At 36.7% G+C, this 71,288-nt stretch overlaps 6 protein-coding genes and 3 pseudogenes across 10 annotated transcripts; 4 read left to right on the top strand and 5 right to left on the bottom strand.

Annotated features, from left to right (window-relative positions):
* Window positions 1-13,797: 13,797 nt before the first annotated feature.
* On the bottom strand, window positions 13,798-17,031 carry LOC104767082 (aspartyl protease family protein 1). Its single transcript, XM_010491106.2, has 10 exons — window positions 16,401-17,031; window positions 16,153-16,288; window positions 15,512-15,747; window positions 15,153-15,377; window positions 14,904-15,039; window positions 14,750-14,826; window positions 14,569-14,668; window positions 14,430-14,487; window positions 14,261-14,332; window positions 13,798-14,176 (listed from the first exon to the last, which is right to left on the bottom strand). Exons 1-10 carry the CDS (start codon window positions 16,706-16,708, stop codon window positions 13,980-13,982), a joined length of 1,545 nt encoding a protein of 514 aa, XP_010489408.2. The 5' UTR covers window positions 16,709-17,031; the 3' UTR covers window positions 13,798-13,979.
* LOC104768157 (protein neprosin-like) lies at window positions 16,929-21,682 on the top strand (annotated as a pseudogene).
* Window positions 21,683-23,392: 1,710 nt separating this feature from the next.
* Window positions 23,393-24,395, top strand: LOC147920918 (uncharacterized; annotated as a pseudogene).
* A 12-nt stretch (window positions 24,396-24,407) lies between these two features.
* Window positions 24,408-24,850, top strand: LOC147920917 (uncharacterized). The gene is made up of 2 exons (XM_087501289.1): window positions 24,408-24,415; window positions 24,523-24,850. The coding sequence occupies exons 1-2, from the start codon at window positions 24,408-24,410 to the stop codon at window positions 24,848-24,850; spliced, it is 336 nt and encodes a 111-aa protein (XP_087357415.1).
* Window positions 24,851-25,434: 584 nt separating this feature from the next.
* Window positions 25,435-28,381, bottom strand: LOC104767079 (uncharacterized). 4 transcript variants are annotated; one of them, XM_087503171.1, is made up of 7 exons: window positions 28,074-28,381; window positions 27,641-27,952; window positions 27,322-27,546; window positions 26,564-27,219; window positions 26,363-26,468; window positions 26,035-26,259; window positions 25,435-25,885 (listed from the first exon to the last, which is right to left on the bottom strand). In XM_087503171.1, exons 2-4 carry the CDS (start codon window positions 27,935-27,937, stop codon window positions 27,163-27,165), a joined length of 579 nt encoding a protein of 192 aa, XP_087359297.1. In that variant the 5' UTR covers window positions 27,938-27,952; window positions 28,074-28,381; the 3' UTR covers window positions 25,435-25,885; window positions 26,035-26,259; window positions 26,363-26,468; window positions 26,564-27,162. The 4 variants fall into 4 exon arrangements, with proteins under 4 accessions (XP_087359297.1, XP_010489405.1, XP_087359296.1 ...); XM_010491103.3 differs by having other exon boundaries at window positions 25,435-26,259; XM_087503170.1 differs by lacking the exons at window positions 27,322-27,546; window positions 27,641-27,952; window positions 28,074-28,381.
* Window positions 28,382-42,947: 14,566 nt separating this feature from the next.
* On the top strand, window positions 42,948-44,016 carry LOC104767077 (protein VACUOLELESS GAMETOPHYTES pseudogene; annotated as a pseudogene). The gene has a single exon (XR_015590736.1). The product of XR_015590736.1 is annotated as a protein VACUOLELESS GAMETOPHYTES pseudogene (transcript).
* A 5,387-nt stretch (window positions 44,017-49,403) lies between these two features.
* LOC147920916 (uncharacterized) lies at window positions 49,404-55,282 on the bottom strand. Its single transcript, XM_087500443.1, has 2 exons — window positions 54,976-55,282; window positions 49,404-52,502 (listed from the first exon to the last, which is right to left on the bottom strand). The coding sequence occupies exon 2, from the start codon at window positions 52,102-52,104 to the stop codon at window positions 50,704-50,706; it is 1,401 nt and encodes a 466-aa protein (XP_087356569.1). The 5' UTR covers window positions 52,105-52,502; window positions 54,976-55,282; the 3' UTR covers window positions 49,404-50,703.
* A 317-nt stretch (window positions 55,283-55,599) lies between these two features.
* On the bottom strand, window positions 55,600-57,579 carry LOC104767076 (NEP1-interacting protein 2). The gene is made up of 5 exons (XM_010491101.2): window positions 56,966-57,579; window positions 56,556-56,734; window positions 56,378-56,461; window positions 56,125-56,292; window positions 55,600-56,015 (listed from the first exon to the last, which is right to left on the bottom strand). Exons 1-5 carry the CDS (start codon window positions 57,120-57,122, stop codon window positions 55,893-55,895), a joined length of 711 nt encoding a protein of 236 aa, XP_010489403.1. The 5' UTR covers window positions 57,123-57,579; the 3' UTR covers window positions 55,600-55,892.
* Window positions 57,580-62,686: 5,107 nt separating this feature from the next.
* Window positions 62,687-63,190, bottom strand: LOC147920915 (uncharacterized). The gene has a single exon (XM_087501288.1). The coding sequence runs from the start codon at window positions 63,188-63,190 to the stop codon at window positions 62,687-62,689; it is 504 nt and encodes a 167-aa protein (XP_087357414.1).
* Window positions 63,191-71,288: the final 8,098 nt, after the last annotated feature.

Here is a 71,288-nt window from a genome sequence, read left to right as displayed (position 1 = left end):
TTTATGGTTTAAACCCACATCATACCGCAAAATAATTTGTTTTTTACATAATGTAAATTTAATCAACTTAATTAGATATGTATATTTCTCTAATATCGATAGTGTTAACAAAATGATGAAATGATGTTTTAGTCCTCCAGCACCGAATGAATAATATTTTAAATTTATATCAATATGATGAAACTCTTTTCGCCATATATATAACCTTGTTTCGAGATATTTTAACTTGCAGTATATCATTTTAATTTCTAATATTTTTTATTATAAATATTAGATTGAATTAGTATGATATTTATTAAGATTGTAACCATTTATATTTTATAAGATTGGTGTTTCTTATAAATTTTAAATATTTATAATACTTAGACTTCTTATAAAGTTTAAATATATATCATATTTGAAACTTCCTAAAAGTTTAAATAAATTATCAATATTTAAATGGTTTTATAAATTTTAACCTATTTAATTGTTGAAATATTTATAATATTTAAACTTCTTATAAAGTTTAAATTCCTTAAAATAAATAACCAAGATAAAGCAAATAAAAGATTTTAATTTGAATGCCTGATAAATCAAACTTTCTACTCATTCATATTCTGAATCATTTTGGTCTATTTTATATTATGACTCTGAACAATTGCCTAATTTTTTAAGAGATATGGGATATAGTACCCATATTTTTTATTCATCAATTAAGTCATATATGTTCATTTTAAAATTTTGAATTACATCATATGCAGAAAAAAATCATAAATTTTATGCAGAAAAAAATCATAAATTTTATTAACTAAATGTATTATATAATAATGCAAAATAATCTAAATATAAATTCAAATAAAATTGAAAGGGAATCATATATTTATATGTTTGAATTAGGTAGAAAAATTTCCTTATCCTTTAAAATTTTACCTGTTATTGATTTTGAAAATTTGGTAACTAATATTAAATGTATTAGCATTCAATGGTAATTGTTTCCAAAATGAGAATTTATTTGTGAAAAATGCTGCAAAAATACTAGTATAGATAATATGAGGGGGTTTACTCTATAACTTCTTGATATTTGGCACTTCTACTACTTGACATGGATCATCTTTTACTTTTCAATTATTCACATTAATTTACTACAATTAACTAAATTATTTCTATTTTCTATGTTTTGATTTGTTTTATTGCAGACTTTCCATACTATTTCAAACCAATATAATATGGAGAATACAATTCACATATGACACTATTAATTTGGTTTTTAAATGGATAATATGGAGAAAAAGATATTTTTAATTGATTATTGATTACAAATAATAAAGTGTTATAATAAATTTTAATGACATATACTAATTATTATATGTATAATAAAGTATAAATTTGAAAAAGATAAATGGTTATAAAAGCTAAAAATTTGTAAAAGAAATAAAGATTATATGAAAGATATGCTTTGAACAATAAATTATATTTTCTTTAAATACTTCAAAAGTTAAAGATATGCTTTAATCATTAAATATAGAAACTTTTTGAAATAAATTTCCAATTTTATTTGGTTTATTTTCCCTTATTTTTAAAGTAAACAAATATCATCAATCTTAAAATAATTAAAATATATATAAGATGTTCTAGGTTGATCTAGGTCTTAAATATATACGTTTTTAACATATCTCTTTCCTCGTTGGATCTCATCAACTAATGAGTTGCATGTGTGGGTTTTAGAGGATGTTGAGAAACAGGAATGGTCCAAATATGCCTACACTTGGCCCGATGATATATTCTTCCGTCGTCACGTTTCCATCGCTGGAGCGACTGCTTCCGGTGAAATAGTGTTTTCGATGCGCACATATACATCTAAACAACCGTTCTATGTTTTCTACTTCAATCCCGAAAGGAACACTCTCCAACGTGTTGATATCCAAGGTTTTGGTGAAGCGTTTAAGCAACCTTGTAGTGTTCGCACCTTTTTAAACCACATAGAGGATCTTGACGTTAACGATTTAAAACTACTCAAGTCAGTCCATCCTCCATTAGTGAACCCAAATTATATATTTACATTAGAATCAGATTCGGAATCAGACTCAGAATCCGATTTAGAAACAGACTAAGAAGGGACTAGGTCACTAGGAGAAGAAGATAAGAATAATCATTGGAGTTAGGTGAAAGCAATGGTCATGTCCTTTTGTGCTCTTATTTATCTGTTTTACTGTTTTTCTCTCTTTAACGAGCTTTATACATCTTTAATCATTTTGTTTGGTCTCAAGAACATGGTTTTGTTGTTTCTCTTTGTTCTCTGTCTTAATCTGAGTATATTTAATCTAGTTTTTGTTTAGGGATTTTTGACATTTATGTCATATTTTTTTAAAATCTTTTCAAATCTGCCATATTCATAAAACTTTTTCAAATCTGCTATATTCAAGCAGTTTAAATTTTACCAGATTGCCCTTGTAATTAAAATTTATTTTGAGGGTGGAAAGACGGACGCGTGGTAAAAAACATTTTACGGAATGATGGACAACATATTCATATTAAAACTTGTCCACCAAAACAAAGTGGACAACATATTTATATTGAAACTAGTCCACCAAAACATAGTGGACAACATATTCATACTAGTTGTCCATCATTTGTGTAAATTCATTAAACAATTAAGTAATAGAATAAAACAACTCATCATTTGGGTATATATTAAAAGTGATTTGAAAATAAAATATATACAAACGCAAACATAATGATAACCAATTTTCATATTCATGATAGACAATACTAAAAACACTGATTTTGTCTATTGAGTTTTTAGGTTGTCCATTACCCGATTATATTTTGTCCACAATAAACAATTGTACATCTAGTCTATAAAAATCGATTTTCTAGATCTAGTCCATAACAAACGATTACAGACGACAGAAAAAACTAGTCTACGAAAGACTACCACAGGCAAAAATGCGACACACACCAGAAAAGACATACCCGCGACACACACTAAAGAAGATAGACAACGGAAAAACAGACCTGCGACACACACTGGAAAAGACAGATCTACGACAAACACCGGAAAAATAGATACCCGCGAACCAGAACTGAGTTCTGACCGAGATATTACTAAGTCACGACGGGTCAGCGAAGAAAATAACCTTGAATATAATAACAGTGAGCGAAACCTACTTTTTGCCAATAATGATTCAAAAAAGAAACAGAGATCTGCGTGAGCGAGAGCACCAAAGAAGAAGGTCACGGCGATGATTGAGTTTCACGATTGAAAGGGGTTAATTTGTGAGATAAAAAATAAATAAAAGTATTGAGGGTTTACTGAAAGGTCAATTGGGTAATTAAACTTACACCCAATGCCATTGATATGGCAGATTAGGAAAGACTTTAGCGGATATGGCAGATTTCGTAAGTTTTTTCACTGTGCATGGCACATTAGATAGTTTTCCCTTTTGTTTATTCTCAATGAGATTTGTCCTCTGTTCTTTTTCAACATATTGTAGTAAATCTATATAATAAGAACAATTTGAAAAAAATGCCAACAACAGTTGTGATTTTTCGTCGTACTTTTTCGTAATATATATATATATATATATATTTTGACAGAAAATTTCAACGGTTGCATCTCTTAAAAAAGTTTGTGTCTGTTAAATGTAGAGTTGTGTCTCTTACAAACAGTTGTGTCTATTCAAATGTTCACATCTATATAAATTTATATATAAATAAATTCTCATCACTGTATTCAAATTTTCTATATTTTATATTTTTGACTAGAATTTCAACGGTTGCGTCGCTCTAAATAGTTACGTTTGTTAAATGTAGAGTGTCTCTTACAAACAGTTGTGCCTATTCAAATGTTACATCTTTATAAATTTATATATAAGTGACTTCTCATCATTGTATTCAAAGTTTCTTTATTTTATATTTTTGACAGAAAAGTTTTACAATTGCGTATCTCTAAAAAGTTGTGTCTGTTGAATATAGAGTTATGTCTTTTACAAACAGTTGTGTCTATTCAAATGTTCGCATCTTTAGAAATATATATAAATAACTTCTCATCATTGTATTCAAATATAATAATAACAATCTGAAAAAATGCCAACAATAGTTGCGATTTTTCGTCGTACCTTTTCGTAAAATATATATATATATATATTTTTTTTGACAGAAAATTTCAACTGATGCATCTCTCTAAAAAGTTGCGTCTGTTAAATGTAGAATTGTGTCTCTTACAAAAAGTTGTATCTATTCAAATGTTCACATCTTTATAAATTTATATATAAGTGACTTCTCATCATTGTGTTCAAATTTTCTTTATTTTATATTTTTGACAGAAAACTTTTACAGTTGCGTCTCTCTAAAAAATTGCGCCTGTTGAATATAGAGTTGTGTATTTTACAAACAGTTTTGTCTATTCAAATGTTCACATCTTTAGAAATCTATATATAAATAACTTCTCATCATTGTATTCAAATTTTCTTTATATTTGTATTGGTTAAAAGAAAATTTGTTAAAAATGACATCTCATCACTATGAGAAATTTATTACAGTTTGATACATTTTGTTAATCGTTGTAATATTTAATTATATTCAGTCTCTAGGTATACAACCATCTATTTATCGAGGGTTATCATTATATTGGTATAAATCCAAACCGAAATTTTTGTTTTTAGCTGTTAAAAAATGTGGTTCAAGTTGGTTTTTCAGAAAATGAGAGCATATTGGCTCGTATATGTTTGTTTATTTTTTTTGTCACAAATATATATTTGTCTACTCCATGCTTTTTGATTAGAAAAGTAATTGTATTATAGAAAACAATATGGATTTCTATATTTCTATTTTTTTAAAAAAATATATGATTATGAAATATCAAGGTAAAAATAAAAATAAAATATTATAGTTTGTTCTATTATATTTTCTACAGCTGGGAATATTCAGTTTATTGGGAGATGGAAAACTGGTGATCAACAGAAATATTTACGGTTGAGATGATTGTCCAACAAACTATCTTGACGACAAAGACTTATCTACAACTTCATATAGGTTAAAAGAATTTGTATATTTAGTTCTAGTCATAATACACTCAAATTGAAATCTTAACAACAAAAGATACTGAATATGAAATATTATAAAAGTTTGAAAAGGTTTTGGATTCTGACTGCCAAAAAAAAAGAGGAGCGTGTGAGAGCAATGAACCTGGCCGTCCTTGGCCGACCATCTTCCTTAGACACGCACATTGTGATGCTACATCATACACCTAAATATTATTGTTATAAGTTCTAACTATTATTGTTCCCCTCTAATATTTATTATATTATTTATTTATGTTTGACTAGAGATAATTTTCTGTTTAGTTATATTCAAATTTGAGAGGATTGGTAATTTTTTTACTGATTGACTGAATAGTTAAATTGATATTCATTTTTTATGAACTAAAAATTGATTTTGGAAATAGAAATATGTTTGAGTTATGCTAAAAAGGATTAAAATAATTAATAAAAATAAATTTAAACAAATCATTACGTCAATTTAAGAATGGTCCTTGTAACACCTGCGAACCGAAATCCCGGTTTAGGGATTGCATCAGTCGATGCAGGTTGTGCATCGGTCGATGCATGGTTGAGTTTCTGCGTTTTGACTTAAGTTAAACGCTGCGTTTTGGGCAAAAGGGAAAAGAAAACCCTTATTCGACGAGGGCAGCCGTTTTTGAGAGAAAAGAAGGGAGAAAAAGTGTTATTGAGTGTTCCTGGTGAGATCTGAGGTTTAGAACGTTGTAGGAGCTTGCTAGGAGTGTTCTATTGCTTGTTTGAGGTTCAGATTCGTCTTGGCAAAGGTAAGTGCATGACCATGACTTATCTAAGCTGGAGATTTCTCTGATCTGCTTGTTATGTTTTGTTAGACTTGTTAGATTGTTATTTGGGACGTTAGGAAGCTTTCTTGTGGCTTGGGATCGAGTTTTGTGGTTGTAGGAACGAAGATCGGGCGAGAAGATTCGGGGGAAAACGATGCTCGACATTGCATCGGTCGATGCACACTGTGTGTCGGTCGATGCAAATGCGAGGATGTCGCGTAAACTCTAGGTTTTTTGTGCTATGTCGAGCATGTGTTGGTCGATGCAATGGGAGTCGATGCAAGTTAACCTTGCATCGATCGATACAGATCTTGCGTCGGTCGACGCAACCTCAAACTGGTGTCGGTCGATGCATGTTGGTGTCGATCGATGCTGAGTCCTGGTTTGTTATTGTTGATTGTTGATTGTTTATTGATGGTTAGAGATGTCTCTATTGCTTGTGTATATAGCCCAGTAGATGGGAGGATTGCCTTACTGAGTGTTTATTAAATACTCATGCATTGCAATATGTGTTTGTGGTGCAAGTAAAGGCAAAGTGTGATCGTGGAATCAAGGCAATGAAGAGGAGGATGTTCTAGTGGTTCGCTTGGTTGTCTGGCTTCTGTTAGGTGGCTAGAGTTGAGTCCTAGAATGTTGTTTAGGATTGTTGGTTCTCTGGTTTATGTTGTTTGGATCATTAGGTTATGATTTAGAATTAATGTTGGTTATTGGTTATTATTTATTGAATTATTTATTGGATATTGGTATTTGTTATTTCTGCTGTTAGCTGTGTTTGTGGTTAGGTGGCTAGTGGGTAAGGACCACTAGCTGTAGCTATTAATTATTATTATTTATTATTTATTTTTTAAAAAAACGGGTCAGGTCGTTTCAGTTCTCAATTAATATTTTTAATATTTGTATTTTGTTATATGATTATTAAAGAAATTTATATTGTAGCGGATGATGTTAGGGCCCCAGGTGCGGGTGTCCCAGTGGCACCGGCTCAGGCTCAGGTAGTGCCACCAGTGGTGGCGGAGGAGCGGCAGCCAGTGGCTGCTGATATGGGGGTCCATTCTCATTATATCAGCCTGCTGACAGAGATGGGCCATATTCGTACCAAGCGGTTTTCGGGAGGTACTGATCCTACCGCTGCGGAGGCGTGGAGGACAAGTGTGGAACGTAACTTCCATACTTTGAGATGTCCTGAGGAGTTTTGGATGGACATTGGGGTCCACCATTTGACTGGTGATGCTCAGTTGTGGTGGAGTTCTAGTGCAGCCAGGAGAGTGCAGAGGGAGATGTCTTGGGCTGACTTCGTCTTGGAGTTCAACCGCAAGTATTTCCCTAGAGAGGCACTGGATAGGTTGGAGGTGCAGTACCTTCAGCTAGCTCAGGGAACTTGGTCGCTGCGGGAGCTTGACTTGGAGTTCAGTCGACTTCCGAGGTATGGGGGTCGGGATATGGAGTCTGAGGAAGCTCAGATCAGGAGGTTTTTGAGGGCCCTACATGACGATTTGAGAGTTCACTATAGAGGGCAGAGTTATCCTACGCGTGCAGAGCTGGTTGAGACTGCAGCAAGGATTGAGGAGGATATCCGGGCACAGTCAGTGGCGGCTAGCCCAGCCGTCCAGCCTAGCAAGGCTCAGGAAGGTTCTAGCAGGGGCGGCAAGTCTGCACAGGGAACCAAGAGGAGATGGGAGGCTACGCAGAGGCCTTGTGGTCCGAGTTGCTTCGGGTGTGGAGGCAAGGATCACAAGGTTGCTAACTGTCCCAAGAGGAGTGCTCTGACAGCAGCAGATCGTATGTGCTATCATTGCAGGGAGCGAGGGCACATCAGGCCCTATTGTCCCAAGTTGCAGCCGGTAGTAGTGGCAGCGTTGCAGCAGGTGCAGCCGGGAGGGCAGCAGGTGGCACGGATTGAGCAGGCGCCACGGGTTTACACGACTGTAGAGACTGGTGGAACCAGTGCTGGGGCGATCACAGGTATAATTTCTGGTACTTAATCTTTGTGAATTCTTAGTAAGTTCAGATTTTATGTTGTCCTGGGATAAAGTGTTAGGTTCTCAACACATGAGGTTTGTGTAGGGACCTTGTTGGTGGGCGGGTTTAAGTCCCATGTTATGTTTGATTCTGGAGCTTCTCATAGCTTCAATACCCTGGAGTGTGCAGAGAGTGCGGGAATCGTGGGAGATCCTGGAGAGCGTACAGGAGTTGTCAGAGTTGCTGGAGGCAGGTTTCTGAGGGTCATTGGTAGAGCGAGGGGTATCGATATTCAGATCGCGGGAGAGTCTTCGCCTGCGGATTTGCTTATCACCCCAGTGGAGTTGTATGACGTTATCTTGGGGATGGACTGGTTGCATCAGCATATGGTTCATCTAGATTGTCATCGGGGTAGAGTGGAGTTTGAGCGCTCAGGAGGGAAGTTGGTTTATCAGGGGATTAGACCGACTTCGGGGAGTCTCGTGATCTCGGCCATTCAGGCTGGGAAGATGATCGAGAAGGGCCGTGAGGGTTATTTGGTTATTATATTTATGCCAGAGTCAGTGGGGAAGTCTATGGTTAGCGGTATTCCGGTTGTGGAGGAGTTTGTGGATGTGTTCCAGTCATTGCAGGGATTACCACCTTCTCGGTCTGATCCTTTTACAATTGAACTGGAAACAGGGATGACACCGTTATCCAAGGCTCCTTACCGCATGGCTCCAACAGAGATGGCAAAGCTGAAGAAGCAGCTAGAGGATTTGTTGAGTAAGAGATTCATCCGTCCTAGTGTATCACAGCGGGGAGCACCGGTGTTGTTTGTCAAGAAGAAGGATGGGTGTTTCCGGTTGTGTATTGATTACAGGGGTTTGAACCGGGTCACTGTGAAGAACAAGTACCCTCTTCTGAGGATCGATGAGTTGTTGGATCAGTTGAGGGGTGCTATTTGGTTCTCCAAGGTAGATCTAGCGTCGGGTTATCATCAGATACCAATACATGAGGCAGATGTGAGGAAGACTGCATTCAGGACGAGGTATGGGCATTATGAGTTTGTGGTGATGCCTTTCGGGTTGACTAACGCACCAGCAGCGTTTATGAGATTGATGACCAGTGTGTTTCATGAGTTTCTGGATGTATCTGTCATCATTTTCATCGACGATATCCTGGTTTATTCTAAGAGTCCTGAGGAACATGCAATGCATTTGAGAGCAGTTCTGGAGAAGCTGCGTGAGCAGAAGTAGTTTGCTAAGTTGAGCAAGTGTAGTTTCTGGCAGCGGGAGATGGGTTTTCTGGGTCACATTGTGTCTACAGATGGGGTTTCTGTAGATCCAGAGAAGATTCAGGCTATCAGGGATTAGCCTAAACCGTAGAATGTCAAGGAGATCAGGAGTTTTTTCGGGTTGGCAGGGTATTACAGGAGATTCGTGCAGGGGTTTGCGAGCAGAGCACGTCCTATGACTAAGTTGACGGGGAAGGATGTTCCTTTTGTCTGGTCACAGGAGTGCGAGGAGGGTTTTGCAAGCCTGAAGGAGATGTTGACTACTGCTCCGGTGTTGGCTTTGCCTGAGCAGGGAGAACCCTATGTGGTGTATACAGATGCATCCAGAGTTGGTTTGGGTTGTGTGTTGATGCAGCATGGGAAGGTGATTGCCTATGCTTTGTGACAGTTGCGGAAGCATGAGGACAACTATCCTACTCATGACTTGGAGATGGGTGTTGTAGTTTTTGCCCTGAAGATTTGGAGATCTTATCTTTATGATGCAAAGGTACAGGTGTTTATAAATCATAAGAGCCTGAAGTACATATTCACTCAGCCCGAGCTGAACTTGAGGCAGAGGCGGTGGATGGAGCTGGTGGCGGATTATGATTTGGAGATAGCCTATCATCCTGGTAAGGCTAACTTGGTTGCAGATGCTTTGAGTCGAAAGCGGGCGGCTTCGGCTCAGGATCAGGATAAGGAGTCTCTAGTAGGAGAGATCAGTGCGTTGAGCTTGTGTGCGGCTTCTCAGGAGCCGTTGGGCTTGGTTGCAGCTGATAGAGCAGATCTGTTGAGTAGAGTGCGGTTGGCACATGAGAAGGATTTGGGGCTGGTGAATGCCTCAAAGGATGTTGATTCAGAGTATCAGGTTTCGGCTAATGGTACTTGTCTAAAAGTATGTGAAGGAGATAGTCAGGTTGCATGGGGTGCCAACGAGCATTGTGTCTGATAGGGATTCCAATTTCACTTCAGTGTTCTGGAGGGCATTTCAAGCGGAGATGGGCACTAAGGTGCATATGAGTACAACTTATCATTCCCAGACAGATGGACAATTAGAGAGAACAATCCAGACGTTGGAGGATTTGTTGAGGATGTGTGTATTGGATTGGGGTGGCCATTGGGCAGATCATTTGAGCTTGGTAGAGTTTGCTTATAACAACAGTTACCAGGCGAGTATTGGCATGGCTCCTTATCAGGCTTTGTATGGGAGGCCGTGTCGTACACCGTTATGATGGACTCAGGTGGGGGACAAGAGCATGTACGAGGCAGATTTTGTTCAGGAGACCTCGTAGAAGATTCGAGTTCTCAGGCTGAACATGAAGGAAGCTCAGGATCGGCAGAGGAGTTATGCCGATAGGAGGAGGAGAGATCTTGAGTTTCAGGTTGGAGATAGAGTGTACCTCAAGATGGCTATGTTGCGGGGTCCGAAAAGGTCATTGACTGAGACTAAGTTGAGTCCGAGGTATATGGGTCCGTTCAGAGTGATTGAGCGAGTTGGACCAGTGGCATATAGACTGGAGTTACCTGAGGTTATGCGTGCATTCCATAAGGTTTTTCATGTGTCTATGTTACGGAAGTGTCTCCGCGAGGATGATCAGTTGTTGGCTCAGATTCCTGAGGATCTTCAGCCTAACATGACTTTGGAGGCGAGACCAGTGAGGGTTCTCGGGAGGAGGATCAAGGAACTTCGGAAGAAGAAGATTCCTTTGATGAGACTCCTTTGGGATTGTGATGGTGTTGAGAAGCAGACTTGGGAGCCTGAAGCGAGGATGAAGGCAAGGTTTAAGAAGTGGTATGAGAAGCAAGCCGCGACTTGAGCTTGCCTAGCCTGGTCCCATTTGTAATCCGTGGCTGGAGCGGGAATGGAGTATTACAGCCCATCTCTCTTGTTTACTTTGTCGCTTGGTTGTGCGACTAAGTAACAAGATGAGGTGGTGGTTGGGGTACAAAGTTTCCGCGAGGCAGTGTGTTGGAGGAAAGTTTCTTGTTTTGGAAGTCCTATAAGTGGAAAGTTTTCAGAAGTGAAAAGTGCTAAAAATGGAAAGTTTTATGTGAGTTAGAATTGTCCATTTTTAGTGGCGGAGAGCCTGGGAGAGGGCTTGTGTGGCCTTAGTGGCGGACTTTTGAGTCATTGCGCCGTGTGCGGCAGTCTTTTGAGTTATTGTGTGGCCTTTGTGGCGGGCTGTTTAGTCATTGTGTGGCTTTTGTGGCGGGCTGTTTAGCCGTTGTGTGGCCTTTGTGGCGGGCTGTTTAGCCATAGTGTGGCCTTTGTGGCAGGCTGTTTAGCCAGAGTGCCTGTTGAGGCGGTCCTTCGGGACAGATGGTCTTTGTGACGGTCCTTCGGGACGAGTGGCCTTGGTGGCGGTCCTTTTTAGGATATTTGTTTGGCCTTGGTGGCGGTCCTGTTTAGGACATTTGTTTGGTCTTGGTGGCAGTCCTGTTTAGGACATTTGTTTGACCTTGGTGGCGGTCCTGTTTAGGATATTTGTTTGGCCTTTGTGGCGGTCTGTTGGGCAGTGAGATGATCCTTGTGTGGTCATGAGGTATCCCAGTGAGGGGATATGGGGTTGGTAGGGCATCGTGTTGTCTTACGCGAGCCACAGGAAGGAAACCTGGATAGGGATAGGACTCTGACGTGTTCCGAATTGTTTGCTCGCGACTCATGGAGGACTTAAGTCCTCCTAGTACCGCCATATTCTAAGACTTTGTGGCTTGGGAGTATGGCTGGTATATCGACTTCGGATGCCGATTCGGGGGCGCGTTGTAGGGTGGCAACCCGAGAGACGAGTATTGGACTCCCTTATATACATTATGGCATGCGGGCTTAGGCCCGATGAAAGAGCAAATAATGCATGGAGCGTGAGTCTATCGCCTAGAGGTGACCTTTCGGAGTTTGGTCGGAGGAGTGCGGGCCGTGGAGACGGTTGCACAGGAGTCCTTGGCTGATGGTTGTTCGAGATTCGAGGACGAATCTATATTGGTGGGGGAGAATTGTAACACCCGCAAACCGAAATTCTGATTTAGGGATTGCATTGGTCGATGCAGGTTGTACATCGGCCGATGCATGGTTGAGTTTCGGCGTTTTGACTTAAGTTAAACGTTGCGTTTTGGGCAAAAGGGAAAGGAAAACCCTTAAGTCGTTTCTTTTGTCTCATTCGACGAGGGTAGCTGTTTTTGAGAGAAAAGAAGGGAGAAAAAGTGTTCTTGAGTGTTCCTGGTGTTTGTGGCGTTTCCTGGTGAGATCTGAGGTTTAGAACGTTGTAAGAGCTTGCTAGGAGTGTTCTATTGCTTGTTTGAGGTTCAGATTCGTCTTGGCAAAGGTAAGTGCATGACTATAGCTTATCTAAGCTGGAGATTTCTCTGATATGCTTGTTATGTGTTGTTAGACTTATTAGATTGTTATTTGGGACGTTGGGAAGCTTTCTTGTGGCTTGGGATCGAGTTTTGTGGTTGTAGGAACGAAGATCCGGCGAGAAGCTGCGGGGGAAAACGATGCTCGGCATTGCATCGGTCGATGCAAATGCGAGGATGGCGCGTAAACTCTAGGGTTTTCGTGCTATGTCGAGCATGCGTCAGTCGATGCAATGGGAGCATGGGTCGATTCAAGTTAACCTTGCATCGGTCGATGCAGATTTTGCGTCGTTCGACGCAACCTCCAACTGGTGTCGATCGATGCTGAGTTCTGGTTTGTTATTGTTGATTGTTTATTAATGGTTAGAGATGTCTCTATTGCTTGTGTGTATAGCCTAGTAGATGGGAGGATTGCCTTACTGAGTGTTTATTAAATACTCATGCATTGCAATATGTGTTTGTGGTGCAGGTAAAGGCAAAGTGTGATCGTGGAATCAAGGCAATGAAGAGGAGGATGTTCCAGTGGTTCGCTTGGTTGTCTGGCTTCTGTTAGGTGGCTAGAGTTGAGTGCTAGAATGTTGTTTAGGATTGCTGGTTCTCTGGTTTATGCTGTTTGGATCATTAGGTTATGATTTGGAATTAATGTTGGTTATTGGTTATTATTTATTGAATTATTTATTGGATATTGGTATCTGTTATTTCCGTTGTTGGTTTTGTTTGTGGTTAGATGGCTAGTGGATATGAGACCACTTGCTGTAGTTATTAATTATTATTATTTATTATTTATTTAAAAAAAAAACGGGTCAGGTCGTTTCAGTCTTCAATTAATATTTTTAATATTTGTATTTTGTTATATGATTATTAAAGAAATTTATACTGTCTTATACAATGTATTCATAATTTTATCATTTAAAACAAAACAAAAAAAATTAAAAATTAAAAATATTATTATTTACATATCATTTTTGACAACAAGAGAATAAGTTGTAACGGTTCACAAAATATACAAAAATATGACAGTAAGGTTAAGAAGAGAAGACTGTAGATTGCATTTATTCATTTTTCAAAAATTAAAAATATTTTACGAAAAATTTCGACGAAAAGACATTGATAAAATGTTACATTGAAAAGACACGAATGAATGGTTAAGACGAATAAAAGCGAACGAAATAACACGATTGCAATATTATCTCATGGCAGTTAATCGTAAAATTTTGTTTAATTTGATGTGTGTAGCATTGATAATTATTTATTTAATCATATGTGAAGGTAAGATTATTTTAAGAATATATTTCAATAAAAATATAAAGAATATTTGAAAAATTTGTATATTTTTGAAATTTTTATTAAATAGTTTAGGAATACTAATAATTTAATAAATAAATTTAATTAAAAAATATTATAATAAATATTTTACTAAAATGAGTTTTTTGACGATATCCGAAGGGCTCCATACCTAGTTAGACAAATATACAACGTAGAAAAGAAAAAAAATACAGCTGTAGTGTAAGATTTTTTTGGTAATTCATTATCTTCTAAAGAATACAAATTCGTGTATAGTGGATGTCTAAATATATATACGTGTAAAAAAAATTAAAGGATGGCCAAAATTGAGAAGAAGAATAATGAAAGTGAGATAGAGAGAGAATAAGTGGTAGAAGAAGTCGACGTGCTTGGTCTTTGAGATGGTATGTTTGTCGCCTCTGGGTCAAACGAAGATGTTGGTGGTCTAGCCGAAGAAGAGGAACGGTTTGATGGAAGCGTCCGCGCCGAGGTCTCACCGGTGTAACCTTTAGCCATAAAAATGAAGTCAGGTTAGAAAGAAGTTTAGGATCTTAGGCTCTACAGGGATGAACACTTGATAAGGAACTCACAATCAGATTCTTTCCACCCCAGAATCAGTTTCTCACGATCAAAGACAACACGATAGCCAGTCATGAAGTTCTCTACAAATTGTAAAAACGAAGAAATCTGATAAAACTCTTGCATTTTTAAGTTTAGTGACACAACAGTTTTTGGTTGAGTTTCCAAATAGATACTTACGTCCGATGATGCTAATGTCTTCTATCTTCATGATGGCTAAACAGTACACATCTGTGTCCTGAAATCATCACAAGGAGAGAGCTTAAGTATTGGCAGAGACAGAACAGAGGTGTGCTGTAATAACAGAGGCCTAACTAACCTTCATGGGGATTACTACTAAAGGGTGATATACGGGATATGAGCTCCCGCCTTTCATTGTAAGATTCACAGCTGGATACTGGAAGCTGTCTTTGTTCGGGCTGCACATAGATAGATCCAGAAGTTAGTTAGTAAGGTTTCAGAGATAATAAGAGTGATGGTGACCAGAGTACAGAGGCAACCTTAATGCATAACAGTACTCAAAAGGTAACTCTGAATCAGTTGTTTGATAACGTTTGTCCAAAGCTAGAGAATTAAACTGCACAATCATATTGGTTATCAAGCCATGTAATACCAAACCAAGATCATAATACAATATGTAAGACGAAAACTCACGCTTTCTGAAATAAGGGTGTAAGCTGCATCAGTCAGATAAGTGAACGAGGTTCCAGAGTCGAAAACAGCATCAAATTCAAGATCGCCTGTATTTCCTCCAACGCTTATTTTAGTGACGGTGATATTGTAAGTAGGACTGGTTGACATGAAAATAATAGAGTAGTTAGAAGAAAAAACTGGAAGTATATTCAAGGAGATGGACATGTTCGGTAAAACATAAAAAAAGATATGATTCAATGGCTTGCTTACTGTGGTTGTCTTATGTTCAATGGCGTTTCCCGTTGGTCTACGCTACCTTTATCTCCAAAACTGATCCTACCAGCTCCATCATTCCCAAAACACATTGAGAATGAGTTTGCCACAATTCCCTCCTTTGCTAGTACGCTAGGAACCGATACGTCTTCTAAGCCAAGACCGAAAAGACCATTTGGAGCTGCACTATCATGGAATACACCGGTCTGAACTTGACCACATCTGTTCCAGCACAGAAAGATTGCTAAGACGAAATCACAAAGATTTAAGCTTGCCAACATAATAGATAGTTTAAGAAACATAAAAAAAATTCTATGATATAATACTCAAAAGTCTGTAAGGAAGAAATTACTTACCCCAAAGTAACTCGAGCGGAAATAGTTTTGGAACTTTTGTCATTTGTAACTAAGTGAAGTACATCCTCCACCAAGACTCCAGTAGACGAGGTACCATTAGAAAGATACCGGATCTGGTAAGGGCAATTACTTTGAGGGGAAGCACAACGATCACCTCTTGTACATAAAGAGCTATTACAAGGAACTTCAGAACTTGTCGATGATACATTAGGGCTATAAATATTAAGGTCCAAACTCTGCAACAACAAAATAAAAACTTCCTTAAGGAATCGAACAACTTGCAGATATAAAAAAAAATGTCTAAAGAGATAACACATCAAATGTCGATAAAACAAAATCTAAGCATAAACATATCTCATTCACGAAATTTGTCTAATCCACATGGTGATCAATTGCAAACATAGATGTATCCTCGACAGCTCTAGTGTCAGTCTCACTGTATTTTAGTGTTAAAGACTTAGTCAACAAAGAGCTGCCCAAAGTCAGATTTCTATTCTATAATTATTCTTTTATCCCACAAATAAACCCTCACGTAGAACAAACCCATCAAGTTCTTCACAATCTAGACCAAAACCTACTAGCATAGCAACATACTCAAATGAAACACGTATACGTCTATAAGCAAAATAAAGAAACATTACCGAGCCACCAGGCGCTTTCAATTCACGAACACAATTAGTGCAGTCACAGGGCAACCAAAACAAGTCACTTCCAGTATCTAAAGCAACCAGAAACCAATTAGCCGGCGTACCAACTGACACATTAGCGTAATGCAAACTGTTACAAACACCAAACAAAACAATCCAACCAAACCATTCAAGTCTCTCTCCATTAAAAAATAAACCTTTTTTTTTTTTTGACAAAGCAATGAAATTTAAGAAAACCTTACAATCCAAGGGCATCAACACGAACAGTTTCGTTGCCGTCAGAGAAAGTAACAAGTGATTGATCAACAGAGGCAAGCCTACGACCTCTGATTAACCGATCACGATGAGCCATGACTCTGTAATACTTAGAAGAGTCTCGATTAGGCAAACCATCCCCAGGCAAAACACCAACAACCTGATCCGAGAAACGGTGATGAAACTCAAACCCAAATTCACCAATTCCTTCGCATCTATCCAAAACCCAGCTCGAAGATATCAAAAGAAGAAGATCCAGATACATAATTCTACAGCTTGAGGAGTACCAAACCATCGCTGGCTCGTCTTCAAAAAAAAAAAAAAAAAAGTACTCCGCCGAGATCTCGGAAACTTCCTAAAAATGAAATAAAGAACGAAATTTCCGAGTAATACTGAAAACCCAGTCTAGCTAAAGAGCGAGAAAGAATCAAAAGGTAAAAAAAGACCGAGAAAATCAGGGAAGAAGAATCGTGTGAAGTAGGAGAAGCTCCAAAGGTTTCTCCTTTGTCTGAGAGATGATGATGAACAACTTTGAAGTCAATTTATTTTCCTGAAATAAAGTAATTAAATAATAAAACTTATTCTTATTATTATTTTGTTTAATTATAGTAAGAAATTAAAAAAAGGTGGCAGGTAATTTTCATTATCAAAAGACTCTCAAATTAAAGCAAAAGTCAAAGTAGAAGTCATCACTTCTGTAGAAATTTCAAAGTCGTCGTCGTCGTTGTGTAAATTTGTAAACCACAATCAAATTAATATTATTATTGGTTACGCAATTGAATTCATTTGTCAACACGTCATTCAATTATGTAAAGATTTGGTATTATTAGTTATATGTAGTTGGACCGACTTTTCCTAAATGTTTTTTTTTTTTTGTAAGGTTAGTTGTATAATTTGTTGTTATTTTATAGGTAACTAGATTAAGATTGACAAAATTGTGGAGTTACACTAGAAAAAAAAATTAAACCTAACTAAATCTTTAGTTTCACCAAATTTTAATCAATGTATGTTTCATAATCTTTATACAGAGCCCAGATGGAGATATTGTAGATTGTGTTCATATAAAGAATCACCCAATATATGATCATCCTTTATTCAAAAACCACACAGTTCAGGCTCTTAGTTCTTTTCAGTATATTTACTTAACATAAAATTATAGACCTTTGGAATTTTGTGTAACCAAAAGAATCATTAACATAATACAGTCTTCATTGTTTCAAATTATGGAATTTATTACATTTAGGCTAGCATTTTTCTGTTTAATCTCCTATTTTTTGTTCTAACATTGTTGTGTTGTAGATGAGACCAAGTTCTTACCCAAAAGAATGGAACAATGAATCTTCAGATAGAGAAAAACAAAATATGGTGACACAACTTTGGGCAATCAATGAATAATGTCCCAAGAATAGTATTCCAATCAGAAGAACAAAAAGAAAGGATATTTTACGAAGATATGACAGGAAGGATTCGAACATCATATATCATCCTAAACCAGAGCCGTGCCATAGTGAGAGAAAAAGAAGCACTCACTTGTGGCATCCAATTAGAAAAATTATTAAAGGGCATATATTTATTAGTTGGATTACATAGTTTACTGCTAATAAAATTATTTTAATATCAAATATAGGTTTACAACTTATAATGATAAAACTTTATGCTATTCGGAGAAGCAAAATTTGGGTTTGTAGGATCCAAACATACACTTCTAATACGTTAATTAATTAAGAAAAAGATAAAAACAATAGTTATTTAATAATTAGTGTAAAATTAAGAGATTTGCTTTGTTGCTTCTACTAGTCTCATTACATCTTTCATTATTTTTTTGATTATTATAGTTTAGAGGGATAAAACTTTTTTTGAAAGTTTTTTTTTTCCCAAATTGTTTTACAGTTTCGGTAAAATATTTCATGTTTTTTTTATTTTCTTTTCTTATTTACTTTGTTTTTTCTGATTTTTTTACCCAATTCATTTTCAATTTGCAAATAGTAAATATAAATTGTAATTTTATTTTTAAAACTTGGTTAACTATTTTGTGGATAAAATGGAAAAAAATGTTTTAGAATTATTATATATCATTTGTTAATTTGTTTTCTTAAGTGAAATTTTTTTATTAATATTTTTTTAATGAATTGGAGCATTTTTCTTTTAACCGCTTATGATTCTCATCAATGTAAAATGCTAAACCAATAAAAAAAAAAAGAATTAAAACCAAACGCTCTCAGGCACTAATATCAAGGAACCCCTTCAAACTTTGTTCTCCATCGCCGGCGAAAGTATGAATCGCCGGCGTCGGGATTCCTCTTTCTCCTTTGCTTCTGTTCTCTGTTTTTCATCGTCTTTAATCTCTTTTGGTTTGTATCTCAATCTTTTCAAACTTTTACACCCTCTCAATCCTTGCTCAAACCCTCAACCTATTCCGGTCAGTCATGATCCACTGGCTTAAGAAGGCGGATTTGGCTGATATCTCTCTTCCAGATCCAGCCTCTGCTCACAATGTCGATTCAGCAGCAAGTATTCCCAAATTCACCCATGGTGTGCAGATCCAGATTAAGTCGAATCTTTGCTGAAGGACCCTCAAAGACCATGAGTAAAGTGGTTTCGTGGAGCTAGATCTCCCCAAAGAGGTTTGTCTCACTGTTGTTTCGATATCCACCTCGACGCAGCCGACGTGTAACACAGGAAACCCTAGGTTCTCACCTAGTGGACCTTTCCTCACTTTTGGGCCTTAGAATCAATTCTCGGCCCACTAATAGAAGCTTGTGCACAAACCCAATACGACGATGGTTCATGTTTGTCGCTATCCTCTTCTTGTCAAAACCTTTTGATATGTGGCTTCGATCATTTGAGTACGGTGGCCGAAGACTCCATCTGAAAGATAATTTGACATCATGGAACTGGTGTTGGCAATGTTCTTCTGAAATCCTGTTACCATACCATCTTTTGGCCAAGCTATGTAAGAGCATACTCTCACTGAACCACTATCGACGATGTGATTTCGGTCTTAGATCTTCTATGTCCAGGTCCGGTCTTCATAACCCTCTATTTGAGGTTTTCTGGTGTCGAGGTCAATTAAATGGATTGTACAGGAACGACATTATGACCACACCTCCAATGAGCGTTGGTTATCGTTGCCTCATCATACATCCAGCCCTGTATCCCTTGTTCCCCGAGTCCATCTATGTGAAATCTTTATACTTAAGGAATACAACTCTTACCGTGGAAAGGTATCTTATTTTCCTACCGCAGCTTTCGTTTATGAGCCTGCTTGGTGAATGGTTTAAATTACTGGATCCCTTCCGACAGTGTAAATCTAGCTGTAGAGATTGTCTACCTAGATCTGTTTATGATAGTGTTATTGCAAGCTCAATCTCTCTGGCAACAGTCATCTATGCTTGGTCAAGTCGAGTTCTCCTCGGTAGCAGAAGTTTGGTTGTTTTAGAGTGTTTTGAGAGATATATTTGTCGAGGCCAGTTGAATAGCTCTGTTTGGAAGCCTACATTGCTGAATCCTAACTTAGAGTTTGATCCAACAGTCTGCTTGAATCGGCTACTAGTACCCTTTGCTCCAACTTGTCAACTACTGCCACAAGATCGAAAACTCGGATCTGATTTCAATTCTCAGGACCAATCTGACGATAAGCTTTGTGTGGATTTCCTTAACCTCCATGGCCAATGGCTTCATGCGAGGGAGGACCCATCTGCTCTGTTACGGCTTGTCACCCATCAAATACGATTCCCGGTTTCATCTTCTTCAAACGCCATGAGCACTTGTCAATTATCTAACCCCTTAGCCTCCTCCATGCAGCACATTTTTAAAAGCTCCTATGCATCTATCGTACGAGCGAAGTATGAGCACTTGTTAGTCAGGGATTTTCTGAAGCTTGTCTTCAAACTTGAATCCTACAAGACATTAAAAGACCTTCCATCCTTTGCAAGCTCTTCAAGGTTGTGCATCTTCTTGGAAGACTCATGTAGTCTTTATCTTTACCTTTCTTGTAACCCTTTGCTTTTAAGTTGTAAGAACATTCCTCTTTTGAGGCTTTAAATTTTAATGAAAGTCGTTTTGTCCAAAAAAAAGAAGAAGATACTCATCAATGTTGGCACGACTCTGTCCTAAACTATCACATTCAACTAGTAACTCCATACATGAGGTGCATATAAACTAGATATACATTAGCATTTGAAAAGCCGTATTTTTTTCCTATTAATGTAACATGTGTGTATATAGTATGCCCAAATTCAAGTGAAAAGAAAGTTTCATGGAGCTCAGGCGGTAATAAACATTTGGAAACCTCATGTACAAATGCCAAAAGAGTTTAGCTTAGCACAAATGTGGGTTATGGCTGGCCCGTTTTCTAAACTTAATAGCCTTGAAGCTGGTTGGCAGGTTTTTTTTGTTTTTTTTGTTTTTTACAGCTACATCCTTATATATATTCGAATAATTATCTTTTGTCATCTTTCTTTTTTCTTCAATCGATCGCCTATTGTTTAGGTCGATCAAGATCGCCATGGTGATGCCAATCCAAGATATTTTATTTTTTGGACTGTGAGTTAATGCTTATAGTATTACCTTAAATTATTTTAAATTGTCATAATATGTACTTATAGAGAAATTGTTTGTTTTTTTTTACCTTGTGTATTGTTTGGTAACATGGAAACAGGCAGATGGTACAAATCATGCTGTTACAAACTTACAATCTTGATTGTCCCGGATTTGTTCCTGTCAACCAAAAATTTGCTTTAGGTATGACCGTTAGTAATGTTTCTACCTACAATGGTCAACAATATCATATTCCTACAACTATATGGAAGGTCAATAGAACATACCATTTTCCACCGTATTTATAAAAGATTTTTGGTATAAAAATGAAAATGAATTCGTTATTTTGTAGGATCCATATTCAGGGAACTGGTGGTTGAAGTTTGATGACCATGAATTCATCGGATATTGGCCTTTCATATTATTTAACCATCTACGAGATGGTGCGACACAAATTCAATGGGGAGGTGAAATAATAAATTTTAAAGATGGTTCATAACACACAACAACAAATATGGGGAGTGGACATTTTGCAGATAAGGGATATCAAAAGGCTAATTATTTTAGGAATCTTGAGACAATCAACGAACATGATATTAAGATAAAACCTAAGGAAGGTTATTCTTATATGACGCAAGAGAGTTGTTACAACATTAGGTCTGGTTATAATACTCTATGGAGAATTCATTTTTTCTATGGTGGTCCTGGTCGAAATCATAATTGTATTTAATTATTATAAAAATGTTATTGATCAAAGCATACCATAATTAAAATTAAAAATTAATCTATGTGATGGTGCAAATACAATTTTAGTTAATTTGAGTCTTAAGACCATATATAATGCTCTATATGGTAAATGCAAGAGCAGACTGGAGAACAAAATTTTGTTTTCGAGATGGTTTTTGGACTCGAATTTAGGGTAATGTGGACGTTGTTTGATCGATATATGAATTAAACTCGATCATAGTATATATATAAAAATAGCATACCTCCTAAACTCACAATATGATAATATGGATTTATGTCATAACGCCTCTAACAGAAACATCTCTCTACTACATCAACACACTTCAATGCATTGTTAAAGCTCCCGTTCTAATTGTGTTTTATATTTGGGAAAAAGTCTAGATTGACTCAAATTATGGGTTTTATAGCCTAAATAACTCATAAAATATTTGGGTTATTTTAGTTTTTTTTTGTTCCTAAAATACCATTTTTTCTTTTGATGAGATTTTTTTTTTACCAAAATATCCCTCCTAATTTTTTCTTTAGGTCACAGAAATTTCAATTTTTTTTTTTATAAAGTCTGCCATTCAGTTGTCACAGATTTTATTTGTGTGGCAGATTTTATCATTTACGACAGATTTTTCCACGGCAGATTTTTTTTTTTGACAGATATTTTGTAGTTTGTTATGACAGACTTAATTTTAGTGACAGTTTTTTTTTTTACGACAGACTTATTGTTGTTGTTACCACAGACTTTCATAATATATGACAGATTTTTTTTGATTAGTCGCTACAGTTTTGTTTTTGAGACTACTAATTTGTGGTCACATGGTAGATTTGTTGACGAGATAATAATTACTAGATTGACATTAAGTAATAACAGATTTATCTTTTACAATGACATATTTTTTTATTTTACAAAAAAACTACATTTTGGTGGCAGATTTTTAATTTTAAAAAGAAACCCTTGATTAACCCATAGTTGAATTATTGTTGTTTCATGTTATGGCAGATTTTGATTTATGTTATGATAGTTTTTTTTTTTTTTTTTTTTTTTTTTTTTTTTTTTTTTTAAATATGCGGTTTAGTAACAGATTTTTTAAAGAAAATAACAATTACTAGAATGACTTTAAGAGTGTTTACAGATTTATTTACGTTACTACAGATTTTTTTTAAGTTATGACAGATTTGTTTGAAATTCATTTGATGACAGATTTGATTTTAAAATCGTATAGTGACAGTTTTATTGTTTTCTTTTAAGTTATGACAGATTTGTTTTAAAAATCACATGCTGACAGATTTTATGAATGTCATAACAGATATGTTTTTAAATCCGTATAATGACAGATTTATTGTTTTACTTTGGTGACCAATATTTATTGAATAAACTGATTTATTTTGTTACTAAACGGCAGACTTAATATATGTATGACAGATTTTTTATGATACTTGACATATTTGTCATCGAAACCATATAATTATTAGGGTTATAGATTAGGCAACGGTTTCCTTAACATTCACGATCTCCATCGTCGCCTCTATTTTTTTTTCCTTTTGTGTTCTTTATCCAATCAATTCCGATGTTTTTTTTTCCTTTTGGGATCATCTAAGATTCGGTTCTGGGTTCCAAATCTTAATTATTGGGTATTCTCTTCACTTTTCTGTTTTGGGTTCGTGACCGTAATTTGTCACGTATCAAAGAACTAGATTACACATGGATCAAGTGATTCTCGTATGTGGTAAGTGGATCTTTGAGGAAACGAAATGGTTATTTGCTGTGGATAATAAGAGAGGTTGTCGAATTCTAGAGTGTAACAATAAAACGAGTTATGATGATTGTATTCAAATGGTGTATGAGGATTTCTGTTTGAATGACAAAGTATATGATGTTGGGTTGAGTTACAAGATTTCGAAGATGCTTTTACAGAAGTTACCGAGTGATACACCTCCAGTATTTATTGGTAATACTCGACAGTTTCACACGTTTTTGGGACAAATGAAGAGGGATACTTTACGACTTTGTGTTGAAGTGAAGGAAAAAGTTGTGTGTGAATTGAATTAAGAGTGCTCTTTAGTTGATCCCACGTTACACAGGAAACAATCAAGAAACGAGGACAATTTAGTGGAAGATGTTTATATTGAAGATGTTGTCGCTAAGGAAGATGATGATGCTGACGACGACGAAACTAGGTTTGATTATTGTGACGATTCTGATGGAACAGATTCTCACGATGAGAACTTTTCCAACTGTGGGATTCCACCAGAAGAAGAAGAAAAAACTAAACTACCATTGAAGAAGAGGAGTACTGGTATTTATATTGAAGAACAAAAGAAAGATGAACAGTTTGCAAAGTTGGAATTGTCGTCTCTTGATTTGGCTGTTGGACAGTGTTATGAAACAAAAGAGCACTTGGAAACAAGGTTAAAGATACTAACCTTGGTTCAGAAGTTTGATTATTTTGTTTATAAATCCACACCATCTCTACTGATTGTCAAGTGCTGGGTAAAAGGATGTTCTTGGAGGGTACGAGCTACACCAACAAAAGAGTATCCAAAGTTTCAAGTGTGTGTTTTTGTTTCAGATCATACATGTTCAGTTACGGAGCGTTCATCACGTACCCGACAAGCAACGCATGAGATACTTGGAATGTTATACAAGGATTTCGTAGGTGGAGTCGGACCCAAGGTGTTGCCAAAGCATGTTGCAGAAGCCTTAAATAAACGATTTCATGTCAAGGTACTATTTTATTTCCTATCATTGTATGTTACGCTACATACAAATATTAATATTAACATTTTTTCACATTAACAGATTGGATATTGGAAAGCTTATCGAAAACTAAGATATGCTCGTGAGTTGGTTAGGGGTAGTCCAGAGAGTGGATATGAGCAGCTACCTACATACTTGTACATGATAAAAAGGGCAAATCCTGGAACATTTACCAATCTTAAAGTGGATGAGTCTAAAAGATTTAAGTATATGTTTCTAGCATTTGGTGCAAGCATAATTGGATTTCCGTTTATGAGGAAGGTGGTGGTCGTTGATGGCACTTTTTTGCAGGGAAAATACAAAGGGACACTCCTTACAGCTACAGCTCAAGATGGAAATTTTCAGATTTTTCCAATAGCTTTTGCTGTGGTTGATACAGAAAATGATGAGTCATGGGAATGATTTTTCAAGCAACTCAGTTGTATTATACCAGATGACGGAGGACTTGCCATTATATCGGACAGACACAAATCAATTGGGAAAGCAATAAAAACAGTTTATCCGAAGGCTAGCCGTGGAATATGCACTTACCACCAATTGCAGCAGCTGAACATCGCAAAGTTTCTCGCATTTCAATGTCACACCCATATTTTTACACGAACTACTTGTACAGTTCCTATGAAAATGCCATCATGCCAAGAGATTTTGCACAATCCGTTCCTGTAGCTGTGACGAAGGACATTTGTTTACCACCTATACCTCGACAACAACTAGGAAGGCCAAAGAATTCGAGGATTAAATCTGTATTGGAGATTGCTATAGAAAAGAAAAAGCCAAGAAAGCTACATACATGTGGAAATTGCAATCAAGTAGGAAATAATCGAAAGACATGTACTTCATAGGAACTTTGTTTTCTTCTCATTATTGCATGCTATTTACGTTCAGACACGTCAAACTTATAAAGCTATTGTTACGTTCGCATTATTTGTTTTTTGGTCGTACTTGATAACATGACAAATATAACTAGAACATAATAAACAAACATAAATCCACAACAAAAAACTAGTTCATTAGGATGAAAAATACTAGTACATAAGAAGAAAAAGACTAGTACATTAGAAGAAATAAGATGAAAAGACTACTACATGAAAAACTATGATTACAATCTACTCTCCCTCATCCATAAGGTGAGGGACTTCTATGTCCCCAGCACGAAAGTAAGGATATTTTTCATTTGGTACGACTAACTCTCCCACTTCGTCATAAATCTCTGCAGCTAGCTTTGTCCGTAGGGATGATATGTTTCTATCGCTTAGGCCGTCGAATGTTTTCCCAAGAGCTAAACATTTTATATAATTCAGTGCATGCACTCCACAATCTCCTGGATTTTCATTCAGTGGAACATTTCTTTTCACTCTTCTCACTTCTAACATCGCAAAACTCTTCTTTCGGATATCCTCAGGAACAAAAGCACTTAACATTGCAGGGATCATTTTCCTAAAAGGCATGCAATATTTAACCATGTCTGAATCTATCACCAATCTGGGGATGCTATCATAAACATTAATCTTCCTACTTGGCAAGTCAATATGCAGAGCCATCCAATGATTATCATTGACAAAAAGACAAGCATATAAGTGATCTACCTCAGTGAACCACTTCTTGTTTGTCGCAGAATCATAGGGAGCTCTTCCGTTGAAGTGCTCTTAAAAGGTTTTCCTGAACAAGAAGTTCTTAGGTGCGAACTGATTGTAATCTTTTTCTAGCTTCGCGATAAAATATTGATCCAAGAAGGCTATGCGTTGCGTAGGGTACGGACATGGATCACGCATCAACCGTTTTCGAAACATAGCCATTGCATGAACCATGTGCTACATTAGAATTAAAACGACATTAGAAACATGTAAAAAGCTAAACATATATTTTTTTTTTTTTTAAAACAGAGAACTTTAAGAAAAAAAACTGAGAACTTACATAGCCTCTCAACCATCCATAGTTAAAGCTTGGCCACTCATCTCTTGGAGTTATAATCTGCCAATAGAATCTCACAGAGTAACTATCCATTGCAAATCGTTCATCCCTGAAAAATTATATGACAATAAAGATTAGTTCATCCCTTTAACGTCTATGAGATTTACCAAAAAAAAAAAAAAACAAAACAAAACAAAAGCTTACTCATCAGATGCAAGGAACTCCATAAGTCTCTCAGCTTTCTCATCTTCCACAGGTTTGATATGGTCGTCATCTGTAATTATGCGCTTCACTGTAGAGCTGCCAATGAAAGGAAACTTCTGCGATCCTGCCAACTGTGGCACTCGTTTACCATGAGTCACCCCATCTAACTCCTGTAACTTATCATGAAGTAGTGACAATGTAGTATCTACCACTTTACTAGCCTTCTGTGTTATAGGGTCTGACCAAGCCTCTTCAGAACTAGAAGCCATTTTCTGATTTGCTGCTATGACTTTCTCGGTTACATCTTCAACGTCATCCATGTCCACATTCACTTTTTTTTTTCTTTTTTTTTTTTTTTTTTTTTTTTTTTTTATCAAGTTTGGGAATAACAACCTTTTGTGGATTGACAACAACCTTCTTCTGCTTCTCTTCCTTGTGACCATCAAAAACATCCACACTCTTCTTCTTTTCAACCTTGATTGCAGCTTTCACTGCTACCTTAGCCAAACTCTTCTTCTCTTCAACCTTACTCGCATCATTCTTCTCACACAAAGAAAGATCCTCGGATTTCTCTTCTTCTCTCCTTTTCTTCTTGTTTTTCACTGTGGGACAGGAAATTCTTCTTTTGAATTTTCCTTCATCTCTACAATCCAAGACTGTGAGAGAAAAAATATATATCAGAATGCAAAGGTTAAAATACACTCACGAAACAAAATAAATAAAACAAATTCTTAGTAGAGAATGAAATAATAACTTACAGGTGCTTCACTATGCGCCTCATCATGTTCATTATTGTCAGAATTGGCCTCTTTTGGTTGAGCACAAGTTTTTGCCTCTTTACTTTCTTTCACAAAGGATTCGAATTTAGTCTCCAAACAGGTCATCCTACTGCTCAGATTCTTGTCCAAGTCTGAAATATTCCCATTCAGTTTTTCCAACAGCTTCCAAATATCCAACAAGGTTTTCTGATCATCCACAACATCCTGCAAGCGTTTATATACAAGTGAATCATACTAACTTACTTCCAACAACAATAACATTTATGTTTACAAATCAGATAATTAAACAAAATCTAACCTGGATATGTTCTTCGCATAACTTCTCCTTCATGTCTGGAACTTCTGCTCCTTCATCATCATAAGAGTGAGCCTCTTTCAACTTCTTCTCCTTTTGACTACTTCTGATCTCACCATCTTTACCATCTTCTACTTTTCGTTTCTTCTTCCTCACATTGACTGTTTTCAATCTTTCCCAAGCATTGCCTCTTAAACGATCATGGAAAATATCTTCAATCAAGTTTTCAAGGTCTGGGTCCTTGTTGTCATCCGCATCGCACCATGTAGGATACAGATTATCCTCTGAAACTGGAAGCATATGCCTCACACGGACCTACAAGAAAAAAGCAATAAATATTTGCACTTTAAATGGGATTAAAAAATCAGATGCAACATTGAATCATGTAAACATGGTACAACAAAATTTTAATCAGAGGAATTAAGAATAAACTCACCAATTGGCTAAATTGAGAGTAATGGAAGACAGAAGTTGCGGCTGGAAGAAGAACAATAGCGGCCGGCGATGCCAACGGAGAGGCAAATATGCTGTCGGAAATTCTGGTCACCAACGGAGAAGAGAAAGATACTTGCAAACCCAGAACCACTTGAATCGCAAACCCAGACCCACAGAGACCCACGACGAAGGAAACAATATCGATATGTTAATTTTCAACACCTAACACTCAAAATATCCCGATGGCAAAGAAGACAATGTCGAAGGGAGAAGAAAAAAAAATATTTCGAGTTATAAAAACCCTTAGCTAGAAAAATAAATATTTAATACATATTAAAATCCCTTAAAATTAAGAAAACTTTCCAAATTAAAAAGGTTAAGGTGTTTTGGACTTTTAACACAATATTAGTGTCAATCTAGTTCTCCCGATCATTTGGGGTTTAGATCAGTTATTTTTGGGCAAATTCGTGTCAATCTAAGTAATTTTCACTTTATATTTTATTGGGCAAACATAAACTTGATTAGATTACTAAAGAGTTTTGACCAAAAAAAAATACTAAAGAGTATTATTACACTCCAAGCAAGGAGGAGTTTGACATAGCCACTAGGGCAGCCTTAGCTAAAGAATCGGCTAAGATATTGGAAAATATGGAAGATATAATTGCTATTATGTTGTATTGTGAATATTCTCCAGCTAGAATTTAGGAAGTTATACATCTTGCTCTCCAAGCTTAGTATATTATGTTTCTCTCTTGTATATATATGTGATGTAAGGGTTTGAGATCAATAACACAAACATTCTGAATATCTAGTAATTTCTAGTTTTACATGGTATCAGAGCCAAAAGCGTAAAAAACTTTCTTTTCTTTGTTCTCTCTGTTTTTCCTTTGTTTCTCTTCTTTTTGGTTTCTCTGTTTCGTTTGTTTCAATTATTACCATGGCTGAAGATAAAGCTCTCGTTAAGGCCTCTGACTCTAACAATGTCACGCCGTACACCTTGTCCTCGTCGGACAATCCTGGTTCAATGATCTCTTCGGTTGTGTTGACGAGAGAGAATTATGCAGAGTGGACAACCGAGATGTTCAACGCTCTTCGTGCCAAGAGGAAGATAGGGTTTGTCGATGGGTCAATCCACAAACCTAAAGAAGACAGTTCGGAGATGGAATCTTGGACAAGCGTGAACTCGATGGTTATCGGATGGTTGCACACTTCAATTTCTCCTCGTGTTAGGTCAACTGTGTCGTTTATTGATGATGCTGCAGAATTGTGGGAAAGTTTGAAGACCCGTTTCTCTGTTGGAAACAAGGTTTGAATTAACCACCTCGTGTGTCAGCTGGGTTCGTGTAAACAAGAAGGGCAGTCCGTCATGGACTATTACGGACGTCTTGTGAACTTGTGGGACAAACTTCAACGGTATCGTCAACTCCCGGTGTGTACTTGCGGAGCAGCTGCCAAAATCGCACAAGATCAAGAGAAGGAGAAAGTTCAGCAGTTTGCTATGGGACTTGATGAGTCTCGTTTTGGGAATGTAATTTTCCAGATTGTTGATGATGATCCTCTACCTGATTTGGCACAAGCTTATGAAAAAGCTGTTCGAGAAGAGCAATGCCTTGCTGCAAAGAAGAAGGAATAACAATATGATGCAGTAGGGTTTACTACTCGACGAGATTCACTTCAACAATAGTCGATTTCTCCAATAGTTGGAAATGAGAGTGAATTTTCTGGGTTTGCGACTCGATCTGGGTTTTTGCAGAACAACAACAACAAGAACAGAGACCGTAACTTACTCTATTCTAATTGTGGAAGATCAGGTCACGAGAAGGAGTTTTGTTGGGAGCTCGTCGGATATCCAGAGTGGTGGACCGATCGAAACAGAGGAGGATGTGGATCCAGTCGTGGTGGTCGTGGAGGAGCTGGTCGGTCTAATTTTCCAGGCCTTGGGCGTGGTTATGCAACGGCTGCACATGCTACAAGCCTCCATGCCTCGACGTATCCAAGTTTCACTCCGGAACAGTGGCAAGCAATAAGTAAGATGGCTTTGGAGAAAACAAGTGCCAATCCGGACAAACTCTCTGGTAAGATATTTTCTGGTAAGATACACGAGGAACTAATCCTTGACACTAGAGCCTCTCATCACATGACCGGAAATATTAACTTGTTGGTCGATGTTGTATCAACTCCTCTTTGCTCTGTTGGGTTTGCTGATGGAAGTAACACGATCTCGAAAAGCATGGGTGTGCTTCATGTTTCGGATCATATTACTCTCCATAACGTTTTATATGTTCCAAATCTCAATTGTTCACTTATCTCCGTTTCTAAGTTGCTCAAACAAACCAGTGGTATTGCCTTGTTTACTGATACACTTTGTGTTTTACAGGACCGTTTTTCGAATATTCTGATTGGAGCCGGGGCAGAACATGATGGGGTATACTATGTGATGGATGTGGCTGATGTGCAATTTAACAAGGTTGGAGTGAAGTGTGACTCGATGTTGTGGCATCATCGGCTAGGACATCCTGCGTTTTCAGTTCTTTCTACTTTACCTATAAGTTATGGTGTTTTTAACTTAGCTAGTCATAGTTCTTGTAACGTTTGTTTTTGGGCTAAGCAGACAAGAGAAGTTTTTATGATAGTTCTAATAAAACACATGATTGTTTTTCATTGATTCATGTTGATGTTTGGGGTCTGTACCGTTTCGGCTTCGTGTGGGGCTGTATATTTTTTTGACAATTGTAGATGATTTCTCTAGGGCAGTATGGACACATCTGTTGTTAGAGAAATCAGAAGTTCGTCAAGTACTTGAAATTTTTTTGCGCATATGCCGAAAGACATTTTGACAAGCCAATATGCACGGTGCGAAGTGATAACGGTACTGAATTTATGAAAAGTTCACCAAACATCGTGTGTTGCCACTCCACAACAAAATGGGCGTGTTGAAAGGAAGCATCGTCATATTTTGAATGTTGCTCGCTCTCTTCTTTTTCAAGCTAGCTTGTCGGTTTCGTTTTGGGGAGAGGCTATTTTAATGGCCATGTATCTCATTAACCGCACTCCTACTAAGGTCCTCCACAACCGTACTCCATATGAACTTCTTTACGGTGAAAAGCCTTCGCTTGATCACATCAAAGTGTTTGGTTCATCTTGTTATACTCACCGACGTGATCGATATAAAGATAAGTTTGGAGAGAGAAGTCGCCGTTGTATTTTTGTGGGTTATCCGTTTGTAAAAAAGGGTTGGAAGGTCTTTGATCTCAACACCAAAGAATTCTTGGTCTCCCGTGATGTGGTTTTTCAAGAAGATGAGTTTCCTTGGGCTACAAGGCATAGTGATTTAGGAACGACGACAATGGTGTCTCCTAGTGATATTGTTGTTGATGATTGGATGATTCCTGTATCCACCGCGCGTGATGACAGGGGGAGTATGGTGCTATTGGTAATGATCTTGTCACACCTGCTTCCTCGACACTGGCCTCCGAGACGTCTACTTCACATGTTGATGATGCGTCTCCTAACCCAGCTTCTGTTGTGCCTATTTCGCATCAAACAAATGAGTTTGCTGTGGTTACAAAGGATGTATCTCCTTCTGCTGCTCATGATGGTGTGTTGCCAGATAGTAGTAATGAGTTGGGTAAAGGAAAACGCCAAAAACTTCTGTCAGTTCGCTTGCAAGGTTATGTAACTTACTCTACACGCTGCACTGAAGAACCCCATCATGATTCACCCGACTTCACCTCAGATTCTTCGTCTACGTTCCAAGGTACACACACTCCTTATCCTTTGACGAATTATATATGTGATGATCATTCCTCACCCGCTCATAGAGCATTTTTGGCGGCGGTGGTTAGTGATGTTGAGCCAACTTCGTTTAAACAAGCCATGCAAGATCCTCTTTGGACTAATGCTTGTGGTACCGAGATTACAGCTATGGAAGAAAATCGTACTTGGAGCGTCGTTGATTTACCTCCTGGTAAAGAAGCTATTGATAATAAATGGGTTTTCAAAATAAAGTATAATGCTGATGGATCCTTAGAACGCTATAAAGCGAGATTAGTTGCTTGTGGAAATCGCCAAGTCGAGGGTGAAGATTACAATGAGACGTTCGCTCCGGTTGTTAAAATGACTACCGTTCGAAGTTTACTATGTATTGTTGCTGCTAAAAATTGGGAAGCTTACCAGATGGGTGTACACAATGCGTTTCTGCATGGTGATCTAGAAGAAGAAGTTTATATGAAGTTACCTGTCGGATTTCGTCATTCTGCTCCCAATAAAGTTTGTCACCTTCACAAGTCTTTGTATGGTCTTAAGCAAGCCCCGCTTTGCTGGTTTGCTAAGCTTACTCATGCCTTGACGAAGTTTGGTTTTGTTCAGTCGTACGAAGATTATTCACTTTTCACGTACTCGAAGGGTGACATTGAGCTTCGAGTCCTTATTTATGTCGATGATTTGTTGATCTGTGGAAATCACTTACATATGATTAAGAGGTTCAAGGAGTATTTGGGACGCTGTTTTCACCTGAAAGATTTAGGTAAGGCAAAGTATTTTCTTGGTATTGAGATTGCTTGCAGTCCTGAAGGTATCTATATGTCTCAACGGAAGTATGTTCTTAATATTGTTTCCGAAGTTGGACTACTAGGGTGTGAGCCAATGTTTTCAAAACCGGACCGGACCGGCGGTCGAACCACTTTAACCCGCAAACCGGCAGCATACCCCGGTTGGGTTAATATCAAAACCCAAAGAAAATTGACCCGGTAAAAAACCATATCAACCTGTCAAAAACCCAAAAACCGGTGAACCATTGAACCGGATAAAACCGGGTTCTAACTTTTTTTTGTAAAAACGAGTGCAATTAATTACCTTTCTAGTTTTATTCTTAGCAGTAGTAGGGTTTCTTAAAATAAAAATCCCCGGAATTGAATTTTTTACTTTTCATACTAATTTTTTTTTCCTTCTAGTTTGAATTCTCGCAACTCACACCACAAATCTTCAATATCAATGTTATTTTATTGAAACCAATTATTTTTATAATAAAAGATGTTTGATCATTGCATGTTTTGGTAATCAATTTGGTGTTCATTTTTTCCCTAGTGTACATAACGGAAAAGAATGATTACTAAAATATTTTATTGGTAATGGTTATGTTTGTTACACTTTGAGTTTATTACTCCCTCCGTTTCATCATATAGGATGTTTAGAGAAGTTTTTTTGTTTCATAATATAAGATGTTTTCAAGTTTCTAGGTAACTTTTAGATTAGTTTAATAATTTATATTGTGCAGTCTTGTTTGTGATTGGTTAAACTTTTTTAAAGTGGACATTTCTTAATCTGCGTGCTTTACTCAAAACATCTTATATTTTGAAACAGAGGGAGTATTTTAAAAAAAAAACATTATGATTATTGAAGTATTTTATTTGGTGTAACCAATTATATCATAGTTGTAATCATTGGAAAAAATAGAAAACTGTTGTGAAAGTTAGAGAAACAAGGGTTGTATTCTCTCTCTTATTATTGATTCAATCGTTTAGAGGTTACATATATATAGTAAAGCAAAGGCTTAAACATAAACCGACTTAGACTAAAGACAATATGGCCGATGTGCCTTTATGGTCTTGGACATGTATGGAACGGTTATGGAAGTCCACTCCAAGTGTTTTACAACACTCCCCCTTAGATGACATAACTGTACCGATGCTAAGGGATCAGTGCAATACGCTTGGGGGTGCTGCCTCATTAAAACCTTACCAGGAAAACCCAGTGGGATAAAACCATGGTGAAGGAAAAAGAGTACAGCACGCATTGCTCCCCCTGTTCTAAGCATCACTAAAATTCCTTAAGTCTCCGCATCCCAATCTGGTGTGTGAGCTTCTTGAATGTTGATGTCGGTAGTGATTTGGTGAAGAGATCGGCTGAATTGTCGCTGGATGGAACTTGCACCACTTGAACTTCTCTGGCCTTTTGTAGTTCATGTATGAAGAAGAACTTGGGTAAAATGTGCTTCGTCCGATCTCCCTTAATGTACCCTTCCTTGAGCTGTGCGATGCAGGCCGTATTGTCCTCATATATAACAGTTGCTTCTTTGTCGTCGGCCATTCCACAATCTGATCGGATGTGTTGAGTCATCGACCTCAACCACACACACTCTCGGCTGGCTTCATGCATAGCTAAGATTTCGGCATGATTAGAAGATGTGGCCGTAATGGTCTGTTTCATCGAACGCCATGAAATTGTTGTACCACCGTGCGTAAATACGTAGCCGGTTTGAGACCTTGCATTATGTGGGTCCAATAAATAACCTGCATCAGCAAAACCAACTAAACCTTCTTTGTTATAGTTAGTATAATATAAACCCAAATCAAGCGGTCCTTGTTGGTAACGCAACACATGTTTGATACCGTTCCAGTGCCTTTGGGTCGGACAAGAGCTAAATCTAGCTAGCAGGTTCACGGCAAAACATATGTCCGGTCTAGTGTGGCTAGCCAAGAACATTAACGCTCCTATAGCACTGAGGTATGGCACTTCAGGACCGAGAACTTCTTCATCGGCCTTCTTTGGACCAAATGGATCTTTATCCAAATCAAGGCTCCTCACAACCACTGGGCTGGTCAATGGGTGAGCTTGGTCCATATTAAATCTCTTGAGTACTTTTTCTGTATATGCCATTTGATGCACAAGGATTCCATCATTTATGCACTCAAGCTGCAATCCCAAATAGAACTTAGTCTTACCTAGGTCTTTCATTTCAAATTCTTTCTTAAGATATTCTACTATTTGGGCAATTTCACCAGAGGTCCCAAGGATGTTTAAATCATCCACATGCACTGCTATGATTACAAACCCTTTGTTTGCAAACTTATTTATAAAAATACATGGACTGATGGGATCATTCTTATAGCCCTCTTTGGCTAGGTACTCACTTAGTCTATTGTACCACATTCGCCCACTTTGTTTCAGTCCATAGGGATTTCTTTAGCCTTATGCATTATTGTTCTCGAGAACCACTCTTATCATTGAGCTCAATACCCTCTGGTAATCTCATATAAATTTTATTATCCAGTGGACCATATAAATATGCGGTTACAACATCCATTAACCGCAAATCTAATTTTTCTCTTATAGCCAGACTTAGTAAATATCTAAAAGTCGTTGCATCCATCACAGGGGAGTATGTCTCCTCATAATCTATTCCTGGTCTTTGAGAGAATCCTTGTACTACAAGTGGTGCCTTATATCTCACGATTTCATTATTCTCATTTCTCTTTCTTACAAAGACCCATTTATGTCCAACTGGCTTTATATCAAATGGTGTCCTTAAGATTGGACCAAACACATTCCTTTTCTTTAATGAACTTAACTCCACGTCAATGGCTTCTTTCCATTTTATCCATTCTTTACTTTGAGTGCACTCTAATATGGACGTGGGTTCATGATCCTCATTTATTTCAAGTGCTACCTTATAAGCAAATACTTCATCGATGTCGAAATCTTTACGGTTCCATTGTATTCCAGACATGATATAATTGATTGAGATCTCATTATTATCAATACCTTCAGGTCCTTGCGGTTCAGCGTCCCAAACCTCATTTGGTACCTTAGGATTTGCCGCGGCCATGTCTATAATTTCCTTAACCTTGGTTTGTTTTGCACATTTCTTAGATTTTCGAGGGTTATTATCTTTGGAATCTAATGGTCTACCACGTTTCAAACGGGCCTTAGACTCTGTAGCAACTTGATTATTGTGTTCCTTGTGAACATCAATACGTACTGGTGCATTACAAGCTGGTATGTACGATTTTGTTATTCTCTTTGGGTCAACAAAGGAATTTGGCAATTGAATAGCTAGCTTTTGCAAATGTATAATCTTTTGGACCTCTGCCTCACATGCTAGAGTCCGAGGATCTTGCCAATTTAAGGATGTTTGATTCCATGATAATTCCTTGACCAGCTTGTTATTCTCTCCACCCAACATAGGAAATTCGGATTCAGCAAACTGACAATCCGCGTATCTGGCCTTAAATAAATCACCCGTAATTGGCTCAAGATACTTAATAATGGTGGGAGAATCATATCCAACATATATTCCCATCCTCCTTTGAGGTCCCATCTTAGTTCTCTGTGGTGGATCAATCGGTACATAAACGGCACACCCGAATGTTTTTAGATAGGATATGTCTGGCTCATGACCCGTTAATAATTGGGATGGTGAATATTTATGTTCACTAGATGGCCTGATGCGTATAAGCTCATCTGCATGTAATACTGCGTGTCCCCAAGCCGACACAGGAAGCTTCAACCTCATAAGTAATGGCCGAGCAATCAATTGAATACGTTTAATAAAAGATTCAGCTAATCCATTTTATGTATGTACATGTGCCACAGGACGTTCCACACTCACCCCCATGGACATACAATATTCATTAAACGTTTGGGATGTAAATTCACCAGCATTGTCTAGACGTATAGTCTTAAGTGGAAAATCTGGAAAGTGGGCTCGCAATCGTATGATCTGGGCCAGCAATCTAGCAAACGCAAGGTTTCTAGTTGACAATAAACAAACATGCGACCATCTGGTCGATGCATCAATAAGAACCATGAAATATCTAAACGTTCCACAAGGTGGGTATATTGGTCCACATATGTCTCCTTGTATCCTTTCCAGAAAATTCAAAGTCTCCTTAGTTACTTTGACTGGTGATGGCCTTATAATATGTTTCCCTTGTGCACATGCTATACATGTGAGATGTTTAGGGATAACTTTTCTCTCTTTAAGAGTGTGCCCATTTGAATTCATTATTAGCTTACGCATCATGTTAGAACCCGGATGGCCAAGCCGGTTATGCCATAAAGTGAATTGTTCATTGAACATCTTATTCATTGCCAAATTAGCTTCTATCATATATATCTTAGCATGGTAAAGACCGGTGGCTAGTGCAGGTGTAGTCTCTAGGACCTTCTTATGTCCTTGGGTAATTTCGGTAATGTATAGGAACTCTTTGTTTCCTTCACCCTTATTTTCAACATGGAAACCATTCAAACGAATGTCCTTAAAGCTCAATAAACTTCTCTTTGAGCTGGGTGAATATAAAGCATCACTTATTTCAATATGTGTGCCATTAGGTAATAAAATGTGAGTCTGGCCGTAGCCTTCAATAAGGCTTGCTATACCTGCAATTGTAATAATATTGGCATTTTTCATTATGAGATTAACAAAATATCTCTTGTCCTTCAAAATTGTGTGGCTTGATCCACTATCAACCACATGTATATTCTTGTCCTCAGCCATTTCTAATATAGACAATAATTTATGTTTAAAACTTTAAAGTAATAAAACAAGCAAATATATAATGAAGGAAAATAAAATAATTGAATTTAAACTAAAAATAATAATCCAAACAATAATCCAATCGAATGCAATGCATAAAATATAAAATTAATTCAAGACAACATTTGAGTTTTAATCATTCTCTCTCAAACAATCAGAAGTTTCATAATCCAATAGGGCATCCTTCTCATGGTCTAAATCACCTTCACCATCGAGATGAACCAGGTTAGCTTCTGGATCTTTTTTCAAACTCTCTTGATAGAGATCAACAAGGTGCTTAGGAGTTCTGCATGTCTTTACCCAATGGTTCTCCATACCACATCTATAACAAGTGAACTTGGTCTTATGTTGCAGTTTAAACCCCCCGCGGCCTCTACCCCGACCACGGCCGAAGCCTGATCGGTTTCCACGACGTTGACCACCAAAATTGTGTCCTTGGTAGTTCCCACGACCAGGACCACCACGTCCACTTCCTCCACGGCCAAGGCCATACTTGCCCCTATGGACATAGTTATACTCTTTAGTCTCTTTTGGCTCTTTAGGCTCTTTAGGGTTTTTCTTTGTCATGTCAACCTTGTGGGCTTCTGGTAATGGAGCTGCACCAGGAGGTCTCAATGAACTATTCATCATCAATAGCTCATTGTTCTGCTCAGCAAGCAGCAAACAAGAGATGAGGCTTGCAAATGTCTTAAACCCCTTTTCACGATACTATTGTTGAAGCAGTATGTTATTGGAGTGAAAGGTAGAGAATGTCTTCTCTAGCAAGTCCTTCTCAGTAACCTCAGTACCACATAACCTTAAAATTGAGACTATCTTAAATAGCTCTGAGTTATACTCTTCCATGGATTTAAAATCCTGGATCCATAGGTTTTTCCAATCAAATTGAGCATTTGGTAGGAGCACCGTCTTTTGGTGTCCATATCTGTTTTTCAACTCTGTCCAAAGGTCAAGAGGATCTTCAATAGTGAGGTACTGGTTCTTGAGACTCTCAGCAAGATGCTGGCGTATATGCATAATCGCCTTGTACTTGTTCTTTTCAGAACAATTATTATCATCCTCAATGCATTCGCAAAGATCCTTTGATTTCAGGTTGATCTTAGTGTCCAATGCCCATTGCAAGTAATTATCTCCAGAAACATTAAGAGCAGCATAGGAGAGGTTGTTGAGCTTTGCCATCTATAAAATAGAAAAACAAGCACCAAGTTATGTCATGCAGTATTTGAGACCGAATCATGCAACAAAAATTTAGGCCATGCGGTATTTGAGACCGAACCATGCCAATCACTTAGGGTCATGCGGTATTTGAGACCGAACCATGTCATGCTATTACACTCAGTTTTCGTGGTTTTAATATGCATGCAAACAACAATCCTAGATAGATTATATTCTAGTATGAACACATAACTTTTAATGTTTTAGAAAATTTCCCTTTTACTAGATATAATTTCCTTTTATTTAACTTTTCCTTTTCTAATTAGGATTAAGACAAATTTCTCTTTTCTCTAATGATCCGATTCTAGTTAGGATTTTAGGGTTTATGCAATCGAATTTTACAGAAATAATTTAACAACAATCGATTCAATATTCTCCCTATGTAAGTTTCGATTTTAATTTCAAGGATGCATGCAAGACATAATGCAATCAAGCAATTCGGATTTTTTTTAAACAACCTAGAACAACCAGATTAATATTTTTCTCTATGAATTTTAGGTTTTAGTTCTAAGGATTCATGCAACCAAATCTCAAACAAACAATCAACATAACCAGATTTTAATCGTAGTATATTCAGTTCAATTGCAAATAATCTAAGCAGCCCTAAACCTCACAGCAATCGATTTTAAATTTTTAGGGTTATAGGGTTTCAAAGCATATGAACTTGTTTGTTGATTGTTTACTTGTAGATTTAAGGGTTCAAGTAGATTTAAGTTTCAAGTTCGATATATGTGTCCGTCCTGATGGGTTCGAATTTATTTACATTCCACCGTTTGGAGGTTGACTGGAATTGATCCGGGAGCTAAAGACCTTGGATGTACCTTGAGTTGATTCACGAACCTCGAACTCGAACTAGATGAACACACGAACCGATCACGAACACAGCTTGCTCACGAACACGAACTGATCTTCGAACAGGAACTAGCCACGAACAGGGATTGATCACGAACAGGTACCGATCGCCGGGCTTGAATCACGAACTAGATCCGGTTTGGAACTTGGACGAACTAGGGGTTTATGAGCGGCGGCGGTTTAGGGTTTTTAGGGTTTTTCTCTGTTGGACTTTTAGAACAAGTCGTGCTGATAACGTGTTGTGAAAGTTAGAGAAACAAGGGTTGTATTCTCTCTCTTATTATTGATTCAATCGTTTAGAGGTTACATATATATAGTAAAGCAAAGGCTTAAACATAAACCGACTTAGACTAAAGACAATATGGCTGATGGGCCTTTATGGTCTTGGACATGTATGGAACGGTTATGGAAGTCCACTCCAAATGTTTTACAACAAAAACATATTATTGATAAAAATATCATCAAAATCAATTAAACCCGGTTGACCCCGGTCGAACCATATTGACTCATGACCCAGAAGCTTTCCCGGTTCAGTTACCGGTCCGGTTTTCAAAACATTGGTGTGAACCCTCTCCCATAGCGATGGAACAAAATCTCAAGTTGGGTTTGAGCAAAAGTGATTTTCTTCCCAATCCGGAAGTGTATAGGCATTTGGTAGGTCGTCTGATTTATCTTCTTATAACACGTCCGGAATTGTCATATTCAGTTCAGCACCTGTCCCAGTTCATGAAAACGCCAAGAATTGATCATATGGAAGCTGCATTGCGTGTTGTAAGATACTTAAAGGGTACTCCGCGTCAAGGCATTTTCTTAAGCTCAAATTCTGACTTGACTCTAACCGCGTATTGGGACTCGAACTACAACTCGTGTCCACTTACACGTCGCTCGTTGAGTGGTTATGTTATGTTTCTCGGTGGATCTCTTATATCTTGGAAGACTAAGAAGCAAGATAAGGTGTCCCACTCATCTTCTGAAGCTGAGTATCGCTCCATGAGAAATGCATTGACAGAGGTGTTATGGCTTCAGAAATTGTTTGTTGATTTGGGCTGTTCTCCAACAAAGCCAATTCATTTGTTTTGTGATAGTGAAGCTGCTATTCATATATCGTCTAATCCAGTGTTTCTTGAGCGCACTAAACATATTGAATCTGATTGTCATGCTGTTAGAGATGTGGTACAAGATGGGACTCTCACAATGGTTCATATTGGTACCCGTGATCAGATTGCGGACATTTTTACCAAGGCGTTGGGACGTGTTCCATTTGAAAAACTATCATCCAAGTTGGGCATTTGTGATCTCCATGCTCCAACTTGAGGGGGAGTATTGGAAGATATGGAAGATATAGTTGCTATTATATTGTATTGTGAATATTCTCCACCTAGAATTTAGAAAGTTATACATCTTGCTCCCCAAGCTTAATATATTCTGTTTCTCTCTTGTATATATACGTGATGTAAGGGTTGGAGATCAATAACACAAACATTCTGAATATCTAGCAATCTCTAGTTTTACATAAGACATTGGCCGAGCGTGGGATAAAAGCAATAGAGATAGCAACAAAGGAGCTACATAAACAAAGAAATATCATGGAGGATTCCCTTCAGCTCTGTAGTATCTTCCTTTGCGATGATGAGTGCCACCAGGGATTGAGAGTCCGAGAGCACCGTTAGAGAGGCAATGTCCGGATGATTGGCTGCCATTTTAAGTGCACTGCAAAGAGCAAGTGCTTCCGCTACAAGGGCTGAGGCTATATGTGACCTACTTGCAGAGAAAGAGGTCGTGCGTGAGCAGTGAGGGCTTGTAAACGTCCATCCCCTTCCACAGAGACGTTTAAGGATATTATGAAAATAATGATGACATCAAATGAAACTATGAAATAACTATATAAGTAAACTATCTACAATCTTACGTGAAGTTTATATCAAAACGACAACTACATATTGATTGAACCTTTTTAACGAAAAATGAAACTTTTAGTGCAGAAGAGAAGATCTATTGACTTTCTATCATAGAGAAGATCTCTAAAACTCTAATCTCTTTTATATCCGTTAGGCACTCTTCTATATCTATGTGCATGATTTGTTTGATCATGTCTAGATAATTAATTCGTTGAGATCTAGATTTTTTTGAGAGGGTAAATGTGTTGATAAACTAGTGTGTGAGATTTGGGGTAATCTATTTATCGTTCTTTGTTCTAAATTTCCTGTTATGCATATTGTTGGAATAACAAACTTGTCACTGAATCTGTATCTAATTTATCCATCAAAAGTGTGTCGAATGAAGTTCCTGAACTTATCTAGACGAGCATCGTGTTACAACTCTTGAAAGTTGAGTTGTAGAACTTTGTGAGCATATCATATCTAAGAATTATTGTGTTCATAATTCCCTGCGGAGGTTGACTGATTACGTTATTACAACATGATGCGTGCGACGAAAATTCCTTGCGGACAGGAAAAATAAACGGAGGAGTAACTCGTCTTGCAGAACTGCTAGGAGTCTACTAGAGGCAATCCTAATAAAAATTCACTAAAGGATTGCTCGAAGGCACATCCTCACGACAAAATCTTAGTAAATTGCTTTATATTCAACCTTGGGTGTAAGTACCGACAGAATCGACATAAGTTTTTTTATGAAGTATACCTCACCCTCATGCCTCATGGGAAAGAATATCAGAATAATTCAAACTTTCAAAGTGTTTTTTTAAAAGAACTTTCAAGTGTTACAAGAGAATATTATGATTTCATTTTACTAATGACATTAAAAAGCTTCACGAATCTATTTAAAATTTGATGAATGTGATATGATCTCATAATTATGCTAGAAATCATGTTTGCACTGTATATGACTAATATAGACATTTTGTCGATCGATTTACGCATTCAGTAAATTGAGATCTATTTTTTTTAAAATACGCCGCACTTTGCTTTAGTTAAGAAATTTGGAGGTAAACTATATAGATGTTATATCTCCGATCAAGTGATCTGGCCTAAAAAGAGAGACGTAATTGGTTAACAAGGTTAGTTTTTTCAAATCTTCTGAATTCACTGGATTATGTAGTATCAAAAATGTATTATTTATGTTTCTAGTATTCCAATTTTCTTTTTACATATATTAAAAGATGATTATAAATACATTATGTTTTATAATTTAAAAAAATAATATTCAATAAAATTTGGTCTCTCGATGTTATCCTTGAATATATACACATGTAGACGATATGCATTAGAGACCCAGCTAGCGTGATATTTTTGACTTTCGCATCATTCACTATGTCAACGTTATTGAATTTTTAGCCCAAGACGATAAATGATAATTTGATACTTTGAATAGTTATTTTGCAATTATCCACTTCTTAAGTTTGAATTTTTGAATCCCAATGTGAACCATGTCCATATGGGAGCGACATTATTGTTCCAATATAGTTAAAGACAAGCTACAACTTGGTTAGTCAAATCTTAAACATTAAAAAAAAAAAAAAGTAAACTCTTAATCTCTTATACTTGCTCATTTTTATTTCTGTGAATGATGAACTAAAAGTCTTCTTTTATTTTCACTATAAATAATTTGAAACCCTTTTGCTTATAGAAACAAATAAAAAATCTGAAGACAGCTCATCCACAAATCAAGAATATTATTACCTCTAATGGCTTCAGGGAAACCAGCTACCCGCCCTTCAGTGAGACACCCGAGCCACAACCATCCACTGCGCAGTCACAAAGCCCAAGTTGAGGACGAGATCATTTGCTCTGGTTGCGACCTAGACCTGATCGGTGCATCTTTCAAGTGCACAAAGTCAGAGTGTGATTACTTCTTGCACAAGACATGTTTCGAGCTTCCACGAGAGATTCGTCACAAGTCTCACGCTGATCACCCTTTGACCCTACTCTATTCCCCACAGAATAATCAATCCACCTACACGTGTGACGCATGCGGTGAGTATGGATCCGGGTTCACGTACAACTGCTCTATATGCCACTACGATGTTCATGTTGGATGTGTATCTATGCCAGAGACCATGAAGCATGACGAGCACGCGCACACGCTTGTTTTACTCTACAGTGCTCCTTGCCCAAAGGGTCATATATTTACGTGTGATGTTTGCCAGGAAACTATGCCGGATAATCTGTGGTTGTACTATTGCCAGAAGTGTGACTACGGTGCTCATTTACATGCATGCGTCGCTGAAGAAGAGGAAAAGCCAAAAAAAGGAGGAAGAGGAAGAGGAGGAGAAGGAGGAAGTAATGGAAATGGGGTGAACGGAGGAAGGAGCTCGGCCAATTCAGAGCTAGCTGCGATGTTGAAGGCTCAAAGGGAAATGGAGCAGATGCAGATTGCTCTACACTTGGAGATGCAAAGAGCTATGATTGATAAAAAGTCAAGAAAACATATGCTCAAAATGATCTAAGATATTATTAACTCGTCTATTGCTCTCGGAATCTTGAAACTCTAAAAATCTAAAACACTTTCACTTTTTGCTTGTCTTTATATTTTGTTTATATTTTGTCTTTTCTCCGAGCTTTTATGTAATTTATCTATGAAAGAATCTTTTAGTAGTTGAAAATCATCACTAGCAGACTAAAAGACGGAAAAAAGAAAGAAAGAATAAAGCAGAATTACAAGCCATTAATTAGCATTAGTTAGTTGTATAGCTAAAATCCATAGACATTTACTATTTTCAAGTAATTTATTTTACGTGGTACAAATAGACTACTACTACAGTCTACATCCATTACACTCATCAAATCAATTGGTCAGTAATAAACTATTGAATGTTATAATGATAAAGACTCATTTAGAAAAAGGAACGTTACAAAGGAAAATAAAAAAGGGTCAATTTGCTAGATAACCAAAATCATAATAAAGAATACAGCCAATTAAATCTGGAAACGAAGTGAATAGCCATATATAGCTCAAGATGAGATGACCAAAAGGGATAGAACTCGAAGTGAAGGATACGTCCGCGTAGGCATGCGAATTTGAACGGAACCGATTTGTCCGAACCAAACCGAACTAAGATTTGGGCAAATCGGTTCGGTTTCTATTAATTAAGTAAACTGATCAGAAAAATTTTAATTAGATTCAGTTAACTGAGATTTTCAGTTTCGGTTAACCGGTAACGAAAACCCTAATCAAAATTTTTCAAGTAGCCGCCATTGCCTCTTCTTCATTAGTTACTCTTTGATTTTTCTTCATTTCTTCTTCAATTCACCATCTTTATTATCTTTGATTCTCATCCTCCTCTTCTTCTTTGATTCACCATCATCTTCCTCGGTTATGATTCTTCTTCCATATGTTATCATCATCTCTTTTCTTGTGTTGACTATTCTTCTTCTCGATTCATCATCTTCTTCCTTTTCTCGATTCATCATCATCATCATCTTCTTCTTCTTCTTCTCCTCGTCCTTATTCTTTGACTTCTATACCACAAGCTTCGGCTTCGAGATCTCGTCGTCGTTGCCTCCACAGCTCCATTAGTGGTCGTGGGGTTCTCCTTCTCTCAAGATTTTTTTTTTTTTTTTTTTTTTTTGTAGTGTTAATGGGTCATTATTTTGCAAGCCCAACAATCAAAAACATCTTTAGCCCTAAACTAGTAAACCAAATGGCAAAAACCGAAATAACCGTTTTCAAACTGAACCGAACCAAAATCTTAGTCGGTTTTATTCGGAACAGCTTTCAATTTTTAAAATAACCGAAAAACCGAATAAACCGAACCAAAATATCCAAATAAACCGAAATCGCAGGCCTATGTCCGCGGCCAGAGAGTTAAAGGAGAGAATAGTGATAACATGGCCAAATTAATATTATCTTAAGTGATTTTAAATGTTGAATTAGTCTCATCCAAATAATTGTTTTTTTTTTGGTCAAACATATTTTTTTTTCTGTGTTTAATACTTCAATATGATTTGAATTTTAAAAATGGGATATTATAGTTAATTAGCATATAAGGGTTAGATGGTTGAAGAGATCACTCACTTGATTTATGTTTTTTTTTGTTAGTTTTGCTAATATCCCAAAAAAAAAAACAATAAATTTGTGAAGGTGGATTTTTCTCTCATTTTTTCTCTAAATTTTGATATGTTCTTATTATTTTCTTCATATATATTCGGTTCAGTATAGCCCCATGGTCCCATCCTTTAATTAACAATATACATATTAGATGTGATCAAGCTTGCTATAAAAGATGATACAACTTTCAACATGTAAACAGAGCTCAAAATACTCAAGTTGATGCTTAGCAAAGCAACTTAGTTGATGCTTAGCAAAGCAATTTAGTTGATGGTTAGCAAAGCAACTTAGTTGATGCCTACTAAGGCAACTTAGTTGATGCTTACCAAGGCAACTTAGTTGATGCTTACGAAAACAAATTTGTTGTTGGTCATTCACTACTCACACTTGGAACACTTTGAGATAAATTTGACATCTTTGTACTTGGTTTACAGGTAAATATAAAGGTAAGTAGTCAGCCAGGGAAACAAAATAAAGTATGTCATAAAAATTAAGAGTACTAGGAGTAGTTGTAGTCTCTGAAGGAGGAGAGGTCAGAAATTTATAGAAGTCATATTAATTACGATTGATTTTTGCAATTTGGCGCTGGTCAACACACACACACACAAAAGTTTGATTTCAGTTCACATTAATGTGTGCTTTGAATATGTAAGTACTTGTGCTTTAAATATGTAAACACTCGTGTCTGTGGTTTTAAGTACTCAAGAAAAAGCCGACCAACTAGTTTCTGGCGTAATTGAACACAAGTCACACAACATTAGCCAGAATAAATAATTTAAATAAAACAAATACTTTATTTTTGGCGTGTTTCTCTGTAGTGTACACATGCTGACTTAAACCTAACATTAGAGAAGAAGATGGTTTGTCCGCATCTTAAAGCTTGTCATCTCTCGTAACTACAAACCCTAAAATTGCTGCGAGAGAGAGAGCCGCCGCCAGCTTCGATCCGCCTCTCCGGTTGTCCTTCCGGTGCCGGAGAGGGCTCCGTCCCGATTAGTTTTTCTTCTCCTTGTAGTTCCTTTTCAGTTTCCCGCTTCTTGCTATAGTGTCGCCGTCGGTTTGGATGCTTCTCGAAGGTGGTGGATCCGGCGATTCCTCGGTGTTTGAAGCGAAGATCCGTTGGGTGGAGGTCGTCGGTGAAGGCTCTGATGCAGACCTTGGCAGACAGCGTCGGATCTTGGGCATGTCGGGTGGATCTGTGGCGAATCAGTCTTCTGTTTTGTCACTGGTGGTTTGTGGCGGTTGGATGTCGCTGGCGGTTGTCACTGGCGAAACCGGTGCTTTGGGGCTTCAGAGAGCAGTGAGGGCTGAATCTTTCTTCGACAAGCTTCAGTGGTGGGGTTTAGGTTCTTCTTCAAATCTTACCTCTCATATCAGCCATGGCGGTGTCCTGCAGCAAGGGTGGTGGCGTTTTTGTTTTTTTTCAGTCTGGCCAAGTGGTGAATGTCTCATAACTGAACGGAAGTGATGTCGTCACTTTGAACTTGCACTGTGAGGTGATGATATGCTAATATATTGAAACTTGTATCTTTCTTGGTGTGTGAAATGGAATGTGAATGAATGATATGATGATGAACAATGGTGAAAGCAAGGTGTTTCAATTCCCCTTATGCAATTGTAGTATAAGAGGTGTCAATCCAATCTGAGAGTTTGCAAGCAATCAGGATGTGCATAAATGTCTAAGTCAAGCCAAATGTAAAGGATGTTTGTCACTAACAATCCTATTGATGAAATGTAAAATGTAGAAAGTAAAAACTACTAAGATAGATGCTAAATGTAAAGAGAACAGACTAATCAAAGCTATGATGAACCAAGAACAGAAATAGAACTATGATAATGCAAGTAATGAACTAATGCAAGACAAGTAATGAACAGGACACTAAGTGAATGCAGCAGAAATGCAACTAAAATGAAACAGGAAACAAGACAGGACAACTACAAAGCATAAACAAGAATTCTGGGGATGAACTCGAGCAAGCACTCGATCGAGTGTAGATCGAGTGCAGGGTCGAGCTGGACAAATCCGGAAAACAGAGCAATGCAAGAAAAATAGAGCAATACAAAAGCAAATCAAACAACGATCAAACAGCAGGATTTAAGCTAGGAAATCAATAAACAAGGAAGGTCTTGAGGAGGGATTCATGGGCTGGACTAATGATTGAGGTCACCTAACTTGGTCAACAAATCTCAAACAACTTGAGCTAATCTCTAGACATATATTTCTAAGACATGTTTAATCCACTCTCATGGCAAGAAACAATCAAACTCATGCATCTCTAGACTTGTTCTCACAAAGTAAAGAATCTACACAAGCAGGCATTAAGCAATATGTCAAATACCAAACAAGACTTCTAATCTCTTAGCAAGCCTAATGATAGTCTCTAGATCTAGCCTTATCTATGCTCCTTAGACATTGGTGTGATGCTAAGATGCTTGAGATCAGATCCTACCCTCTCGGTTATAGGACCAGCATTAAGAACATCTAGCCTAGAAGAGATCTACAACAATCAAGCTTGACCAAATCAAACAAACCTCAAACACAACCCAGCCTAACCCATCCTCAAGATCCTAAGCAACTACTCACAAGAACACATGATGAACAACAAAGTAATAAACCCAGAAAATACCGAAACTTGCATCACTAGAAAGATAAAGCAAAGATCTACAATATTGAAGAAGGAATCAAACACGAATTCTTAATATCTTGAAAGTTATGGAACCAACAAAATCCAAGAATCTTATGTTTTTCTCCTTCAAGGAGGTACAAGATCTAAAAATAAAAATGCAAAAGGAATAATTCCCAAAAGGGTAAAAACTAGGTTTTTGACTATCTAAAAAGCTGGGCTCCTGGTGGCTGCAGGGTACAAGGCCTTTAAATAGAAAAAGTAGAGGAAGCCCTAAAAATGCTAAAAGACAAAATAGCCAGGCGGCTCGGCCAACTCGACCCGGTGCTCGGTCGAGTGACCGGTCGAGTTGGGTTTTCTTGTGCTCCTTCCACTCGGTCGAGTCACTCTCAGCACACAGTCGAGTGTCTGGTCGAGTGGGCAGTCGAGTGGGACTCCGGACCTTGGTTCTCCAGCCTTAACTCCTTTGCTTTCTCCTCATGATTGCTTCACTTGTCCTCAGCATTGCTTCCATGCTCCTTAGGCTCCAAAATCACCTGTTTATGCAAGAAAAGATGCAAATGCAATGCAACTACACTCTAATGCAAGAACAATCCTAAAACTATGCAATAATGGTCAAAAAGGATAGCAAAGGATGCAAAAGATGTGAATATATTAAAGGAAAACAGGGTAAAATATGTGAACATCAACACCCCCAAACTTAGTCTTTGCTTGCCCTCAAGCAAATAAACAAGACATAAGAAGGTAGGTGAGGGTTGAAAGTGGGATCTCAGCTCCTAAAGCTTGCAAATAAACCAGTTAGAATCAATGTCCAAGTTACTATTACTATGATGCAAGTTGAATGAGCTATACTTAAAGACTTTAGACAAACCTATCACAACCTTTACTGATTTGAGCCTTAGATGTCCACATGCATTCAAATCAACTATTTCCTTTAACATTCATTTAATCAAGAACATGGATCAATCTTATGTAATGTTTTAAACTCATTTGACTTGGAAATAAAGGTTTAGAGACAATGATGGTCTCTGTTTAGAGTGGGGCTTATCAATATCAAGGTTCTCTCATAAAAAATGGATTGAGCTTTAGAAGAATGCTAAAGGTAAGAGCACTTAGATACATACAAGAACAAAACCTTGTCTACCCAAAAGTAACCCAAGTGTTTGATCCTATCATTCTAAGCCCAAATGATCCTAGTTCTACCCTTTCTCTTCTTCTCTTCTCAAATACCCTTTTCTCTTTTGTTTTCAAGTCTTATGAGAGGTTTCTTATTTGATCTTTCTAGTGGAATGGGAGATTCTTACTTATTTGCTATAGTTCCCTTTTCTTTCTTTCTTTTTTTTTTTTTTGTTTTTTTTTTTGACTGAAACCATCTTTAAACAATATCATACTTCCCATTCTTTCACTAGACTTTGATTTTACTTAAACACATTCCCCTCCTAAAGACTCTAACCTTTTCTTTCTCTTTTTCAAACAACCAAATCCCAAACCCAACAATGAAATCACCTAGTCCTATCTAGTTTGGAAAATGCAAACTAGAACTACACAAGGCATTATTCTTGTCAGTTCAAACCTAACACTTTCTACCAAACTCAATCCCAAAATAGGCCTTACACACTCAAGAATAAACATGGCTGGAAAGAAAGGTTGGTTAAGGGTATTGGAAACTGATTTTAATGATTCATTCAGCTACTTGGATCAACAAGAGTGGTAAAAAGGAGAAAGATGATCCAAATATGTATATGGTATCTATGAGTTTAAAGCAATGCACAAACTGATAATTACAAGTCAATATTAGGTTCATATAAATAGGAAATGGCATCAAATCACAACATGCTTCAATTTAGACCAAATGCAATGCAGGAATTCAAGGCTTGGTTCAATCCTATGCTTCTAACTACTCAACTAGCATCAAAGTACTATTAACTTGGGCATTGATCCTAGTTTAGTGAATTAAACAAGCTAACAAGGCAAAACTCATCATAGATCCCTAATGCAAATAATTAACAGTCCTACATGAAAAATGCTAAACAAGATGCTATTATGCAATGCAAACTACATGAACACTCTTTTTATATAAAGATTTTTGCAAAAATTTTCAAATTTTTAGGGGTTTTTTATGCCTTAGATGCTATGAAAATACTAACATGATAATGCTAAAAATTTGAAATAAGAAAAAAAAACACAACATCAAATGCTATCTCAAACCCTCCCCCAAACTTAAATCACACAGTCCTCTGTGTGAAAGAAATTTGTAAGAGGATTCAAGACCAAAAACAAAACAAAACATCAAATGCTATGATATTTACAAGTGAAGGTGATAGTGGTACCTCAAGGATTGGAGAAGAAGCTGTCCACATCCTCATTCATGCTGTCAAATGTGTAGTTCAGGTCTAGTTGGTGACTTTGAGGGGGAGATAGAGGCAACTCGACGATGGGAATCGACTGGCACTCGGTCGAGTGCATGGTCGAGTGGGGGGGTCGAGCTGGACTGCGAATCTCCTTTTCTTCTTCTAATTAAACTCCCTTGCTTCCCTGACCATGAAAACACCAAAACACAAATCAAAATACCAAAACAAATCCTAAGCAATATAAACAGAGATACCTTAGGGACTTCCTCTCTAATGAGCTTGTTTAAAGTCACTAAGCTTGACTTTTGATGCCTTTTCAGGCTTGGTTTGGAGTCCAAGGAGGTGTTGAAATCCCCCTGGTTCTACTTGATAACCTTGGTGCTGTTTCTTGATCACTACCTCCTTAACACTTGAACTTTGTTTCTTCTTAAACTTGAGTCTTGGTCTTGCCTTCTTCAAAGACCTCTTGTTGAGCTGAACTTGAAGTTTCTTCACTAAACCAGCTAACACTTGAACTGATTCCTTGAGCTCTTGGACAGTCTTGGCTTGGGCTGAACCTTTAATCCTAGGGTCCTCTCCATCCTCAAAAACTTCAGAACTAGCTTTTCTCTCTACCACAAAGTGCTGACCTTCAATAGTAGGTTGATATGTTGAATTCTTGATGTCAAACTTCATAGTGAAGTCTTTAGCAAGGTGGAGCTTGATGGTTCCCATCTTAACATCAATTACAGCCCCAACTGTGGCTAAGAATGGTCTCCCCAAGATGAGAGGATCTTCTGGCTCTTGATCCATGTTCATGATCACAAAATCAGTTGGAATCCTAGCCTCCCCTATCTTAACTGGAAAATTTTCAATTAATCCAAGCACATCCCTCTTTGATCCATCTGCTAGGCCAATATAGAGATTGTAGGGCTTAAAATGTTCATACCCCAACTTCTCAGCAACTGAATATGGCATTAAGCTCACTGAAGCTCCCAAGTCACATAGACACTTGTTGAAGTGCATATAGCTGATGGAACAAGGTAGGTTAAATGTCCCTGGATCTTCAAGCTTTGTTGGGATAATAGCTTTCCCAATCTCTTTCAAATCCTTCATGTCTTGATCTTGAGCCTTCTGCTTGGATAATTCAAGAAGCATGTCCTTGAGGACAGGATGTTGAGCATATTTTTCCCAGGGAGGTCCTCTCTCTTCCTCTTTCTTCTCAATGACAACCTCTTGTTGTATAGCCATCGCTTCCTTCTTTTCAATCACTTCCTCTTGTTGTAAAGCCATCATTTCTCTTTTCTCAATAATTTCCCTTAGTTCCTTCAGCTTTTGTGCCTTGAAACGTCCTGGGAATGGTAGAGGTGGTTTGTAAGCAGGAGGAATGTATCTAGCAGGCTTAACAGCTTCTGTGTCTTCAACTCGATCAGTCACTCGGTCATGTACTCGATCGTGTGTGTGGTCAAGCACCTGGTCGAGTGGTTTCTCTGCTTCAGTCTGCTGAGTAAAACCTTCACTTTGGGCTTCAATTAGTGATGAATCCTCCCCACCTTGAACCTCACTGTCCTCAGTGACAGCTTCTTCATAGAGATTAATAGCGTTAGCTGTAAACTCCCTTGCTTGTTGAATAGCTTGTTTAGGAAGTTGGTATGGCTTAGTAGATGTAGTAGAAGCAATGGAGCTCTCCATGTACTTGACCTAAGATTTTAGGTCAGTAGAATAGGAATTCAACGTTTGGTTCAGCTTAGAAAACTGATTTGCTACCTCAATCTGCCCAGTTGCTTGCCCAAGTAAAAGTTGTTGCATCATAGCTCTTAAGTCAGGTTCTTGGGCTTGTGAGGTCTGAAACATTGGAGGGTGACACCATTGAGCTTGGAGTCCTGGTTGTTGTTGCATGGGTACATAATGGAACATGCTGCTTTGAAACATGATTACTGACTCGAACTGTCACTCGGTCGAGCACTGGCTCGAGTTGAAGGTCGAGTCGACTGAGATGAAAAGTCTATTTGAATTCGACTTCTGACTCGATCAAGTACTCGAGCACTCACTCCGTCAAGTGGTGGTCGAGATGAAGGTCTAGTTGGTACCTGAAACTCAAAACAACCAAGCAGTTGAAGAATTTGAATCAGTAGTGATCAAAGGAGCAATGGAACTTAATCTTAGACTTATATAGATCCTAATTGTCACAAATAAACACTCAAATGGGCAACGACGCCAACTTGAAACTTGTATCTTTCTTAGTGTGTGAAATGGAATGTGAATGAATGATATGATGATGAACAATGGTGAAAGAAAGGTGTTTCAATTCCCCTTATGCAATTGTAGTATAAGAGGTGTCAATCCAGTCTGAGAGTTTGCAAGCAATCAGGATGTGCATAAATGTCTAAGTCAAGCCAAATGTAAAGGATGTTTGTCACTAACAATCCTATTGATGAAATGTAAAATGTAGAAAGTAAAAACTACTAAGATAGATGCTAAATGTAAAGAGAACAGACTAATCAAAGCTATGATGAACCAAGAACAGAAATAGAACTATAATAATGCAAGTAATGAACTAATGCAAGACAAGTAATGAACAAGACACTAAGTGAATGCAGCAGAAATGCAACTAAAATGAAACAGGAAACAAGACAGGACAACTACAAAGCATAAACAAGAATTCTGGGGATGAACTCGAGCAAGCACTCGATCGAGTGTAGATCGAGTGCAGGGTCGAGCTGGACAAATCCGGAAAACAGAGCAATACAAAAGCAAATCAAACAACGATCAAACAGCAGGATTTAAGCTAGGAAATCAATAAACAAGGAAGGTCTTGAGGAGGGATTCATGGGCTGGACTAATGATTGAGGTCATCTAACTTGGTCAACAAATCTCAAACAACTTGAGCTAATCTCTAGACATATATTTCTAAGACATGTTTAATCCACTCTCATGGCAAGAAACAATCAAACTCATGCATCTCTAGACTTGTTCTCACAAAGTAAAGAATCTACACAAGCAGGCATTAAGCAATATGTCAAATACCAAACAAGACTTCTAATCTCTTAGCAAGCCTAATGATAGTCTCTAGATCTAGCCTTATCTATGCTCCTTAGACATTGGTGTGATGCTAAGATGCTTGAGATCAGATCCTACCCTCTCGGTTATAGGATCAGCATTAAGAACATCTAGCCTAGAAGAGATCTACAACAATTAAGCTTGACCAAATCAAACAAACCTCAAACACAACCCAGCCTAACCCATCCTCAAGATCCTAAGCAACTACTCACAAGAACACATGATGAACAACAAAGTAATAAACCCAGAAAATACCGAAACTTGCATCACTAGAAAGATAAAGCAAAGATCTACAATATTGAAGAAGGAATCAAACACGAATTCTTAATATCTTGAAAGTTATAGAACCAACAAAATCCAAGAATCTTATGTTTTTCTCCTTCAAGGAGGTACAAGATCTAAAAATAAAAGTGCAAAAGGAATAATTCCCAAAAGGGTAAAAACTAGGTTTGTGACTATCTAAAAAGCTGGGCTCCTGGTGGCTGCAGGGTACAAGGCCTTTAAATAGAAAAAGAAGACAAAATAGCCAGGCGGCTCGGCCAACTCGACCCGGTGCTCGGTCGAGTTGGGTTTTCTTGTGCTCCTTCCACTCGGTCGAGTCACTCTCAACACACGGTCGAGTGTCTGGTCGAGTGGGCAGTCGAGTGGGACTCCGGACCTTGGTTCTCCAGCCTTAACTCCTTTGCTTTCTCCTCATGATTGCTTCACTTCTCCTCAGCATTGCTTCCATGCTCCTTAGGCTCCAAAATCACCTGTTTATGCAAGAAAAGATGCAAATGCAATGCAACTACACTCTAATGCAAGAACAATCCTAAAACTATGCAATAATGGTCAAAAAGGATAGCAAAGGATGCAAAAGATGTGAATATGTTAAGGGAAAACAGGGTAAAATATGTGAACATCATATATGCTCCAATTTCTAATTTTGATGATTAGCATTCTGGTTTTGTATAGTTAGTTCGGAGAACCATATATTTCGCCGGTTATTATAGTTTCATGACTCTTGGTCGGGTCAGTCGGATGTATTGTCCGTTTTAGGTTTAAGACCGGAACAGGGAAAATTGGAGAGACCAAGCTTTTCTGATAATGCGCCTTTGGGTGTTGAAGCTATTGAGACAAGTTCTTCACGTCGATCATGAGGATCTCATAGCTGGGTTTTGAGCTGATTTCAGTATTAGTTTAGCCCTCCTCTATGTTAGTATTTGTTTTCATGTCATTTATGTCAATTTAGGTGGTTTAAGAGATGATTTCATTCCGAATCGTGGAGTGTTATCTATCTCATTATGGTTAAAAAAATGCAATGGTTCTTGATTGGATAGCGTTGGATCCGCCTAATGTTCCAGGGTTGTACTTGATCAACCAATACATTTGTTTTGGTCCAAGTCTAGAGAGGTGAATGTAGTGTGCTTTTGATTTGGTGAATGAAAGTTGATGTTGAGCCAAAAAAAAAAAACCTAACATTAGAGAACTCGGAGTCCTAAAGTAAAAAGAAGAAGAGCAGACCCGATGGGGGAGAGATTGTGCGCGATTGTGCAAGTCCATAACCCATGCTCAATGTGGATCCGCCCTTCTACACCTAACACCGTGTTGCAAGGCGGTTCAATTTCATAACTCCCAACAAGTAAACAGAGAACAAAACACTTAAGTTGATGCCTTATCAAAGCAACCAAAGCTAAATTTGTTTTTTTTTTTTTTTTTTGTTACAATCTAAATCAATCTTTTGGAACTTCTTTGAACTTTTGTACTTGGTTTTCATAGCAATACAACGGGAAAATACAATACCATGTATATAAATTAAGAGTACTACAATACAAGGCTCTGATTCAGGGAGAGGATTTATGGTACTAGAACTACCAGAGAATTAGAGGACAGAAATTATTATAGAAGATTGCAATCTGGTGCTAGAAAACGACTTCACACACCAAAAGAACAATTGTTAGGTTGAGCAAATTACATCAAAGATTTCTTTAAATACGTTAGTACTTAGTTTGGTTCCACCAGACAAGAATCTAGTAAATATCGTTCAATGGATTTGGTCCCGTGAGTGAGTAGTGTCTCTAGTTTCAAGTGCTCAAGAAAAAGCCGACCAACTAGTTTCTGGCTCAATAGAACATGAGTAACACAACATTAGCCAGAAAAATAAAATTTAAATAAACAAAAACTCTATATTTTTGTGTTTCTTTGTACATGGGCTGCCTAAAACATAGCATTAGAGAACCAGGGAGTGAGTCCTACAAAGACTCTGAAACACAAAGAGAGGTATGGTAACTGTAAACAGCCAAAAAGAACTATAATTTACATGAAAGTTACGGAAGAGGAAAAGAAGCAGAACCGCCTCTTGAGGTACAAACTGTAGAAATATTTGAACTGCCCGGTTTGACTGCATTATGAGAGACGGACAATGGAGAGAGAGAGTGAAATTAAAGGTCACGTCTACACATCGGGCAAGAACCGTGTCTGAGGAGCCAATTGTCTATGCAAGGTAAGTGAAACATGTGATGACAATGAGGCAAGCTTCGAACTGTTTCACCAAGCTGGAAATCCTGCAAAACCACATATCAAGAAGGAGAAGAAACCCCCAAAAAAACTTTCAATTAGACATGCGATTCGAGATAAAGAGCTAGCACAAAGCAAACTGATGCTAGAACCAACCTGGAGACAAACAGAACAGGAGTCTGTGTTCTCAGAAGCATCAGTGTTATTGTTGCCAGTAATTGTCATCTTTGGGATTTTCTCAACCAGGTCTCCTGTCAATCCTTTTGAGCCTCCTGTATCAAAGAGGCTTATCTGATCATCAAAGGCTGTATCCACAGCTCCCATCTGATCAGAAGAAACAAGGACAAAAAGATTAATAAAGATGGAAATGGTGAAAAAATTCTGAAAGCTTTGAATGCAAAAAACATACTTGAGTTTGCACCGCACTTAGCATTGCAGGACCTATGCGCTCTCGTACAAGTCTCCCGCTTAGAAGACTAACAATGACATCAATCTACACACCAAAAAAGAAACACTAATCAATCACTTTGAATTTCAATCCAAACTTGATGGCTACTTTGAAAACAGAGTAAAGAGTTGCTGCTCACCAAATAGAGAAGACATCCGAAAGCTGACTCATCGGATTTCCAGAGATCAAGCGATGATTCAAAGACCTCAATAGAGAAAACAGCTCCAGAAATGGCACCAATTGCTGCTCCTCTAATGAAACCACTCTCAGTTTCTTGGCCTATCAAAGCCCCTGTAAGTGCCCCTAGCAATGTCCCCACTGAACAAGAGAAAAGGAAACAACTTTATATAGCTCCAAGCTGAAGACTTTCTAATAATCATATCAATTCAATGATTCAAACCAATCCAATCAAAGATAAGCAACAAATTTATGTTACCAAACAATCTCAGAATTTTGCAGCAGAGCAACAACAACAAATATTGACTGCAGAGAGACAAAATCATAAGAACAGTTACAAGAAACGGGGGGGGGGGGGGGGAAGAAACGAACCTAAGGCGAAGAAGAAGGTCAAGATGGCGGAGATAATGGTACCCAAAACAGCAGAGACGAGGAAATGACAAGCGTCTTTAATCCGTTCGACGAAATTCCCAAGAGAAGGGCTTGACGAAAGAGGACAAAACCCAGATTGGAATCTATACGAAGACATACTTTTTCTAAACCTTTAAGCGTAAACGAAGAGAACCCAGAAACGATTAACGGTGGAAAGCAGAGTTGGGAGAGAAGCTTTATATATATAGGGAGAGAAAGATGAGATTTTGCTTAAGAGAGAGAAGGGGAGGAGAGATGGGATGTTTCGCTAATTGCATTTAAAGCTTCGGGGGGGGGGGGGGGGGGTGAGTTTGCTTCCATGGCCAGAATTTTGTTGTAGGTGAAGGATTATCTTGTAAGGTTTTTTGGGGTGTCACAATCAGTGACGACGACGATACACAAAACGAAAGTTTCAAACTTTTCGTTTTCAGAAAGCATACACGAGTCAGAGAAGAAGAAAAGAGATGAGCTCACGGGGCAAAGAACTTTCTAATTATTTTGCCACAAAAAAAAAACATTTTCTTTAGGTAAGCCAATTAGAGACGTTAATTCTTAGGTAAATCCATTTGCAATTTGCATTATAGTATTACTGTGATTTGTAACTCCATATTGCTGCGCTGTAGTACGATACTATAATTGGACTCGTGCTCTACCACGGATTAACATTTATTTTATTTATTTTGTAATTTTTATTTAAAGTATTTTATATATGATTATTTTTTTTGTTCAAACACTATGCCATATGTTGAATATAACTTATAAAAATAACATCTATTTTATAAGATCTAGATTTTGATTCGTAGTACACTGCAGTTTAAATTATTTGATAAAAATATTAATTTCTGTTTGTTAATTTTATTTGATTTGTTTAGTTTTTAAAATTATATATTGTATTTTGATTGTTAATTATATGACTTAACCTATCACCGAATTTATCCATGAGATGATATTTTATCCATGTAGCACCGAATTAATGGCATTTTAAGTTTCTATTAATATCTACTCAAACATGTCTAGTCATATAACCTGTCGTATGATATTTTAATTCGTTGTACATCGTAGAAAAAAATTCATAAAAATCTAAATATATTTTTAAAATTTAAAATATTTTAAGAAAGTTTTTTTTTTTTAGAAATTGAATTACTTATAATATTTGAACTTCTTATAAAGTTTAAATATTATGAATATCTTAAACAGTTACAAAAATTAAATGTTTTAATAATTGAAATATTAATAATCTTTAAAGTTTTTAAAAAGTTCACAAAATAATGAGATGATATTTTACCCGCGTAGCACCAAATTAATGACATTTTAATTTTCCATTAGTATCAACTCAAACATGTCCTGCCATATAACCCGTCATGTGATAATTTAATTCGTATATATTATTAAAATTTCAAATGTTTGATTAAATTCTATTATTTTAGAAATTGAAATACTTATAATATTTGAACTTCTTATAAAGTTTAAATATTATTCATATCTTAAACATTTTATAAAAAGATAAATGTTTTAATAATTGAAATATTAATAATCTTTAAAAATTTTAAAAAGTTATACATTTGAATTTTTAAAGTTATTAAAAGTTGAAATTCTTTAAAATAAAGAACCATAATAAAATGCATATTTTGTTTTAATTTCAATGTCTAATAAATCAAGGTTTCTGCGCATTCGTTTTCAGAATCATTTTGGTCTCTTTTTTATTAATATGACTTTGAATCTTTGCCTAGTTTTCTTAGGTGATGTAGGCATTTTGTATATTTTTTTTATTCATCAGTTGAGCAATATATGTCTGTTTAAAAAAAATTAAATTACATCATATACAGAAAAAATCATAAATATTATTAACTAAATATATTAGATAAAAATTTAAAATAATTTAAATATAAAATAAAATAAATGTGAAAGAAGAATCATATATTTTTGTTTTAATTAGGTTGAGAGATTTCCTTATCTTTTAATTGTTACCTATAATTGACTTATATGTTACTCTAATTAACTAAATATATACTATCCTTATTTACCAAAAATCAGACTAATCCTTATTTTATGATACACCTATGTCACAAGTTTATAACCAAAAAATCAAATAAATATATCTATTATATAGTCTACAAAAAAATGTCGTGTACTTCCGTGTTATTATATAGTAGATATTACTTACTAATAAAGTAATAATAATCTTTCATCTTTCCCTCTAGTTAAATTTTTAATAATTTTTTCCTGAGTTTGTGTAAGAGTTTAATGGATGTTTAGGATAAAGTTTTTTTCTCTTTCTATCGCTCAAAACTTAATGCATGAGTTAATATATAATTTAAAGTATTTAAAAAATCTTATAAATATCAGTCTTTGTAAGTTCACTCCAAACTTACGAAAAAATCAACTCTACCAAATCTATAATTTAATCCGTAATATAACATTCTGTCACAATTTTCTATTTTAAAAAAATTATAATAAAAATAATAACTCATGTATTAATTTTCAAAAGCTTAATATTAACTACACAAATCTAGTTTTAGAATTCAAAACACTAATAAATGTGATCGTACAAGCAAAATACATATAAAAAAATTAATAAACAAATGGCTAGCTAAATTTAAGCAATAGGAAAAAATGAAAAAAACGATTATTAGAACTCACCAATAGCGTGCAGGACTTCCAAGTTGTGTGATTGAGTGGAAGACTGTTATTCATGATTCCCAATCTAGGTCAAAAATAAAAGAAAAATGTCATAAAACTATCTATTAATTTCTTAGAGCAGTTCTTCTTAAAAGATCGAGTTATATAGTGAGAGTACTTGATCCGGCGGCTCCTCTTCGTTTACATCTAGTCCACGTAAAGGTACATGGTTTATAGGTAAGGTTCAGGTATTTATATATGTTGTTGAGTTTAAGTTTAGTTACTCGTCCCATGGTTATATGTATATCACAACAAATAATAATTACTTTGAAAGAAATCTTCATATATCCATTGCTAAACGGGATTCATAACTAGAATATTACCCATCATAATGATCACTTTTGAATGACATATTCATATAACTCTATTGATAACCACATGCAGTAACTAGAATATTATCTCACAGATATTGCACATTAAATTCAATTTTGTAGATTTGATATGTATTTTTTTGAAGTTGAAGGTAAACTTGCAAAAATATGTTATTTATAAAGTTTTTTTTTTGTTTTGTATAAAATTCTTTAGTCAGCTCATTTGAACGAGTCTTTTTCTTTAAAGTTCATGGTTAATTTTCCTGGATTCATTAAAACAATTAGTGCATTTTAGATCAAAAGTAAAAGTTTGTGATATTCCGTTTTTCTAAGCGATTGTACCCTTTCTCATATATAAGTGTCTGAATACATATATAACCTGAACCAACAATTCCAGATAATTGTATGATAGAAATGGCACACAACAATTCATAAATTAAAAAAAAAAAAAGTGAAAATTAAAAATTTGAGTTCACTGGTCTCATTCCTCTAGTTCAAAAAATAGTTATTAGATCCAACCCAATATTTTAATATAACTTGACAGAAAAAAAAAAAAAAAAAACACCACTTTCTATATTAATAGAAATTTTAGCAAGCATAGCCTGAGATTAGTATAAATTTCGTTTTTAAAAAATCCCAATATTAGAAAAACTAGTTTTAGCTAGTATTCTGAATTTTGATGCAACTTGCAACTATACTTTCTTTCATTATAATTATACTTATAGTGGAAAAGACAAATTGTGTTTACAAATTACATCAAACAAACAAATTCAGTTAACAACTAAAAACGTGAACACTTTGGCACTAGTAAGCAGAATCCTGAATAAGTACTTCATACTCCATAAAAGAGTCTTTAGTTCGACATGTAGAGGGGGGAGAGGCATCTCCGAGATCGTTTCAATCCCAAATGCAACAATATATCGAATATATTGCCAATATTTTTAACGAAAGAATCTGACGCTTTTACGGATGTCCTTAGCAGCCGCTGCGGTGGCTTACACGATGAGCCCGCACTGTGACTGAGTAAGCTTTGGAACACATCCTACATGCACATGATATTTAATACATATCTAGTAATGAATTCGATGTCAGAAGTATGATGTGTCTGTCTCCAAAGTAAAGTATTCAAACACTTATTTCTCTTTAAACAAAAAAACAAATATCTTAAGTATTATACTATTATACATGTAACATAGTGGCTTCCTTATAATAAATACTCGATCCGGGTTTATATACATAAATGTACATATACGACATTTGACAAAAAAAAAATCAGCTCGAAGATATTTTTTGATCGAGTATATTTATTTTATGTAATCGTAAAGGCATTTGGGTCCATGCCACTAGGCCAGTCAGTCCCCATACACACATCAGAGTTACATAAATAGGCAATAGCGAATGAAACTGATTAAAAACTCCACAGACGTATTTATGATAAGAATGGCGTCATGCTGTAATGTACGTGTGTATACGAAAGAAGATACATGTGTTCGTTCCTTTTTTACTTCTGAATAAAAATGAGCTTAAACTCTTATTATATTAGGAAATATATAAACGAAATAACTTCGACGTACGTAATCGTTTTAATTTAACGAACATAAGTTTACGTAACCATTTTTATTATTACCAACATAATTTTGTTTTTTTCTGACAGCATCCGGCCGCTCATACAAAAGTTCATCTTAATTAAAACTCTCTAAATCTATAAGTACCATGTTGACACTTGTGTCATAGACGAATTAAACAAAAGTCTTTAACAAAAAATAAAGAATTTAACAAAAGTCAATCCGAATATAATTAGGCGGCTATCAAACATATATATATGTTCGAGGTCGGAGATCATTGTTGACAATCAAGCAAAAAAAAAAGTATAAAATGTCTTTAAAAAATATAGCATCCCGTAAACGCCAAAACTCTACACTTCACAAACCATTATCTTTTGCTTCACACACAGTCCATTAATCAGACTAAATTAACTTTAAAATATGAGGTTTTCTAATAATATTAGACTAGATAGTAACTGTGCTACAGCATAGACCAATATATTTATTATAATTTGAAATTAATAATACTGTATTAGATATATTCAGATTATTACTCATCCCTACTTATTATTGGTACTGTGTACTTATTTTTATTTTTGACATATAAGTTTAGTGAGCAGGATATTGACTCTGACACATACCCCTTTCCATTCATACCTAATTATCTCTGGCCTGTATCCTCTATTCCACTTCGTATATAATAACCTTTGTACTGTATTCTCATGTATTAGCTGTTATCTTATGATTTTGTTTCTATAAATGTTTAATTTTTATTATAATTTCTTCACTCTTAAAATATCGTACATTTACATTTTTAAAGATTTATAACGAATATAATGAATATACTAAGTTATTAAACTTCTAGAAAAAGTATATATATATGAAATATATGAAATATAATATATATATGAAATAAATTAAATAAATGAAACTCATTATGTCTTTTACATGGGATAAAACTTATTTGGTGGAGTACATGAATAATAAAATTTTAGAAATTTAGTTGATGGGTAAATATATAAAAAAAACCTGCAAAAAAAAAAAAGAAACTATGATCAAATTATTGAAACAAAGACCAAAGCTATTAATTTGGTATGAATGGAAACAAAGTAAAAACAGAGTCTTACGAAGGTATGCATGAAGATGGATCAAATGTTTTGGAAAACCTCTTTGAAGACGACATTTCTTGTTTTCTTTTGAGATTTTCCTTTTGGATCAATAATGAGAATTTTCAATCCTGATTTACAGCTTACACGGGACATCGCTACATATAGCTGGCCATGAGAGAAAACAGGTCTAGGCAAGTATAAATCAACATTTGAGAGAGACTGACCTTGACATTTGTTGATAGTCATTGCAAAAGCAACGTTTATCGAAAATTGTCTACGTCTCATTTTGAAAGGCAACCGGGTATCTGATGGTACTAATACCATCCTTGGAAAAAGAACAATTTTACCAACTCTCGTTCCCGTGATTATTCTTGCTTGTAAAACATGATCAGCCATTTGTGTAATTTGTAGTCTTGTTCCATTCATTATACCTCCATGAGCATCAATATTGTGTATCAACAACTCCATCACTTGGCTCGTTAAGTCTTCCTTCTCCAACATCAAGAATCCATTTCGAGAACGCTTCAATCTGCCTGGATTCATTTGGACGTATGTTTTGCAGCAACCTCATATTTCTTGTTAGCCTTAAAAATTTACAATGATTCCAAAGGTAAGATGAGTTTAGCGAGGAGTTAATAATTTGTTCACGACCAGCACCAACAATAACAAGAAGTATCTGTCGGAAATCACCACCAAAAATAATGACCTTACCCCCAAAAGGTTTATCTTCTCGATCACACATTATATCTTTCAAACTTCTATCTAAAGTCTCAAAGAAGTATTTACTCATCATTGGAGCTTCGTCCCAAATTATCAACTTCGCTTCTTGGACTAACTCACCTAGATTAGAAGACCTTGACATATGGCACATTGACGTTTCATGAACATCAAGAGGAATCCCAAACCTTGAATGTGCTGTTCTGCCACCTTCTAACAAAAGAGAGGCTATACCGCTAGATGCAGTATTTTGATATGCTTAAATTAAACCCTAGAGCTACTCTCTCAAATTAAGAGATCACTAAAGTACTTAGGGGTCGAATTCTACAAGGACTCAAGACTACACAATAAATTATAGAGTTTTATGATTACGCTAAACAAATTGATTTAAATAAGAGAAGCAATGCAAAATATTAAAATAAAACTGCTGTAAATTCAAGGAATTAAAAAGCTAGGTCTAGAGAATTTCTCAGGAAATTATGAAATAATAAATCAATCAATAAATTAGGATTCAAGCAATTAAAAATCAGATCTAGAACTCTAAACACAATTTGTAAAATAAATCAGTTCTCACTGCAAATATTATCTAAATTTAAAACCAGAAAATCCAAATCTTTTTGTAAAATTCTATGTTAAAAATCAGCTTTAAAAACAAGTTTAGATTGTTCACAAAATTACTAAATCAAATCTCTTTGCAAGAAGTAATTTTGCTCATCAAAAGGTTTTATCAGAAAACTCAATTATATTCTCATATCAATTTATTTTCCTAAAGTATTAATTCTAGGTGATCAATCAAGAATTAATGTGAACAACAACCTAAGATGAAGATCTAGAAAGATAATGAGCCCTAAATAAACAGATCTAATAAATCATAAAATCCCTGTGAAAAACTCTGAACCTAACAAGCAAACTATTCAGACATATTCAATGAAAAACAAAACATAATTCAGAATAATAAGCAATTGAAATTAAAAGAGTAAAGAGGGAGTTCAAGAATTCTTCTTCTACAAAGCAGATCTCTCTCTCTCTCTCCAAAGCTCTCAAAATCTCACTGGGTTGCAGGAAAATAAAACTTGCTGGAAAATAACTTTTTGGGTTTGTAAAACCTAAAAATACTATTTATATGTCCTAAAACACGTCAGGGACTTGTGTTGCAAATATGGAAAACTTTGGCTGAATTTGTGAAACTTCCAAAACTTGATTCTCTCGTTGGCTAAACATGGTGTCGATCGATGCTAAGGCAGTGTCGATCGACGATCCCTCTCTGTTCTGACTCCAAGTTCGTTTCTTCGGGATTAATGCTCCAAAATGATCCAAATTGCTCCACTTTGCTCCATCCATGCTAAAATCCTAGAAAACATGTAAAGACTCAAAAACATCCTAGAAAACAAATCAAAAGACTCTAAAAGACTCCTTATATCCTGGTTAAAAACCACAAAAACCATGATATATCAACTCCCCAGACTTAGCCTTTGCTTGCCCTCAAACAAAACATAAGTTTAGACCTGTGAAAGAGGTTTGAAAACTGGGAACTCACTCAACTGCATGATGATTCTTATTCGCACTCTTCATTTACCTGGCTCAAGAACTTACTTCTTATACTTAACCATGATAAGCATCAACATTCCTTACTCAAATCCACAGTCCTTTGGAATCTCTGAAATCTCCATTTTCATCTCATTACATAAATGAAAGCAAGTACAGATGAGTTCTTACCTTGGCGTATCGATCAGTGGCATATGGACTCTCTTCAAGCCAAGACATTCTTCATACATCTCCTTTCCTCTCCCTTTTCTCACTTCAAAGGAGTTGATTTCTCCCAATTTTTTTTTTCTTTTCTTTTTCTTCTGAAGGAAAGGTGTAAGCGAATACCGGGGTCATTGGTAATTTACCTACCCCTCGCTTCCAAGCTTTGTGTGATCATCTGACTCAAGAGTAGAATAATGAGGTCACAGGTAATTTACCTACCTCTCTAAACTGATCAAAATCATCTAACTTTTTATTCTCTTTCATTTTTTTTTTGTTTTTTTTCTGATCTTTCTTTTTTTTAAGTACTGAAGGGAAGAGAGAGGGGAGACATACTTTGAAAAATTTCACTGTCTTGTAAGGCCCGAAGAAGAAGTCTAGTCCACTGATTTCCAACCCCAAAGTAAGAGATTAAGTCCGGTTAAAATCCTGATAAAAGTTGAGGACAACGTTAGATCAATCAGATATCCATTGAATAAGGGCTTTCAGGATTGTTGATAAGGCTCATAGTCTTTCTAAGCTTCAGTTCTGAGATCAAGCATAAACAAATAATCATTAGAGTGTTAGCCAAATAAGAGAAATCATTAGTCAAGATCATAATTCCCAAAGACAAAAAGAAATTTTTTGAAAACTTTGACTCAAACTTTATAATTTTGACTGACACAACTGAAACTCAAAAACAAAAACCTAGTTAGTAGACAACCTCTCCCAGACTTAAACAACACTGTCTCCAGTGTTTTCAAGTAAGAGGAAAGCTAAAAGAAACAAAAATGTATGGAAATTGTAATGAAAGGATGAACTGATTCTCGGGTTACCCAGGGGTGTCGACCGACACCATTTCAACATCGATTGACACTCATCATGAATGGTGGTTTTTGGCCGTAACTCCTTGTTAGTTGCAGTTAGTTGTGTTGATGTGTTGTTGGATCAATCCTTAGATGACTATTCTGTTAAGAACACTCAAACACAAGTTAAAAGCAACATGATAGATAGAGAGTTCATAATTTCAAACTAATTTCAAACAAAAACTGACTCAATGCAAAAAGAAAAATGACTCAAAAGGAAAAGAAAAACCTAGAAGTGGGTTGCCTCCCACTAAGCGCTTGTTTTCAGTCATTAGCTTAACTGTTTTGAAGCTCAGGCGTCCGATGGATCAGAACGTGGCAGTGAATGCCTCCGAGAAAATGTCCTCTTCATTCAAGGTGGTGTATAAGCTTTAGGTGCATGAGGGCTGCCAAGGATGTGAGAAACAAGACCATGGCGGGATTTAGGGACGGGTCTTCTTTTATGTCCTGCAAAATCATCAACAGAAGAATCAAACGCTCTACGATAATCTCGTGGCTTGGTTAATTGTAAAACAGTTTTTGTATCTTTGAAGGTCTTATTTATGATAGGAGGGGGATTAGGTGAAAAAGATGCATACTTTGGCCTTACATGTGGACTCTGGAGTGTGGAGTGGTGACTTTTCTGTCTTAGAACAGCTTTTTGACTTGAAACATAAATAATGTCCTGCGAGCTTTCAGTTCTGGTCAAGTGTGGGCTCGGTCGTGGAGGGGTGTCGACCGACACTGATGGTGTGTCGGTCGACACTGAGTCTGCTGCTCGTGTAGCAAAAAGTTTTTCAACAGAAAAAGTCTGTCCATCAATAGTAGGAGCCCTCCTCAGCTTATCAATCTCAAAGTTCATACTTAAACCCTCCACATTCAGTGTTATGTGTCCCTTCTGCACATCTATCATGACACCAGCTGTAGCCAAGAAAGATCTTCCTAAGATGAGAGGGTCTTTAGGCTCTTTATCATACTTCAGCACCACAAAGTCAGTGGGAATCATGAAGTTTCCAACCTTAATTGGAATATCCTCTAAGACACATTCAGTAATTCTCTGAGATCTATCAGCTAAGATAAGAGATAATCTAGTTGGCTTAAATTCTGTCATCCCAAGTTTCACAACAACAGAATGTGGCATCAAGTTGATGCTAGAGCTAAGATCACAAAGTGAGTGAGCAAACCGTTCTGCAGAGATAGAGCAATCAAGTACAAAGCTTCCAGGATCTGGTAACTTCTCAGCAGTCCTACACTGAAGTATTGCACTCACTTCCTTAGAGACAACCACCTCTTACTTCTTCTCTTTCTTTTTCTGTGAGGGCTGGTTCAGCAGAATCGCACTGACATCCTTAGTTAGCAAAGCTCCTTTCACAGGGCTCAAACCATTTGATACCATTCTCTTCACATAGCGCTTAAGTGGTGGTGAAAGCTTTACTGCATCAATCAAAGGCATCTCAATCATCATCTTGTCCATCATTGCCTTGCATCTAGCATATTCAATCTCATGCTTGGACCTTCTTGGCGTAGGAAAAGGAATCTTCGGCTTGTACACCCTTTCAAATGCTGCTGGAACCTGAGATTTTGTGTTGTAGGGTTCTGTCTGGAGGGGTGTCGACCGACACCCAGGTGGTGTCGATCGACACCATCGTCTGGAGCCGACAGATTTGTCGATTTCTCTTCCGTTTCTGCAGAAACAATTGCACTAGCATCTTCATCTCTTACTGATATGGCATTACAAGCATGCTTGGGGTTTGATTCAGTTCTTCCAGGGAGAAAACCCTCTTGCCTTTTAACAGACCCAGCAGTTTGTGCCACTTGACTCTCCAATTGCTTAACATGTACATTCAGTGCATCAATCCTTCCAGTAAGCTCTGTGTAGACATTATCAATCTTCCCATTGAATGTTACAGTCAAATTCTCCTGACCTTGCAAAAGTTGCTCTAGCATAGCTTCCATTCTACTCTCAAAAAAAGTCTGTGGAGGAGGAGACTGATAAGATGAGTTACCATAGGTTCTAGTATAACCATTGTTCTGTTGCTGCTTCTGATAATCCTATTTGGGAGTATAGCATGAAAAGTTCCCACTATAAGGCTTGTTGCTTCGCTGATTACCGAATCTCTGACCCTGATTCCCATATACAAAGTTGACATCTGCTTCTCCATTCCCAGTCTCAGGTTGTGGCTCAAATGATTCAACTTCAGCAGCAAAGTGAACTGATTTCTTACCAAACAGGAGATTGTGAACTGAATCAAGCTTAGCATTAGCAGAAGCTAGCTGGTTTGAATCAAATCCTCCATGCAATCTCTTTCTTTCAGTATCTGCTCTCTTAGTTCTATTGCTGGAAGCCAAATTCTCAATCAAAGCTTCAGCATCTTCTGGAAATCTTGTCTTGAAGTTCCCATGGCTTGCAACATCCAAAGCTAGCTGATATTCCCAGTCAATTCCTCTGAAAAAGATACTCAACAGCAGCACCTTTGAAAAACCATGGTGTGGACAGTCCCTCTGATAGGCTTTGAATCTCACCCAAGCTGCCTTGAAAGCCTCATCTGGTCTCTGTTTGAAGGAGGACAGCTTGACTCTTAGCTCATCTGACATTGTATCATCATAGAAGTAGTTGAGGAAAGCCACCTTGACGTCATGCCAATTTGTCAATGATCCAGCTGGCAACTGTTTCAACCACTGAGATGCCTCTCCTGCAAGTGAGTAAGGGAAGAGTTTGCAGAAGATGTAGTCCTCAGTCACTCCATTAGCCTTGATACTAGTCACCAGATCCTCAAAATGCTCAATGTGGTCCAAAGGCTTCTCATTGGGCAGGTTAGAGAAAGGTCTCTGCCAAACTAGTTGAAAGTAAGCAGGTTTCAACTCAAAGTCATTCCTTTGGAATGGAGGAGGAACAATAACAGAGCGATTCTCATACACAAGATCAGCCCGATTGTAGTCAGCAATGGTTCTGATCAAGTCTCGGTTGTTCTCCTGTCTTCGAACCGGATTATAAACGTGGTTTGCAGCTCCACGTCCGTCTGCTGGAAGGGGGTGTCGATCGATACCCTGATGGTGTCGATTGACACCATCGGCCTGTTCGTCGACAACAACAAATTCAGCGATAAATTCCCTTCTGCATCAAGCTTTTGGCCCTGCTCGTTGCGCAAGTGACCCTCTTGATAACTCAAAGCACCATCCTCATCACGCATCAGAATGATTGTGTTAACCATCTTCAAGGATTTGGCTGCTTTTCGGTTCTCACGCTCAAGTTTTCCCAATTCTTGGTTTGAAAGATTCACAGTAGGATTAGTCTTGTTGCTCTTTGTGTGAGGTCTATGAGGCATGCACCTGAAACACCAAAGAGAAGAAAAACAAAAACGTGTAAGTAGAAAATAAAAAGAAAAATTTAGACGAAATTAAAAACTCAAATCTAATGGTAGATCAAAGAGTCCCCGACAACGGCGCGAAAATTTGATATGCTCAAATTAAACCCTAGAGCTACTCTCTCAAATTAAGAGATCACTGCAATATTAAAATAAAACTGTTGTAAATTCAAGGGATTAAAAAGCTAGGTCTAGGGAATTTCTCAGGAAATTCTGAAATATTAAATCAATCAATAAATTAGGATTCAAGCAATTAAAAATCAGATCTAGAACTCTAAACACAATTTGTAAAATAAATCAGTTCTCACTGCAAATATTATCTAAACCAGAAAATTCAAATCTCTTTGTAAAATTATCTGTTAAAAATCAGCTTTAAAAACAAGTTAGGTTGTTCACAAAATTACTAAATCAAATCTCTTTGCAAGAAGTAATTTTGCTCATCAAAAGGTTTTATCAGAAAAATCAATTATATTCTCATATCCATTTATTTTCCTAAAGTATTAATTCTAGGTGATCAATCAAGAATTAATGTGAAGAACAACCTAAGATGAAGATCTAGAAAGATAATGAGTCCTAAATAAACAGATATAATAAATCATAAAATTCCTGTGAAAAACTCTGAACCTAACAAGCAAACTACTCAGACATATTCAATGAAAAACAAAACATAATTCTGAATAATAAGCAATTGAAATTAAAAGAGTAAAGAGGGAGTTCAAGAATTCTTCTTCTACAAAGCAGATCTCTCTCTCTCTCCAAAGCTCTCAAAATCTCATAGGGTTGCAGGAAAATAAACCTTGCTGGAAAATAACTTTTTGGGGTTTGTAAAACCTAAAAATACTATTTATATGTCCTAAAACACGTCAGAGACTTGTGTTGCAAATATGGAAAACATTGGCTGAATTTGTGAAACTTCCAAAACTTGATAATCTCGTTGGCTAAACATGGTTTCGAACGATGTTAAGGCAGTGTCGATCGACAATCCCTCTCTGTTCTGACTCCAAGTTTGTTTCTTCGGGATTAATGCTCCAAAATGATCCAAATTGTTCCACTTTGATCCATCCATGCTAAAATCTTAGAAAACAAATCAAAAGACTCTAAAAGACTCCTTATATCATGGTTAAAAACCACAAAAACCATGATATATCAACTCCCTCATACTTAGCCTTTGCTTGCCCTCAAGCAAAACATAAGTTTAGACCTGTGAAAGAGGTTTGAAAACTGGGAACTCACTCAACTGCATGATGATTCTTATTCGCACTCTTCATTTACCTGGCTCAAGAACTTACTTCTTATACTTAACCATGATAAGCATCAACATTCCTTACTCAAATCCCACAATCCTTTGGAATCTCTGAAATCTCCATTGTCATCTCATTACATAAATTAAAGCAAGTACAGGTGAGTTCTTACCTTGGTGTATCGATCAGTGGCATATGGACTCTCTTCAAGCCAAGACATTCTTCATACATCTCCATTCCTCTCCCTTTTCTCACTTCAAAGGAGTTGATTTCTCCCAAATTTTTTTTCTTTTCTTTTTTTTCTGAAGCAAAGGTGTAAGCGAATACCGGGGTCATCGGTAATTTACCTACCCCTCGTTACCTACCCCTCGCTTCCAAGGTTTACCTACCTCTCTAAACTGATCAAAATCATCTCATCTTTTATTCTCTTTCATTTTTTTTATTTTTTTCTGATCTTTCTTTTTTTTAAGTACTGAAGGGAAGAGAGAGGGGCGACATACTTTGAAAAATTGTACTGTCTTGTATGGCCCGAAGAAGAAGTCTAGTCCACTGATTTCTAACCCCAAAGTAAGATATTAAGTCCGGTTAAAATCCTGATAAAAGTCGAGACAACGTTAGATCAATCAGATATCCATTGAATAAGGGCTTTCGGGATTATTGATAAGGCTCATAGTCTTTCTAAGCTTCAGTTCTGAGATCAAGCATAAACAAATAATCATTAGAATGTTAGCCAAATAATAGAAATCAT

This window comes from Camelina sativa, chromosome 19 (genome assembly GCF_030686135.1).
Source record: "Camelina sativa cultivar CO46 ecotype springtype chromosome 19, ASM3068613v1".
In the NCBI taxonomy this organism is placed as follows: domain Eukaryota; kingdom Viridiplantae; phylum Streptophyta; class Magnoliopsida; order Brassicales; family Brassicaceae; genus Camelina; species Camelina sativa.
Note: the sequence above shows the minus strand (reverse complement) of the source record. Positions and strands in the feature narration are given on the sequence as shown.

Bases quoted from the DNA above. Each gene is read 5' to 3' on its own strand.
- LOC104767079 (XM_087503170.1), bottom strand. From the start codon at position 27,015: ATGTTTTTGATGGTCACAAGGAAGAGAAGCAGAAGAAGGTTGTTGTCA. The intron at 26,469-26,563 runs GTAAGCTTTTGT...ATAATTTTTCAG, and splicing joins GAGTTCCTTGCATCTGATGA to GGATGAACGATTTGCAATGG. The intron at 26,260-26,362 runs GTAAGTTCTCAG...ATTCTAATGTAG, and splicing joins ATGGATGGTTGAGAGGCTAT to CACATGGTTCATGCAATGGC.
- LOC147920915 (XM_087501288.1), bottom strand. From the start codon at position 63,190: ATGAATCCAGGCAGATTGAAGCGTTCTCGAAATGGATTCTTGATGTTG.
- LOC104767082 (XM_010491106.2), bottom strand. From the start codon at position 16,708: ATGGTTTGGTACTCCTCAAGCTGTAGAATTATGTATCTGGATCTTCTT. The intron at 15,040-15,152 runs GTAAGCAAGCCA...CATGTCAACCAG, and splicing joins TTGAACATAAGACAACCACA to TCCTACTTACAATATCACCG. The intron at 14,669-14,749 runs GTTGCCTCTGTA...ATCTATGTGCAG, and splicing joins GAGTACTGTTATGCATTAAG to CCCGAACAAAGACAGCTTCC.
- LOC147920916 (XM_087500443.1), bottom strand. From the start codon at position 52,104: ATGGAGAGCTCCATTGCTTCTACTACATCTACTAAGCCATACCAACTT.
- LOC104767076 (XM_010491101.2), bottom strand. From the start codon at position 57,122: ATGTCTTCGTATAGATTCCAATCTGGGTTTTGTCCTCTTTCGTCAAGC. The intron at 56,735-56,965 runs GTTCGTTTCTTC...TCTCTTGTTCAG, and splicing joins GACCTTCTTCTTCGCCTTAG to TGGGGACATTGCTAGGGGCA. The intron at 56,462-56,555 runs GTGAGCAGCAAC...TTTGGTGTGTAG, and splicing joins TCGGATGTCTTCTCTATTTG to ATTGATGTCATTGTTAGTCT.